Source organism: Primulina huaijiensis, chromosome 11, assembly GCF_012295235.1.
Source record: "Primulina huaijiensis isolate GDHJ02 chromosome 11, ASM1229523v2, whole genome shotgun sequence".
Lineage (NCBI taxonomy): Eukaryota > Viridiplantae > Streptophyta > Magnoliopsida > Lamiales > Gesneriaceae > Primulina > Primulina huaijiensis.
Window position 1 is genome coordinate 4803420 of NC_133316.1, and position 72089 is coordinate 4875508.

The window sequence follows — 72089 nt, forward strand, 5'->3', positions numbered from 1 at the left end:
ATATCCAAGTGAAAATAAATAACTTTTAAAATTGATAAAAATAACTTAGCATCGTGTAATGACTTAGTGAAGATGTCAGCGGCTTGATTGTCTGTTGAGATGTATTCCAGCTGGATATCCTTCTTCAGTAGATAATCTCAGGGAAAAATTGATATCTAATGTCATAATTGGTCCTAGAATGCAAGACATGATTGTAGGTCATTGTCGTGTCACTTGTGTTATCACATAATATTGGGACTCAACGGCTTGAATTTCATAGTCTCTTAATTATTGTTGAATCCATAGTAATTGAACACAAAAATTAACAGCGGCTAGATACTCATATTCAGCCTTTGATGTGGCTATATATGTTTCTTTTGATGAACCATGAGATCAATTTGTCTCCTAATAATTTACATGAATCACTGGTGCTTTTTCCAATCGATCTTGCAACATGCATAATATGCATCTAAAATCCAACAAGGTTAAAATTTGAGTCTCTAGGATACCAAAAACCCACACTTGGAGTTCTTTTAAGATATTTAAGTATGTGCTTAACAACAGTATAATGAGGTTTCTCGATTAGCTTGAAAGCAATCACACATACAAGCCTCAAACATTATATATAGTCAACTGACGGTCAGATATAGAGTTATCCAATTAACCCTCTGTACATTATTATGTCTATTTAGATTTTCTCTTCTTCTTTATCTAGCTTGATTGATGAGCTCATTGGAGTGGTAACCATAGCACAATTTTCCATTCCAAACTTCTTTAATAATTCATTGGTATATTTATCATGGTTGATAAAAATGCTTGTTTGTAGTTGCTTTACTTGCAATATGAGGAATAAAGTTAAATATCTCATTTTGCTCATCTCAAAATGTTTTTGCATCGTCTTGGATAATCTCTCACAAAGTTTAGGGTTAGTGGAGCCAAATATTATGTCATCAACATATATTTGAACAAATAAAGCATGATCAGCCTTAGTAAATTTAGACAATTTTTTATCTACGGTTCCAATTAAAAAGTAATGCTCAAGCATAAATGTAATAAATGTATCATACTATGCACGAGGAGTTTGTTTCAGACCGTATAATGCTTTGTCAAGTTTGTAAACATAACAAAAATGAATGTGACTAACAAATTCAGGAGGTTGCTGAACATAAATTTCCACATTAATTAGATCGTTAAGAAATGCTGAATTAACATCCATTTGACATCTAGTTTCCCGACCGCCTATGATGAAAAAAAAATTGTATATGATGAAAAAAAAATTGTATATGATGAAAAAAAAATGTATACGATGAAAGGAAAAATGTTTAAATTATGCATGTTCATGAAAAACTATTTTAAGTAAAAATATTTTCATTGTTGCATGTGGATGTATATGTATTATTTGTTATCATGGTTAAGGTTGCTGAGTCAATAGACTCACTAGGTGTGATCGATGGAGGTGAACTTGATGTTGATATTAATGGAAGCCTTGATGGTTGATCTTGCTGGACTGAAGGTGCACACAACCCGAGGACCAGTACTAGTTTTTCGCAATTAAAATAAGTTCATGATTTATGTACTTTAAAGATTTTTATGACTTATTATGCTTTTGAGAGATTTAAGAGTTTATGCTTTATTTTGGTAAAATGTTAAAATTAGTCTTGGTTGACGATTTACGATTTTACGTTTCGAAATACTTTCCTTTTGGATTTTCAATTAATAGTTGGTTGATTTATTTTTAAATGGTGTCAAATATATATATATGTGTGTGTGTGTGTGTGTGTGTTTTGGCCGAATGATATAGGAAGAGGAAAAAAATTCTAGCATATTTTAAAGAATACAAGTAGTGGATGTTTCACAATCATTACTAAATGTTTAAGAGGCTACAAAGTTTGAAACATAGTACTAAGAGTGTCAAGGATTATTTTAAGGAGTTGGAAGTAACAATGATTAAAACTAACATAGAGGAGGAGAATGAGGCTACAATGACTCGATTTCTTTGTGGTTTGAACATGGATATTCAAGATCAAGTGGATCTTATACACTACTTGGACTTAGACGAGATGGTTCAAATGACGATCAGAGTGGAGAAACAACTCAAGAAGAGAGGAGTTGGTTGCACCAACCAATTGGGGAGTTCATCATCTTCTTGGCGTCAAATCATTGTCAAACGTGAAGAAGGAAAGGTGGTGACTGAACCCAAGACTGAAATCAAGCAAGAGATGCCTAAACAAGGAGTGCAAGATAAATATGAAACTCCTGTTAATTGTTCTAGAGATATTAAATGTTTTCGGTGTCAAAGATTTGGTCATATCACTAGCCATTGTCTAAACAAGAGGGTGATGGGAATGAATGCCTATGAGGATTATGAATCTGAAAGTGAGGAGGATAAATGATGAGATTCCCGAGTTGGAAGATCGTGATGATAGATATGAGGCTGTGGTAGGTGAAGCGTTTGTAACTAGTCGTATCATGAGGTCACAGTTCAAAGAGAATGAAACTAACCAAAGGGAAAACTTGTTCCATACTATGTGTTTTGTGAATGAGAAATTTGCAACCTTATTATAAATGGAGGGAGTTGTACCAATGTGACTAGTTATGAGATGGTGGAAAATTTGGATTTTCCTACATTGAAGCATTCTCAACTATATAGGCTACAATTGTTAAATGATTGTGTGGAAGTGAAGGTGAATAAGCAAGTTTTGTATTTAAAAAAAAATTGGGATGTATGTTGATAAGGTGTAGACTAATGTGGTGCCAATTGCATGTCTGCTATATTTTGTTGAGAAGGCCGTGACAATATGATAGGAGAGTGATACATGATGAATTCAAAAATAGGTACTTCTTTACCCAAAAGAAGAAACCTATTACACTTCTTCCATTATTTCCAAAACAAGTGTGAAGGATAAAATCAAGAAAAGGAAAAGAGAATGACCGAAAAAAGAGTGAACAAAAGTATGAGATGACCATATAGTAAAAAGAAAATAAAACGAGAGGAAAGAGGCCAAGAAAATACTTATATGACCCAAAAAAATGAGTTGAAACAAATCCTACACACACATGATCCACTTGTGTTAATTGTTTATAAGGAGGTTCTCCTAAACACAAGTGATATAGCCAAATCCCTTTCGAACATTGTTGTTTCTCTTTTGCAGGATTTTGAAGAGGTATTTTCTGGATTAGCTACCGCAAGGACAGACTACCACCATTGAGAGGAATAGAACACCAAATTGATTTGGTGCCTAGAAGTGTCTTGCCACCGACCAGCATACAAGAGCAACCCAGAAGAGTCTAAGGAGTTTCAACAGCAGGTAAGTTAACTATTAGATTGAGGGTTTGTGCGTGAGTCTATGTCTCCTTGTGATGTACTTATTTTACTAGTTCCTAAAAAGGATGGTTCATGGCATATGTGCTTTGATTGTAAGGCGATTAATAACATAATAACCATGTATGGGCATCTCATACTGAGGCTAAATGATATGTTAGATTAGTTGCATGGTGCTATCATTTTTAATAAAATTGATCTTAAAAGTGGTTACCACCAAATTAGGATGAGAGAGGACGATGAGTGGAAAACTGCTTTTAAAATTTATTAGTGGTTGGTCATGCCCTTTGGACTTATTAATGCGCCTAGATTTTTTATGAGATTAATGAATCATGTTTTGCGTGTATAAATAGGGAAGTTTGTTATGGTATACTTTAATGACATCCTAGTGTATAACAAGAATTTGGATGAATATGTTGAGCAATTGAAATTTGAATTAATAACACTTAGAGCTGAAATGTCATATGCTAATATCAAAAAGTGTGATTTTTGTAAAAGCAAACTTGTTTTTCTTAGTTTTGTTGTAATTTCACAATGTATACAAGTTAGTGAGGACAAGGTAAGTGTTATTCGAGATTGTCCAATGCCTACAACTATTGGCGAAGTTCGAAACTTTCATAGTCTTGCAAGCTTCTATAGAAGGTTTTTAAAAGATTTTAGCACGTTGGTGGCTTTGATGACGGTGGAGATCAAGAATAACATCTCATTTCATTGTGACAAGGAGCAAGATAAGTCTTTTAATTATATCAATCAAAATTAATTAATGCTCATTTACTTGTTTTACCTAACTTTACTTATACATTAGAAATTGAATGTGATGCATTAGGTATTGATGGGGTCTTGATGCAAGGAGGACGGCCCGTTGCAAACTTTAGCGAGAAGTTGAATGGAGCAATGTTGAACTACCCAACCTACGATATTTAGTTGTATGCTATGGTAAGGACTCTTGAGACGTGGCAACAATACATAAGGCCTAAAGAATTCGTGATTCATATGGATCATGAATCTCTAAAGCACATTAAGGGGCATCAAAAGCTAAACAAGATACATGCCAAGTGGGTATCTTTAATAGAAACATTCCCTTACATAATCAAATATAAACAATGTATGGAAAATATAGTGATTGATGCATTATCACGAAGGTACGTACAGTTTTCTACCTTGGATTTGAAAATATTGGGGTTTGAGGATATTAAGGAATTATATGTATTAGATGATGATTTTAAGGAGATTTTTGAAACATGTATGCATGGTTAACATGATAAATTTTATGTGCATAATGGTTTCTTGTTTAGATAGAATAGATTGTGGATTCCTAGATCTTCAATTCGTGAATTCTTGTTAGGGAGGCACATAGGGGAGGCTTAATGGGATACTTTGGTGTGTCTAAAACATTGAATGCATTGCATAAACATTTTTATTGGCCACATATGAAGTGTGATATTCAGCGTGTTTGTGAGAAGTGTATAACTTGTGGACAAACTAAATCTAGAAGATAACCACATGGGTTATATACTCTACTTCCCGTTCTTATTGAACATTGGGTTGACATTTCTATAGATTTTGTTTTATGTTTGTCTAAGACTAAGAAGTGAATGAAATCTATATTTGTTGTTGTTGATAGGCATTTTAAAATGGAATATTTCATTGCTTGTCATAAGACTGAGGATGCGTCTAACGTTGAAGACTTGTTCTTTAGAGAAGTCATTAGGTTGCATGGTATGCCTAGGACGATTTTCTTTGATCGTGATGCTAAGTTCTCGAGTTACTTCTAGAGAACATTATGGACTAAAACTTGGCAATAAACTACTGTTTTCTACTGTTGTCATCCTCAAATGTCAAATGGAAGTCAATAATAGGACTTTAGGGACTTTTTTGTGTACCATAATAAAAACGAATTTAAAAAACTGGAAGAACGTTTGCCTTTTGTCGAGTTTGTGTATAATCGTAGCATACATTCTACTACGAATTTTTCTCCATTTGAAATTGTTCATGGCTTTAACCCGCTAACTCCTATGGACTTGTTATCATTTCCTATGAGTGAATTTGAACATGGATGGGAAGATAAAGGCAGAGTTTGTTAGAAATTTGCACTAGATAATAAAGTCCATTCATCGAGAAGAAGAACTTGCAATACACGAAGCAAGCTAATAAAGGGAAGAAGAATGTGATTTTTGAACCAGGAGATTGGGTGTGGTTGCATTTGAGGAAAGAGATATTTCCAGAAAAGCAGCGTTCAAAACTCCTACGAAGAGGTGATGGTCCATTTCAAGTGAATGAAAATATCAACGACAATGCCTACCGGTTGGACTTACTAGGTGAGTATAATGTAAGTTCAACATTTAATATTAGCCATCTTTTGTTGTCTGATGTAGGAGATGATCGAGATTTGAAGACAAATTTTTTTCAAGAAGGGGAGGATGATGCAATCGTGGATGATCAAGCTCCTAAAAAAACATGGAATCCTCTAGAGTTTCCGAAAGGACCAATAACGAGAAGGCGAAGTAAGAAGTTTAAGGAAGCTCTTCAAAGACTCATGGTGAGCTATCAAGAAATTCCTATTAATATGTTGTCAAAGCTCAAGGGTTCGGAGAGCATGACAACCAAGTTGTAGGTCATTCCAATATCATTACGGTGTTGAAAGATCAAGAGGACAACAGCCACCCTCGCCCCAGCGCACCCTGCTTGGCGAGAAGTGCATAAATTTAATATTTCGCGTTCCCCATCACGAATTTCTCCGCTCCCCAGTGCACTGCGACACAAATTAATTAAAGAAAACGCTAATTTCGAGTTTTAATTGACTCATTGCCTTTTCTTTACATAAAAACATCTTGTAACATAATTATTATTAGATTTTGGCTATTATCGAGACTTTTTGTGAGTTTTTTCTCTAATTTAAAGCTAGGTTTTGTTATTCTAAAATCAAACTTATCAAAATTTAATCTTTGTGGCGTTTGTCAATCATTCTTCACGCGGATTGTCAAAGACGAGTTATTTGATGATTCACTTGAATTCGATTGTTTTTTAGTAGCTTTTGTCAAATATCGGTACAAAATATACAAGAGTCCTTTTCATTTTTGATGCGGGTGATAAATTGACTACTTGGAATTTAAAGAATTCAAGTTGTCAATCAATTCAGGATATCCATCACTTGAAGGGTCTCCTGCTCCTATGCACATGCCAATAGAACAGAAATCCAACGATTGATCTTCTCGGGGTTGTCACCTATTTCACGAACGAATGTCAGAGGCGTTGGAGATTACCTGACGAAAACCCTTCTACGCTCAAGTCAGCGATCACCTCCGGAAAAAAAAAAAAGAAAAAAAAGAGAGAGCGCTTTTGGAATTAAAAGTCACCTGCCTCAAATGGAGAAAATATCAAGTATTTATAAACAAATTAAGATGAACTTAAAATGCAAAAAGTTCCTTCAAGGGTTAAATATTATCGATTATGCTCTTAAAGTAGTAAATGTTACTAATTGGGTTATTTGTTCTTTTTATCCAAGTTATCCAATTAGGACTATCTAACTTTCATAATTAAACTTAAATGAGCTATATCCATCAGTTTTATTGAATTGAGAGCGCGATTACATCTAAATCGTGTTTGCTTTTCATACTTACAAGGATTCATATCATGACGTTTTTTAATTTTTTCCAGCTTCTTATTCTTTTGCTTTGACATACATACAATGTGTTCATGGACTCGTTGGACTATACTGTAACTTCAGAACAATTCAAGAAATCCAGCATAATGGACTTGTTCCAAAGAAAATATGCTCACTCACTTGCTGTAAGGTTCCATCTATTTCTTCAGTAGGATTAAAGATCTGTTTTGTGACTTACACTGTCCAAGGATGTGTTTCATTTTCACAGATCTAGTCGGCCTGACGGTGTTACAACAATTCGGAGACACCAATGCAATAGCATACTATGCAAGTTCTATATATGTGTCAGCTGGTAAAGAACATTTACTCAAAGATGAGTAGGAAGAATAGTTCTAATCATTAGCTTATTACAGGTTTTTCAGAAAGAGTGGGCACAACAGCCATGGTTATCATTCAGGTTTCTATGTTACTATATTTCGTTTTTCATTGTTGGGTTCTATTTCTCCCATTTTATATACTTCGCCTTTTCAGGTTCCAGTGACTGTTTTAGGAGTCCTATTGATGGATAATTCGGGGATACGTCCACTGCTTTTGGTAACATCAATATATCGTCCTTTGCCTTCATTTAGCTTATAAGACCATCTTCTGAAAGGTTTTCTGCTGCAGGTTTCAGCGGCAGGAACGTGCTTGGGTTGTTTCTTGATTGGGTTATCATTCTTATTACAGGTTTCTATCCCTTGGTGGAGCGCCTTGGTAATCCATTGTTACTAGTAACTAGAAAGCGTGGCAATACTTAGAATATTGACATACCCTATTAGCATATCACATTAGCAATTCTCGTTTCATCGGCTCCCATAAACAAAGACTTGTTTAACTTTTCATCAGATTTTTACGGGATCTCTCTCTTTAGGCATGGGAGGTATTCCTTGGGTTATAATGTCGGAGGTCCAACACTAAATCAGAACTTCACCTTATGTATGTATGTCAGAAATAGTTCAAATCTCGCCACTTTGTCGACATTTCATCGTCATTTCAGATCTTGCGCAGTGGAACTTTGCAGGTGATACACTGCTCCGTCTCGTTTTAATTTCCGATTCCTGACCAATTCAGTGAACAGGAGCTCTAAACATTCAGCTAACTTGGTGATTCCATTCCGAGCATTCCAGGTACATTTTTCATTTTCTCAGCTATTTGTGGATTTACGATCATCTTCGTCATAAAGCTTGTTCCGGATACGAAGGGACGTACATTAAAAGAAATACAGGCATCTTTGATATCCTTCGGTTTAGTAAAATACAGCAGAGCTCTTTAGAGGTTGCACATGAACAGTGGAGATATGTTGAATAAATGTTCGAAGACTTCGGAAATTTAGTTGTGCAAGAGAATTACTAGTTGTTTTGCTTTGCTAGAGCGTCGAGTTTAACATACTCGAGGACTTCCGTGAACCGATCTCAATTTCGTGCACAAGCACGCATAAATCAATCACCAAGTACTGGAAATTTACGTATATTTTTCAAAAAGGAAATTAGAAGGAATAGATGATCGTGGTTTGTTACACACTAGCTGAACTCCGAGCTGGTCTCGGTAAGACCGGAAATGTCTGCTTTAGCATCCCTTGCATTCCGTCTTAAACAACAGTTATACCTCTCATCAAACATCAGTCGGCCTTCTGTCTCTCTTTCTTGAAAAGTTGACGGAACAATGACAGCAACCAATACCAAATCAAAACCAGCCAATTTTTCGATTCTGGTTTGGGATCTGGACGTGCTCCAAATAATCCCTTGTAGAGCTCCTTCTGTTTCTGATAAACAGCTTTGTCATCTTCGGCTAGCAGGCGCAACTCTTTTGTTATTGCTTTGTCTTCAGGGGCAAATTTTCGGGCCTTCATGAAGTCTTCACGAGCAGCATGTGTCTGCCCAAGTTCCGCTCTAGCCTTGCCACGTCGAAACAATGCTTTGACATTGTTCTCATCCTCGGCCAACACCTAGCAGCATCACATTTCAAGTCTTATTTATATTATGGTAGTGATAGCAGTAAAAACAAAATAAAAAAAAAAGAGTGCAAAATGACATAGTAAGGGCAGATAACATCATATCGATCCAGAAATTCAAGGTTCCATTTAGTTGTAACAAACACTTAGCGCACCATGTATCTGACAAAGAAAATACTGAAAACTGAAAAACTAACTCAGCAGGTCTCGGGAAACAGAATACAATACGTTTCACATGATCAAGAAGAAAAAAAATTCAAAACCATAAAGCTTGTGAATTTTACGCAATTCTTCTGAAAATCGTTCTGCAAAATAAAGTTTCTACTTTCCGTAATGAAACTCACCTCATTTTTCTCCTATAAACATTATCCTGGATGTTACTAGAATAGCTTGATATTGCATCAAGTATCTGAAATCATCTCTGAATTGATTTAGTTTTTCTTTTTCAAATGTTTGAATTGTACCCAATATTTGGAAAAATGTAATAGAAATTTGTAATCCGACCAACATTAGGATCAAAAGGCATTATGCTTGTGTTTCCTTTGTCTTTCCTCTAAAAGAGAGAAGGTACTAGCCGACGATTTCATTGACCAAGGGACTATTTGCTTTTGAAGCTGGATAAGGGTTCAACAACATTTGATGATGAGAACGTTGAAAGAAAATAAACAGTCAAAACAGTCCTGAGTGGATGAATTTTCAGAAAGTATCTACATACAATACCACATTGGGCAATAGCTTCATCATAGCGCTTGAGCTTTATCAAGCAGGCTGCCATATTAAGGTGGCAAGGATTTTTTACTGCCATAGCCATATCACGGTACTTCCCAAACAACTGGAACATGAAGTCATCTCCCATGTATGCTATGGCCTAAAGCAGAAAAAAATAGTCAAGGAATGTTGATTTAAAAAAGAAAAGGAAAAAAAACTATAGAAGAAGTAGTCAAGAGGAGTAATTTGCAACCATTTCATACTGCTGCATTGCCTCCTCCAATTTATCCTCTTTGAACAGCTCATTCCCATCCATCTTTCTTCGATCTGCCGCACCAATTCTCTCTTCTACTGTCATGTCACTGCGGGCTTTTCCCTGTGTAAAGATTAGTCATGGAGAGAGTGAATTTTTGGAAATCAAAAGTAATCAACAAAAACTTTAAGCACGGCGAGAGCACAGATATAAAACACGCACTTCTTTGGTTTCATCAAAACCAATTAGTTCAACTTCATACACAATATCTGCCATTGGTGGAACATTTGGAAAAGAAAAATTTCCTTCTTTTCCATATCCTAGTTCCCAACCAACATTAAGCAATGCACGTTCTCCAGATTTCATGCTAGAAATTCCAATAGCCAGCCCAGTCTTCTCTTTTTTCTCTGTAGGAAAAGATCAGAGACAAATATTACACTCTTTGCCAGAAACTTATATCCTATCATTTTTCACTTTTTATTCATGGAAAAGTTCAATGAACTCATGGACCAAAAATTTGAAAAAAATTAATAAGTTTCATAGTTCCTTTTTGCAGCATAAGCATAAATTCCTTCAGAAGAACTGTCATTTTAGTAGCCATGTTCCATTGAATTAAGAAGTTCAGCAAACTCGTCAAGAAAGAGACAGGTTTCTACACACTAGTAGCACAAATAGATGGCAAAGGATATTTTGTAAGTTGTCATAAAAGGATCCAAACGAGTATGCGTACAAATAACTGCAGCTAGCATCTTCCTGAAAACCAACATGTTTTATTAATTCAAAATTTTGGAGAACTCCTTATGCATTACCTTTGCCTAGGATAAGCTCAAGGGGTTGCTGTTCATACCATGTATCTTCAAACTTGTGTTTGGTGCTTTCAGTCCATGCCCTGTAGTGCACTGCCAAAAAAATTGATGTTAGTGTGCATACGCACCTCTTTCCCACTAAAGCAAAGCAACGAAAAATTTCAAACACAGGAAGCAAATCACTCTAGACTACCATTTCAAAAGAAATGAATCAAGTGAGAATTCAAACTATAAATGAAAGTTCACGATAACATTACATCAGCAACATCTGGATCAAAGAGTTTTGTTTGACAATAACATTGAAAATTTGAAATTCCAAAACTTTTAGGCAACATCTGAACAAAGATTATGGCACTTGTAAGTCCAGCAACCATTTTCATGGATAACTCACAGGCACAAGGTAGTCAGATTCGACCAGTGTACACTTTCATAATTTTTCTTCATGAGTGTACACACATTCCTTAGAGAAATCGAGGAAAAGATCTACGCACATAAGAAGAGGAATAAAATCAAAAAGGCTATGATTGGTTAAAGTTTCCAAACAATAAGCAAAATTGAATAAGAAAAAAGAATCCGGTTAATAACTATCCGTCGTCCATTTGACTTACAAGTATTCACCATATAGGAAACATTACAACATCTAGGAGAATCAGATTGAGGTAGAGGATCATTCCTGAAATTATTTAAATTATCTTCCCATATCTACACAACCTTTCCCAACTGTAGAAGATTATTATGTTTTCCCGGTTCATGGCTAAGTATTTCTTTCTTTTTGTTTCAAACTTCTCATGAGAAATGAGAATGTTTCAGAATTTTTAAAAACTGTTACAAATGTTCTTCCCGATAGATAACATTTAGTCAGACATGAATTTTATCACACAGTTTCATGGTCATCTCATCCCCAACTCAATATTCAGCTGAATGTCTAGTTCTTGGGATGCTAACGTTCATGGATGCATAGGAACTTCATTATTTAATATCATCTGTCTAAATTGAAAAGACAACTATGTTAACTCATGGAAAGCAATAAGAGGTCAATAAGATCTTATCATTGGACTTACTGAAGCATGTTGAATATTTTGATGGCTTCTGACCACGGCCCTCCTTTATAATTTGCTTTGTCACTTTCACATGGAGAACTTCCACAGCAGAACTAACCTTAGGGGGGCCACTGTCATCTTGAGGAAGTTCACCATGCACAACTGAGGCACCTTCAGCAACAATTTCATCATCACCATCTTGATCTGCAAATGATGCATGTTTTATTCATCTCAAATATTTTAATTTTAAAATCAAAATAAACATTTTATAATTGATCTACAGACAGAAAATACTTCATAATGGTAGAGAAACACTACCCTCATGATTCAAGACCTGTAAGGGGTTACTCTAGGAGTAAAGTTAACAATAACACATATTATCAAAGTGAAAGTGGTATTAAAGTGAAAGTGGTATTAGGCTCAAATATATTTCAAAAACAAACACCTTAGACACATCAATTAACTACACCACTTGAATTCCAATTTTGCAGCTAACTTACATTTTCAGGAATTTCAAAACTTGAAACATTATCCCTTTGGGACAGAGGAGAAGCATGTCCAAATTTTAATTTGTGCACCTCACACAATGCTTGGAAAATGACACCCTATGGTTCACCTCAAGATTGCGAACACCCAATAGAAGTAATGACACAAATACTTAATCTTCAAAAACACCAAATTTTTTAAACCAAACTTGACATGGAAAACGCCAGAACATGGTAACTACCTGGTGATGGCTCGGGCCGCTCCTCCAATTCCACCATTATCTATATCTTAAAAGAGATTAATGATATCTGCTATCAACTGCTTTCAATCTGCAACTTTTAGAATGCAAAATCCAATAAAAGGAAACTAAATAACATAAAATTTGATTAAAGGCGTATCCTACGAAACTAAAATCAGCCACTCCAGTCAAAATGACCTGTAGATCATCAAAATGACAAATAATAGAAATGAATTAACGCAGCAAACTTCAGTTCTCTGGTGCAGCAGTAAAATAGAGCCAAAAATGGGGTTCAAATCAGAAAACCCTAATAAAGAAAGAGGGCAACAGTAGCACGATTACCGTAATTAGCTCAATCTTCTGCAGATACACATAATGCCGGATCCCTTTCACCTCTGAGTGCGTGAAAGTGTGTGTTGTCTCTGTAGTGAGCGAAGAAGATTCTGGGGAGAGAGTGGACTCGATCAAATATTTGAAGGTTCAAACTTCAAACAGTCTGAATAAAATCTTCATCGGCTCTGGTTCGATTTTCGATTTTTTTATTTCGATTTTTTTTGTTTTCGATTTTATAAATATATAATCCGATATACGAACCATTTTTCTTTGATTCGGTTCGGTTTGGTTTGGTTCAGTTTTCTACCGAAATGGTTCGATTATTTCGGTTTTGATACAATTATTTAAATTAGTAAGATAAATATATTATAAAATATAATATGTGATCTTTTTACATGATTTCTTGTAAAACATTTAAATATAAAGTCTAAATGAATTACATAAACAATAATCAATTAAATATTATTCAAAATAATTCATCATTCACTAATATCATCTAAAAATATATATAATAAAAATAAAATTATTAATTTAATGAAATTTCGATTTTTTCGGTCGGTTCGATTTTGACATATATAATCTGAAATCGAACCAGATAAATTTCGATTTCAACATATATATCCGAATTATAAAATTCGGTTTTTCGGTTCGATTCAGTGTTCGGTTTTTTCGGTTTGGATTTTCGGTTTTTGCGGTTTTATCCGAAATTTGAACACCCCTACTTAATAGTCAAGTAGACACGGCCGAAGTTAAATGTAGACCCGGCCGGAGTCATATCCGAAATTCAATGAGTTCGACCCGGTTGTATATGTACAAACAATTATATTTAAGCAAAATGTTTGTGATATTTTTAGTTACCAGATAAATTTCGATTTTAACATGTACGAATTATAAAATTCGGTTTTTCGGTTCGATTCAGTGTTCAGTTTTTTCGGTTTGGATTTTTGGTTTTTTCGGTTTTATCCGAAATTTGAACACCCCTACCTGATAGTCAAGTAGACCCGGCCGAAGTTAAATGTAGACCCGGCCGGAGTCATATCCGAAATTCAATGAGTTCGACCTGGTTGTATATATAAACTAAACATTTTTTACATAAATCTTTTTTTCTTCTGAAATATATATTATAGAGTGGAACAGGTTGACAAATCGTTAAAATTCAAATAATTATATATAGGTAAACAAAAGAAATTATGTTGGAACATTTCATGTTCGCAATCTTAATTTTGATGTTAACAAAACTTGTTGTTTTGTTTCTAACGAATTTAACGAAGTGCTCAGAAAGCTGAAACTGATCAGGCTTCAAACTGATCAGTTACTGAGCCAAACTGAAGATATCGAGACGCAAACTGAAAGTGTCAACTGATTGCTCAAACTGAACCAGTCCAACTGAAATATCAAAGACCAGTTCCACTGATTGTTCAGCTGATAAGTGGCTCAGCAGAAGACCTTCAAAAGCCCGTTCAGCTGATGAAGAGTTCAACTGATGAAGAACCCAGCTGAACAGTTCAACTGAATCAGTGAAATAAGTTCAGCTGACGAGCCAATTGATTTCACCAGACCAGTTCAGAGTATCAATTATAAAATTTCCAAGAATACTCTTACCTCTTTACATATGGTATGTTGCATTGTTATACCTATCGAGCCTGTTCTTGAAGGCATATAGCCTCCAAGACATACAATTACGCAAGGTTTCCAGCCTATATACAATGCTTAAATGATCAACTTTTTTTATTGTTTTTTTTAATTGGCCCATCATATTTTCATATAATAAATTAAACAGTTTATCTTTTTGACCAAAGTGCCGTCGGATTATATCCACCGGGTTTTATAAACTGCTCCTCACAGCTTAACCACGCAGTCACAACAAATAGTCCTGACGCAGATTCCTTCAACCGCACTTAGCACAACCCTGTTTCATTTCCTACCTTAGGGTGTATAGTAAAATAGTTTGATTTGAAACTAATACATGAGAGAGGCAAAAGTCTTGGTTCTTTTATTCAAACATACAAAATATTATTACATAGTAACCTCATGTAAAGGATGAGAAACTTGTTTAGCTACTTATAGTAGCCAAAATAAAAACACACATAAATTTTTAAAGAGAAAATATCACAATGTTTGAAAGAAAATGAAGAGGTTGGATTATGCCTTCATCTTCCTTCAATCTTCTTATTTATAGAAGCCCCTTCGGATTTGTTTTTCGGACTTCAAACTATTGCTATAACTTTTCTTGAATGTCTTCCAAGTGTAGTTGGCACTATCTCTTTGAGTGGGTAATTGAATGATCCCTCCACCTTTTCTTGATCTGTCTCTTTTCTAGATCATTAATCTAGAAATTTCTCGTTCTTCTGATCTTATCTCCTAGCATAACCAGTAGATATGTGTTTGTATTATATCAGCTGAGATTTCGTTCTCGCCTTCTTTTAAACTTTAGTAGAAATCTTTAAAATTCATCAGCTGCTTTCTTAATTCTTTAATCCGTCTTTTAGAAATCCTAAGATATGTAGAATACATTTTCTTTGTTTCTAAATTTCGGTTTAAATCTTGTGTGATTTTCTTGTTCCCATTTACTCTTTATTTATTGGTGTAATTGGGTCCAAGTTCTCTTGTTCATTTAGTGGGTTAGTCACATGCACACTCTCTCTTGTCGGGGAATCTTTAGCTTTTATTATCCCCAAGGAAAAGTGATGGCAGTCACTTGTCCACTTATTTTTGTCGAGGAATCTTAAACTTTTGGTTTCCCCGAAAAAAACGTGGTTGTGGTCCTTCACTACTTCGTCATGTCTCAACAAGATTCTTCTTGTCTGACCGAGGTATGAAGCTTTTGCCAAATTCTAGCTCCTTTTGCTTTGGGCATTCTGGGCAGATTTGTTCTGACCATCTTTACTCCCCGGCAGCTTGCTGTTCCACAAAAGACTTCTTTTCTTTTCGAATAAATCTTCTACAAAACTTGTTGTTTTTCCGTCATGGTATTTAACATGAATGATCCGTTTACTGAATTGTGATAAAATTTAAGCGGAAACTTGACCTTGTCCATCTCAGTTAGACAGACCCATAAACCCCATGCTCTTTTGGTGGAAATGTCATCTTCAGTTATTAAAGCAACTAGGGGTGTTTCTTCTGTCGGAGGATATTTGATAAATTTTTGAACATTAACATCCGGCCTCCTTAACTTGATGAAATGAAAGGCTTCGTGAGACAGGTTCTGGTGTTGTACTGAAAAAGTATAGCTTCAGAATATCTCATCTGGACAAAAAGTCATTATTTACACATGTTTCATGCACGGCTTCTTGAATCCATTTAGGTAGTCCTGAAATTTCTGGGAAGCTTGGTGATGTGGTATAAACTGAGACAAGAACCCCGAATTCATATCATGCTTTGACCTCCTTTGGATATGAATTTGGTTTCATCCATACCCTACGATATTTCCCTGAAATATCAACCTTGATAGTAGCTGGGTTAATGCCTACTCTTGTTTTCAATTTCTCCCAATTTTGTTGGTAAACCTGAAATGGAGAAATTGTAGCTTCATTAGTATCAACCTTAGATTTACCATTGTCCGTATTAGGTCTAAGGTTGATCTTTCCATCTTCAATCTCCGAGGTGAAGGGTTGACTTGAGTACTCGAGATAAGGATCTGGAGTCTCAATTTTTGTTTCAGCCGACTCATCTGGAGATGATCCCGACTTAACATTTGTGCTAGAGGTATTTGAATCTTCTGCTCCAGGTATAGAGTCCTGTACTTGAAAGCTCTCCATTTGGGAAACCAGTGGCTTCTCAATGCCTTGGAAGAGAGACCTTTGTATTACAGACCATAACTGAGTATACGCTTGTAAACATCCTGTGATTCGATCAGAGACAATTCTCTTATCAGCTTGTTGTAGCCTTCCCGCAATTTCTGCGTTTAAGGCCAGTTTGTTGAACTCGGTTTAAAGCATTTCAAGATGTTCTCTCAAATGCCTCTGCATCTTGATGATGGCATTGATATCACTGCTGTCCATCTCTTGTTAAAAAATTTGCAAGAATATTTTCATGAGATTTAATTATCACAATATCAAAAATATAATTTTGACATAATTTCTGCCATCTTAATAATCTGTCTTTCTCAGGCTTAGACTCTATTCTATTCTTCAAGAAAGCTTTCAACTGTGTATTATCAACTTTTAAAGTAAATTTTCTTGCAAATAAAAATAATGACCATTTTTCAAAAGCCTTTTTTACTGCATAAATTTTTTTTTCCTTAATATGTCATCTTATGGCCTCTGCATCTGAGAAAAAGTCTACTGCAATATCTACATATTTGTTCTCCTTCTGGTATGAGCTTTGTTAAGACTGCCGCCCATCATTGATCGCTGGCATCCGTATATAATATCAGATCATCTTCATATTGGGGAATAGCCATTTTGGGAAGATTTTTACAAATCTCCTTTAATAGATTGAGTCCCTGTATGTGTTCTTCCGTCCATATAAATTTTGCATCTTTTTTCAATAGTGGACTAAACACATTCCAGTGTTTTGCTAGGTTTTTAATCAATATCCCATCAAAATTAACAACTCCTAGAAAGCTTTGAAGTTGTTTCTTTTCTTTTAGTTCGTTTGGAAATTTTGCACATTTTCTACTATATGATCCTGCAAAATTATCCCATATTCATCAATTTATATTCCGAGGAATTCAATCTTCCTTGTAGCAATGACTGCTTTCTTTTCTGATTGAACCAGTCCTTCTTTTTTACAAACATTAGAGAAAATCTCTAAATGCTTAATATGTTCTTCCATATTTTTTGATGCTATTAACATATCATCAATATAGACAAACATGAATTTGAAATAATCTTTAAAAATATTATATATTTTTCTTTTGAAAATCTGAGGCGAATTAGCCAATCTCATTGGTAATACTTCCCAGATATAATGTTCTTGTGGTGTGGAAAAAGCTGTGAACTGCTTGCTTTCTTCCTGCATTCGAATCTGATAAAACAAGACTTGCAATCAAATTTAGAGAATATCTTAGCATTGCCTATGCAACTAATAAGATGTTCTCTGCTAGGTATAAAATACTCATCAAACTCCAGAATCTTATTAATTTCTTGGTAATTAATAACCAGTCTGGGATTGTTCCTTTTTATTTCACCATGATTTCTTATAAGAAATCCTGGGCTTCTGTATGGTGAAATTCCTGCTTTGATTAAACCAAGATCCAGATGTTCCTTGATTATAATCTGCATATCCCTCTGATAAATTATATTCATTGGAATAGGCTTGCATCAGACAAATTCATACTATTTTCTTTTCTTTATTTTAAGAAAAGCTTTAAGTTGAGTTTTATCCCACCATGCTAAAGAATCTTCATTGTAATTTTTTTTTATCCTTTCTGGACATCTTCTAATGATACCCTTGATTGAAACCCTACCTCATTCTGATGTAAAGCTATCTTAAGGCATTCTATTTCTTTTGTTGGAGAGATTTATCTACTCTTAATTGGAACATTGTTTCTCCAAATCGTCTAAAATCCTTCATTTTTGGGTTTAGAAATTTTCCTTCATCACCACGCTTGTTGCGAAACTGAATTGGCAATTTTCTGTAAAATGCCTCTCGTAGTCTTTAGACTATGATTTTGTGATTAAAGGTGTTGTGAACACTAATCTTCTAGTATCATTTTCTTGAGTATATGACTTAAACATTTGTAGAAAATTATTTCCACGCTTGTTGCGAAACTGAATTGGCAATTTTCTGTAAAATGCCTCTCGTAGTCTTTAGACTATGATTTTGTGATTAAAGGTGTTGTGAACACTCATCTTCTAGTCTCATTTTCTTGAGTATATGACTTAAATATTTGTAGAAAATTATTTCCTAGCAAAATGTCAGCTCTTGTATCATGAAAATAAATCGGTGGTGTTTTGACCTTATACCAAGGTGTTTGTCCAGCACCGCCGATTTCTATTTCAGTCATCTTAATCCCTTTACATAATATTAAGATTCTTCGGGATAAATCTCTTCCAGCAATCTTTGGTAGTTTTTCTTCCAAATTATTTGGAAAAACTCGTCTTTTTGCTGTACAGATTCCAGCACCCGAGTCAATATAAGCAGCAAAGTATTGTGCTTTATTTTGTTCATACAACATCCCTACTGGAATGTATATCGAGAATGGACTTGTAGTCATTGGATTTTCCACATTCTATCCTCTTGCATAAACTCCATTCCATACTCTAGACGTTTCCAAGGTTTATGTTCCTCGAGAAACTCTAGTCCAAAAACCAATCGATCTAATTTTTTTCTTGGAATTCCTTTGATATGAACTTCCAATTCTCCGATATTGATCATTCCTTGGTAAGTTCCTATCATAGGTTGTTCTAAATAGAATATGGTATAACAGGGAAATTGATTCCTTTGTTTTGTAATATCAAATACTATTTCTACTTAATTCCACCCTTTTGGGCATCTAAGCTTTCTTATTGTGGAAAAGCTTTTTAGCTCTTGTTGGACTTCTTGGACATGTGTTTTTCCCCACCTATAATTTGTAATTCTATCTCCCTGAAAAGATAGTCTTCTTGATTCCAATCTAAGACTCTGATTCTTTTGTAGAATCGGTTTGTCTTGTATTTGGATATCTATTTCCTGTATTACAGGAAATTCAATTCGTTCTGGATAAATTGCCTGAGCAACTTTTCCAAATATCTCAGGTATTTCAATGAACTCATTTCTAATAAATAATTCTGAATGATGTGTATTAGATAGAACATATAAAATTTGATAGGTAATAGAATATGGTATATTACCTTCTTTCATCAGCTTTTTTTCTTTGAAATTCTGATGTTATGTCAAAGCTCGGCTGAAATCTCGATCTTCCAGGTTGTAGGCTATTCTTGGATAGATTACTCCTACAATCTTGCATGCGCAGAGATTTCCTGAAATATTTCCCAATACTGAATCTTGAAGGTTCCCCATTCGTTTATCGCATATAGCAATATCAATGGGTGAATCTATTCCTTCTTTGAAAGTATCTTTTATCATAATTTGGATTGCTCCAATGTGAATCCAGAACATGGTCCGTGCTACTTCTATCTTGAGGTTTTGTAATTTTTCCTTAATTTCTTCAGAAGGAATTAGTTGCATCTCCATTTTATTTCATGTAGGTTCCATTGGAATTGCCATTTCTCTTCTGAAAACTTTATAGATTAGATGATGTTTTCTATTTCTTAGGCCAAGATTTTCTAAGAACTTTTCTACCTCTCCTGCAGAGAATCTCTGATATCTCTGTAGACTATGATTTTTTTTCATGATCATTTGGACTATGTTATGAGATATTGTTGTCTAGCTAAAGAAACCAAACAAATCTTCATGTGTTTCGTGTCGAAACACCTCGTCTTCAGTCAGATTCTGATTCAGTTCCATCAGATTCTTCCTGACTCAAAACTTCTTCTTCTTCATATATACTTTCGTCTGAGGCAATATCCTCAAACTGGTATACTTAAATAAGATCCTTGTAATAAATTGCTTCTTCAATATCCGGGGTTGGATCGAAGCATTTAATACCTCTTTTTTCATTTTCTGGACAGTTGGTAAAGATATGACCTCTTGCTCCACATGTCTAGCAATTACAATCTTTAAAACTTTCATTAGCTCGAGTATGAGCTATTTTGAAAGTTTTCTTTGTAGATGTTCTTCTTGTGCTTCGAGATGTACTCGATGCTTGGGATGATATCCTACTTCTTGATGGTCCACTTCTTTGTCCATATTTGTAAGATCTGGCTTTCTGTCTAGACCATACTGTTCTTGGTTTCCTTCCACTTCTAGCATAAGGATGAGTTCTAAAACTTTTCCTCTTATGCCTCTGTGGTTTATTTCCAATAATTGTTGGAAGATCATTTTCCTTACAACACAAAAGAGTATGTTTGTTAATACCCCTTAATCATTTATAATTCTTTTGTAATGCGGCCAGATGACATCATTCAGCCAATTTTCCTTTGAGAAAAGAGGCTCTTCGTGCCAAAGTATCTGGATTTCCAAGGACATATTCCCTTATTAACATTTCTCTCCAGAGACTTGGCATTTTGGTGAAGAAAAGTTGCATTGCTATACCCCTAAATTTCATCTATATTTAGTGAATAACATAATGTATTCATCCTCTAAACATATATAATGTAATTTAAGACTATACAGAGCTTGAGTATATTTTTTTCTTCTCTGCATCTTGACTGTTAAAATAGTCTACCCCTATAAATTGTGCTTTAAAAGGGGTAGTCATTCTTCCGGCTATCTCACTAAGAGATTCTCTTGCTAGGACTGATTCTTTGGTTTCTACCGAAGTCATGTCCCAAGCAATCTTAACTGATCCCATAAAACTCATTTCCAAAAGTTTAATGAATCCCTCTCTATTGAGATCGAGTGTACCTGCTGCGATTCTCATAGCAGAGGTCCAATCGTTTATGAGATCTTCTTTGTTCTTGAAATCTAATACATCTAGGTTAAGCATAACCCCGTAAGGATGTATTGGTTCTGAAACAGATTTTTCATAGGGTGTTTGGTGCAAATGAATTTGATTCTTCCTTGACCTAATTCCCACTGGGTGTGATTTTCCACCAGTATAAAAGTCTGTTGGGATTCTCTCATATTTATATTATGAGATCCCACACTTTCTCTTGGTGGTTCCTGTGAAGATGACCAAGTTATGGTAGGTTGTTCACCCCCAGTTTTGTTCATCTTTAGATCTACAACCTTGAGATTTGCCAAAAATTCTGCAAGCTCTTGTAGATCCTCTAGACCAATCCTTTCTAAAGTTGTCATCAGATTAATTTATCTTCTGAGACTGTTTTAATTAAATTGATCATATTTTCTTCTTTAGTTAAAGGTTTTGATATCACTTTGGCCTTCTCTTTTTGATGTAATAAGGGTTCAATACCAAATGATGGTGGTAACTTTCCTGCTAAGCTAACAGTTTTATTCTCAATTTCCATCATATTCGGAGTCCTGAAATCACGTATATGAAATTTACAATAAATGGAAAGAAAATAGAAGTAATTCTTTAGGGACTTAGTGAGTGAATAAAATTAGGCTTATATATTTTTAACAACTCAAGAAAAAATTTATCAGTACAATAATTCAATATGAGATGACATGTATCTGTAGTAACGTATTCTTATGCAAATATCTTACTAAGTGACATGCAGTGACTATTCAGGACTCTGAAGTGAATAATGTAGTCTAAAGAGGTGACTTCCACCAATATTCGGTGTAGCACTTTTCCCCACACACTCAAGTAGAATCTTTACAATCGAACATTTACTTGTATCAGTTAGTTTTGGTTAAAAATTCATAAATTTATATCAAATCAAATACATGTCCAAAAATTACGAAACTTCACCAAACGGCCGGAATTATGTCAAAAATGGATCTAATAATAAAAAATATGGACTCTAGCCGACGTGTGTAGTGAACTCGCCGATGCAATGGCACGTGTGGCTGGTCCTGCGGCCAAGCGCAGCTAGGCTTTGGCAGAAAAATGTATTTCTAGACGATCTACAATGTTTATGTTGAACATTTTTTGAAATTCTAAACCGATTAACAGCAGATTTTGAAAAAATATAATTAATGTCAAGCTTGCTTCAGACGACCAAAAAAATATTTCCGGCGATCGTCAGAGCTATCGGCCGACACATATGAAAACTAGAAAACCTTTTTAGCAACTTTTATTTTAAAATTGAAGGAAAAGTCGTTCAAGAAGAATGTGTAAATTGAGCTTGAAGTAGCTACCTCAAACTAAGATTTCCAGAAATTTTTCAGAAATGTTCTTCACGAATTCGAATTTTCCGGAATGATGGTGATCATGTTACACCTCCAGCACACGATGGGTTTTGGATAAGAAAAGGTTGTTGTGTATAAATTTTGGGATTTTTGGACAATATTTGATATTTTTCTTTTAATTTTTTCTATTTACCATTTCCTCACTACACAATTTTCTTCAAAATTTCCTTTCAAGACACAAATTTCGGATTAGTAAATAAATACACCAGAATTGGTCTTTTTATAGGTAAAGTGAGATGAGATGAGTCTGTAGGATCGAATTAAGTGTTTCGAAGGGGTAGAATAAACGCTTGATAAAATTTTGTTTCTTCTAGTTAATTTATCGGAGTTGACAACTAAATTATATATATTCTTGAGTGTCAATGTCAGTTTACTAACAAATAAGTGCGGAAAGAAGGCAAACTGACATATTAGAACAAATCATAAACAAGTCCCTATGTCATCCCTTCTTCCTTCTGGAAGGCTCACAAAAGAAGACTTTGGATTATACAATGTGATTTACAAGATCCTAGTTCAGTTTGAACATAAATACTGTCAAACTGAAACTCATAATATATCTATGCTGATAATAGACCATATGCAATCTGCTATTCGAATGTAATAAATTACAATACTATCTTGGCACTTAATAATTCTTAAATGATCAGATACAATAATTTTTTGAAAGTGTGCTTGACTGATTGAGTTTTATTCAGATGAAATCTTGAATATTTAATATTTTTCAGCAATAAGAACCCTCTTGTGTTCGGCTGAATTTCTTCTCTCTATATAGTTTCATAAATAAAAGACTTATTTCAACGGAAGTGTCATTTTGCTTGTTTTTTAGTCCATGTCAACATATTTCTGACAATCGTACACTGTTGCGATAAGTTTTTTCGGCTGGTGTAAACTAATTTTGGTAAACTGAAACTGGATAAATTGAAATCCTTGAAACTGAGTGATGAAAACTGATAAGCTGACAATAATTATTTCATTTTGTGACTGTTTAAATTTTGTTCGACTAGACCAGTTCAGCTTAAGTCAGTTTTACTTTAATTATTTCTTAGCAAGAAAACATAAAAATTCTTGATCTAATAATTTCTTTCTCTTTGGTGTTTGACAAAATAAAGATAATCATCCAATGTAGGCTACTGAAACTGAGGAGAAAATTCATAAACTGATAAAATTGATAAGAGCTATTTTTCAAAACTATTAAAAGAAATCTGATAAAACTATTATCTTGTCTTCATTCTTGAAATCTATTTCAGAATTTCCTTTCTTTTTTTGTCAACATCAAGAACAACTACATATATTCGTATAATATGTACGATCGAGGCCATCTAAGCTGACATAGTGTCAATTTTTGAGGAAATCTGAGCGTGAACAGAGTCATTATTTGAAGTGAGGTTGTCGTGAACTAAGTTCATATTCTAAGAAAGAGCATCATGAGAACTAGATAGTTGGGACGTTGAAGCACAATTTTTTTCTCATGGAGTCTATTTGGATGAACATGGAGTGAGCATCTTTGGATAAAATTTTCATATCCTTGACCACTTTGTCTTTGAGATTTTCAATATTAATATCAGTCAGTTTTTGACATATCTTGACTTAAGATAGAAGAGCATTAATTCCAGTCAGATTGGAAATGATGTTGTCCATTGGAAAGTCACCTCCTATCTCTAGTTTCGGTGATTGAACAGTGACGTGCGCTTTGGATAATATAATGGATTAACTGGTTGCTTGGCTCAGCAATGTCAACTGGTTCATCTGCCTGATCATCTTCAATTTTAGTCGCTTGAGATTCCATCTGATCTGCTGTGGCAACTGAGTCTTCAATTATTGATGAAATCGGAGCAAGATGGTTTTTTAAAGATTCAGTTATAAAGAATGTCTCTCGAATTATAACTCCAATAACTTGAGCTGTTCTTTGGTTATCATCACTTTAGCCTAATATCTTTCAATTTTTGTAATGCTATTAGCCACTGTTATTACAATTTGATCGGCATCAATCAGTGGTGCCTCCTCAACAAGTTCACTTGGAAAATGTACATATGAGGTTAAACTGAGTGACCCTTCAGTTGAGGCAGCATGATTCTTAGTTGAGCTGGATGAAGGAATTGATGGATTCTGGATTTCCGTTTGTTGATTTTGAGTCAGTTTAGTCTCTTTTTTGGTTAATTTATTAATCTTTGTATCAACTAGAATGAAAAATTGTTGGTCCATTTCTCATAACTTGATTTGCATTTGAAGTGAGCTAAAATCTACATCCAACTGTGTGAATGTAACTCTATTATCTTGGGTTGTTGGACATGTTAGATCATAATTCTTGTTCATCTCCTGACATATCAGAGTTAGTTTCTTAATACGCATGAGATTGAAGAAGTAGTCCCTCTTTTCCAATGCATGGGTTAATTACACAGCTTTACAGTTTTTATTATCATTTTCTCAAGAGCAATAAATTTCTTTAGCGTCTTTTTATTCTTCAGTTTCCTTGCAAGGTTGACTGTTCAAAACTGACATCATTCATCATAGAATTCAGTTTTGGTCTCAGCAAATTTATTTACTTCGTCCATCAAGATGTTGATCTGAGTTTGTATGGCGGACATGGATATAAACTGCTCATCTTCTTTCATCTTTTCTTTGCCTTTTCCTTTTGGCACTTTAGAAGTGTACGAGGAGGCTAGGCCAAATCTTGTATATTCAATAGGATCCCTGATTATTATACCTTTGGGTCTAGCTGATGGTAGAATGGTAGGTGGAGCAACTGACTGAAGAGGGGCATCTATTACAACCATGGTTAGCTTTTCAATGGGCTCAGCAGAAACTCTCTTGTTAGTTGTCTCATTAGTAGCTGCATTGAAATCAGTTTTGGGCGATGATAAATTAGTTTTCTGAGCTATGATCTCCTGCCTCTTAGCATATAATGCTGCCAGTTTGATTTGGCATTGAGATTGATTTGGTTTTGGTGATTCTGACTTTCTTGACTAGTGGAGGACGTGTAGCTTCAATATCACTGTGATTTATGATCAACTTCCTCTTAGGCTTGGGCTTGAAAGTCTTAGACTGACCAATTTTGTCTTTGGTGACACTAGTCTTGAAAGGTGTCTTGAACTCCTTTTTGACTTCTATAAGTTGACTTGAAGACAATTTGGCAGTGAGATCTTCGAGTCGCAGAGTGAAGATTAATGATGCATCCAACAGTCTAGTCTTGTGTAGAGTTTACGATTCACTTAAAAGAACGCATGTTTCTTCAAGTAGATGACTTAGAGGAATTGCCAAGCCAGATGACTGTTTGGTAAACTGAACCATGGCCTTCAAAATGTTGAATATAATGGAGTACTAGTTCACCATAATTCCTTTTATTATTGCAGTCATAACTTGAAATTTTTCCAATGTAACTGCAGCGAAAGATCCTGCTTTAGACAATAACAACTTTAACAATATCACACAATATTTGATATTTCAGCTTCATTTCTTTTTAAGGGCAGAGGTCTTGATTGCTTTCTTAGATGCAGAGAAGAAAGTCAGCATTTCTTCGATGTTTATAGCCTCAATGGAATAGAGGTTGGTCAAACCATCAGAGGGCAACTAAAGATCTTTGCGAAGAAACCCTCGTCGAAGAGGATTTCATTTCCTCCGATAATGAATAATAGCTTCTCATCACTACTCAATTTCCCTTTTTCATAGATATTTAGCTGCTCAAGAATATATATTCCCAATGAAGAGCCCAAAAAATATTTGAGTCCAGATGACTCAAAGGCCTTGAAAACTTCTGTAAATGAAGCATCTCCCATGGCATAGATAGAATTGAAATCGACTGCAAGATCATTCATGATATAAGAGTGTTGGAACATTTCATGTTCGCAATCTTGGTTTTGATGTTAATAAAACTTGATATTTTGTTTCTAAGAAATTTACTTAAGTGCACAGAAGCTGAAACTGATAAGAATTCGAACTGATCAGTTACCGAGCCAAAAACTGAAGCTATCGAGACACAAACTGAAAGCGCCAACTGATTGTTCAAATTGAACGAGTTCAACTGATTGACCAGCTGATAGGTAGTTCAGTAGAAGAGCTTCAGAAGCCCCGTCAGCTGATGAAGAGCCCAACTAATGAAGAGCCCAGCTGACCAGTTCAACTGAAGCAGTGAAATCAGTTCAGTTGACTAGTCAACTGATTTCATCAAATCAGTTCAAGATCAGTTCAACTAACCAGTTCAGAACATCAGTTAGGAATCAATCAGTTCGCAGAACACGACAAGCTTATTCTAATGGAATCCAGCTGTGTGCATTGAGGAAAAGATTTTGTGCAGTCAAAGGACAATAATGGACGTTACTGCAGAGCGTAAAACCAAAACGTTCTAGAATGGCTGTCGGAAAGTACAGACACATTTCGAGGAACGAATTCAAATTGCAACGAATATATTTTATGAGTCTTGGTGTACGGTCACATTGACTCTTTAAATACAAGATCAACACCATCAAGAAAAGAGAGAGATGAGTGTGAGAAAAACGTAAGAGAGAAGAAGAAGGGCACGCATAATGCACATCAGCTTACAAGAAGTAATCAGCCCAGATCAGAGGGAACACTTCAAAGTGTTATCAGCTTAGTTTAGAAGCATTCTTCTCTCAGTGTGTGAGAACATTTTCGTGTTGTATTTATATATCAATTCTCTCACACACACACACACACTCACCATAACTCACATATACAGAAAATAGAGCGTACTAGTCTTGCACAAAAGACGTAAAACTTGTGTATGTAGCCTTTGACACATAGACGTTAAACAAGTGTTGGGTGGAAAGTGTTTCCTTTAGTCTAGACTACGAGTTCAGTTAGTCAGTAGTGTAAGTTCTAAGTTGAGTGGGTTTGTACAAGGTTTTGTATAAATCAAAGCTTTCTAATGAATTCTACCCAAGGTAGTAGAAGGGGTGACGTAGGAGCATTTGAAGTCTACGAACATCCATAAAGATATCTTGTGTTTTTAACTGTTTAACTATTGTTTTAAAACTGATTTGATCAGTTCAGTTCTTTCCATAATTGAACTGCTACAAGCTCGAATTGATCCTCCTTATTTTCAATTATTATGTTCACACAAGTTAAAAGGCTTCAAATTAGTCAGCTTTCTTAACGAATGATTACTTCGAGTATTTTCTGCTTGGTTTAATGCCAAACTATATTTAATTCATCGGTGTTTACATTATTAAAACACGAGCTATTGAAGCCCATTGAGAATATTGTGTTTGAAGCACTTTCGCAGGTGTGAGACCCGATCCATCAAAGCGGGTGTTACGATTGCTGCCATTTTATAAATATTTGAGATATTGAACGTGTTTTGAAAATCACAAAAACTATTGAAAGTATAAATATGAGAAGTTACAGAATGATTTGCAGAAATATGCTAAGTATAAATAATTTAAAGAGTCTAGACTGAACATATATATTGTGACTTTTTAAAATTCCTTTTGACACGTGACAAAAAAAAATTTGAATTAGTAACTATTAATCCTAGAAATAGATTGGTCAAAAGTTAACAGATATTGATGAGGAACTTAAACTGAGTTAAGAATTCAGTCGACCAGATGATAAGATCAGTTATTCTGATAGCACATTGTCTCAATTTAGTTGAGATGCTAAACTGGCATTCAGTTGATCTTAAGGGTAACTGACTTCATTTTTATCAGTTGACTTTCTGAAAACTCAAAATTCCCCCTAAATAAGATATTAAGATAAACCAAAGAGTCCTAAAACATTTCTAAAGAAAGAAAACTCAGTCTTAGGAAGTGGTTTGGTGAATATATCTGCTGCTGCTTGTTCAGTTGAGACTTATTCCAGCCTTATGTCATTTTTGTGGGGCCCTTAACTCCTAATCGGTATTACAACACAATCTGATTAGGTTTAATTAATTTCAGCGGAAAACGAGTAAACATTTTTGTTGGAAACTTAATCTCTATGTTTGACCAACCGTAAGACTAATCGATTAAATCAACTGATCGTAACTGATCAAGAAGTCCAATTTCAGTTTTATCTAGGGCAATCTAAAAACAGCTGAACTGGACGTCACAAACAACTGACTGATCAGTTAGACAACTAATCAGTTGAAAACTGATCAGTTGCTACATTCAGTTATGAGCTTATCGGCTATTGCTTATCAGCTGATCCTTCAGCTGTACATATCAAGAAAAGGATGTTCAACCAACAATAGTACAAAAGCAGACTGCAACATATAGTGGGAACGCCGCAATTCAATTGCAGTGTACGAATATGAGAAAAATGTTGACATGACAAAATAACGGATAAAAAGATTCAAAATCTATCAAATGTTACCGTTGAAGAGAAGCCTATAAATAGCAGAGAAGAGCAGCTGAGACATACGATAACACAAAAAGTTCTGAATATCTAAACTCGTCAAATCTCTGAAAAATACGCTGTTACTCTGCTGAAATAAAAGCTCACGCTCATTGTATATATTCGTAGCAATCAAGGCTACTCATTTGAGCTTTATAGCACAATGTCATACTTGTAAAAATCGATCTTGTAAGAGATCAGCTATGCTAAATTCAGTTGCATACTGTGAAGCATTTTGTAAACTAAGAGTTTCAGTTTTGGTAGTGTTAAGTCCAAACTGAAGTGGGTCTTTACAAACTGTTGTATCGATCAAAGTCTTCTAGTGAATATCTTATCCTCGTGATAGAAGGGGTCACATAGGAGTGTTTGAAATCTCCGAACATCCATAAAATCAAGTGTTCTTATTTCAGTTTTTATTCTATCTATCAATTAGTTTTATTCCGCACTTTATTGTTAACTGATTGATATTGACTGACAAGATTTCTAGTATCAGTTTATCACTAAACTGAACTCGTCTTTCGAAAAAGATCTAAAAGTTGTGAGTGTTTATTCAACCTCCTTTCTAAACACTCGTTATCCAAGTACTTGATCCTATCAAGTGGTATCAGAGCGGTTAAATCTTGTCTCAGAATACTTTATCCACAAAACTGATAACTATGTCTTCATTCAATAAAATCCCAATGTTTTCCAGAGAAGATTTTGATGATTGGAAAATTAGAATGCAAGCTCATCTAGCTGCACAGGACGATGATATGTTGTACGTCATTACCGATGGACCCATGAAGATCTTAAAAGCCAACACAGTTGTAGCCATATCTGATGGGGCACCACATCGTGTAGAGAAACCAAGAGAAGAATGGACAGCTGAAGATAAAAAGAAAGCCAATCTAGACAATGTGGCGAAGGATATCTTATACAAAACGCTGGATAAAGTCACCATCAGCAAAATCATAATGTGTAAAACTGCAAAGGAAATTTGGGAAAACTGATCCAGCTTTGTGAAGGAAATGAGCAAACCAAAGAAAACAAGTTGTCAGTTGCTGTTCAGAAATTCGACAACATCAAAATGAAGGTTGGTGAATCCATGCATGAATATGATGAAAGAGTCAATGGCATTATCAATGATCTAAATTCACTTGGAAAAGTGTATTCCAATAAAGAGGTAGCACTGAAAGTTGTCAGAGGTCTTCCCAAAGAATGGGATGTCAAGACCATGGCAATGAGGGAGTCAAAGGACCTGAACAAGGTTGAGCTTCATGACTTGTTTGCTGCTCTGAAGGTCTATGAGTTTGAACTACAAACCAGATAAAGGGAACCTTCTACACCAGCAGCCACAACTGCTTTAACTGCTGTCAGACTGGAACTAACTGGTTCAGTTGACAAATCTGTTGATCAGCTAAGCAATGACGCGATGTCAATATTTGTCAGAAAGTTTGGAAAATTAATGAGAAGAAATCAAGGAAATTTCCAGAAACAATATCAGAAAAACTACTCCAAAGAAGAACCTTATACTTGCTACAATTGTGGCGAAACTGGTCACTTCATTGCTGACTATACCAAACCAAAGAAGGACAGTCGAGGCTCAGCTGAAAGAGAAAAGAAGCCCTATGAACATAAAAGTAGAAAACCAAGGATGACAAGAAGTCGTTTAAGAAGAAACATGAAGTATTTCTAGCTGAGGAGAGCAAATCTAAGTGGGCGGAAACTGACAGTGAGGAGTCAGAACATGAAACTTCATACAGCTCAAGTGATGATGAAGAAGAAGTTAAGTGCTTAATGACAGATGATGCTGAACTAGAGTCAGCAAGTGAACAGGTGACAGGTACAAACAAGGAATCCGCCTGGTATGTAGACAGTGGCTGCTTACGGCATATGACAGGAGATGCAAGTTTGCTGTAGAGCTCAAAATCAGTACACGTAAATTCCATGCATTTATTTAATGGTTAAGTCATTATTTAAATTTAAAAATTATTTTAATGATGCATTATTTATTCAAATTGTATTGTTTTAAATTATTCATGTTTATGTGTTGCACATTAAAAATGTTTTTCGAGTTTCATGTTTCAGGCGATTATTCGATGCGGGATCAAGGAGAAGAGACCGGCGACGATTTTGGCAATTTTAAAAGATGGTATTTTATTTTAAGGTAAGGATGGGGCATTTTAACTAATTTATTAAGTTTTTAGCATTTTAAAGCTAATTTAATTATTAGGTGAATTTTAGAATTTTAAAACTTTTAAATAACAAGTGTGCATTTCATTTTCTTTTATTAAGGGATTTTATTAAGATAAAAATGGGTTGGCATTTTTAATTATTTGCTAATTAGTTAATTAAGCAATTTTATCCCCTAATTACAAAAAACACACGCACACACACTTACACACACACATACACGTTAATATATACACACACATTTTTCATCCATTCATTTGATATTTTTAAAAATAAATCTAGGGTTCTAAGAGTTCTTGCAGCCGCCCCCTTCCTCTGATTATTTCCAGCGAGCTTTCGTCATTTTCGTTGCAAGAAAATAGTGCCACGTTTGTCCCGGATCAACCTCGCATATTTCCCCGGGTCGGTATCGTCGTTTCGGTACTTTTAATTATCAAAAGGCATGTATATTCTTTCATTTATGCATCGATCTTGTCATATTATGCGTTGTATTGTTTATTGTGCGTAAAAATCCATGTATGATATGCAAGTTTGAGCGGAAAATTCGTTGGATCAGTTTTGAAACAATTTTTAGATCTGGAATTTCGCTTTTCACTGTATTTTGAATTACTGCGATTTTTCGGTCAAGATTTTGAGAAAACTTTCAACACATGAAATGTATAACTTTTTGATACCTTATATTTGATATAAAATTCGAAATATTTGGATAAAAAATGAGTGAGTTATGACCGTTTTTGTGGGACTGCTCAAACTGCATTTTCTGAAAATTATGTTATTGACGTATTCTTGAAGTTCATTTGTTGCAGGCTTCGTTGGGAACGTTGGGTGACTGCTGCTGCGTTTAAGTATCGTGAGTATGATGTGGGGTTGATGTTTGGTGCTTCGTCTCTGGTCGATAAGCACTTGGTTGTATTAGAAGTCGTAGGAAGTATTTTGGTGTCAAAATTCATGTTTATGGGTTATGTTGTGTAGTTGTTGTGAGTCGTTGTTTTGGGGACATATGTTTGAGTGGAATCCTTGTCATAGCATCCTAAGTTGAGTCTCGTTGCATCGGTTCGAGTCGTTTGTGCGAGACTTTTAAAATTGCATCAAAATGTGTTATTTTGGGTTGGTTGTGCGCAGGATTAGCACCGCAGCGCTCGCCATGGAGCGCCGCAGCGCCCGTTCTGCGCATTGGCGCCGCAGCGCTAGGCCTGCGGCATTGCTAGAGCCGCAGCGCTAGTGCCTAGCGCCTAGGCGCTAGGCAGTGCCGCAGCGCAGCACTATCCAGCACCTAGGCACTCGTCCATACTTTTTATTTCATTTTTTTAGGTTCATGTCTTCTATGTTTTGAGAAATGTTCACACATCATTTTAGGATTTGTTTCGGGGATTGATGTCATGGCTTAGTACAATGATTAAATGAGGTCAAGTCCCGACCGATTTAGAATGTCACAAGAAAATTGTCATTTAGGGTGGTGAGCACGATTATTATGTCTAAGTATGGAAATTAAGTGCGTGAAATCTTGTTAGTATGTGCAGCAGTGGCCCCAAGCGAGATCCAACGAATCCCTCAACGCCAAGTAAGTATGTTTGACGTGCAAAGAAAATACTTAAAGTTTTTGAGGTATGCTAAATGTCTTGTGACCAAATATGTATGGGATTGGAAAGCGGTAAAGCATGACCAGGGACCAATCCACCCCGTTAAAGCATGAACGGGTTTAGATCAGGATTGGAAAGCGTTAAAGCATGAACGGGGATCTCATGTATGTGGCAGTGGATCTTCCCTGTCAGCCAAGTACTGTGGTTTAGCCTGATCAGGCGATTTATGTCATGGGTCACTTGCTTTGAAACATGCCTCTACGCAAAATGATAAAGTTATGTATGTACTAGTATGCAAGCATGTTTACGAAAAGTTTTCACGTTATGGCACGCCTATGTTATGTATGTATGTTCAAGTTTAATTGCAAGTTCAAGTTCCACGTATGTACTCTCTATTTTGAAATTGAATGTGATTTTATTTTACTGGTTACGAGATTTTAATCAGATACTTTTGGCAAACTTTATTTTAAGATCTTTCGTTGCAACCACTTTTGAGACGTACAGTTTATTTTATCGAATTTTGAAGGTTCACGACTTGTTTAAGAAATTTTTTTAATTTTTCCGCAAATTTTAAGTAGTTTAAAAGTACGGTACGTTACATTTGCTATCTCAACTGGTCAAATACACAGGACCAAACATCATTTTTGGTGACAACTCCAAAGGTAAAACTGTGGGTAAAGATAAGCTTATCTATGGTAACTTTACTGTCAAAGATGTCTTATTAATTGAGAATTTGAAGTATAACTTGATTAGCATCAGTCAGTTATGCGACAAAATTTCTCAGTACAGTTTGACAAACACACTTGTTCAGTTAGAGACTCAACTGATGAGGTCATTCTAACTGGAAATCGTTGTGAAAATACGTACAAAGTCAGTTGGACTGATCAACCTTATGCACCAGGTTGCTTTATAGCTTCCAAATCTTCTAAAAACTGGTTGTGGCATAAGAGGCTGAACAACCTAAATTTTAAATCTATTGCCTATCTGAGTAATCATGATCTTGTAACTGGTTTGCCCAAAATAGATTTTTCAAAAGAGAAAATTTGTTCAGCATGTCAGTTTGGTAAGCAAGTAAGATCTTCATGCAAAAACAGAGGTCGTAAATCATCCTCCCGATGCTTAGAACTGTTACATATGGATCTTTTTGTTCCAATACCAGTCATGAGTTTAAGGAGAATGAAATACACCTTAGTTGTTGTTGATGATTTTTCAAGATTTACTTGGGTCATATTTCTCAAATCAAAAGATCAAACTGTTGTACAACTGGTTAAACTCTTTAAAAGATTATTAAATGAAAAATCAGTTGGGATTGATCGAATAAGGTTTGATCGAGGAACTGAATTCATCAATCAAGATCTTTCAACGTTTTTAGAAAATACTGGGATCAAGCATGAGCTCTCAGCAGGTAGAACTCCTCAGCAAAATGGTGTAGCTGAGAGAAGAAATCGGACCCTTAAAGAAGCTGCTAGAACAATGCTTGCTGATTCTGGTATTTCTCAAAGATTTTGGGCAGAAGCAGTGAACACTGTATGTTATACTCAGAAAAGATCAATGATTAATAAGAATCATTTGAAAACACCATATGAGATCAGGCAGTGACGAAAAAGTGTGGTTTCATATTTCAAAATATTTGACTGCAGATGTTTTATTCTTGATAATGGCAAAAATTATTTAAGAGCTTTTGATGCTAAATCTGCAGAGGGAATATTTCTCAAAAATACATTGTTACTCTGCTGAAATAAAAGCTCACGCTCATTGTATATATTCGTAGCAATCAAGGCTACTCATTCAAGCTTTATAGCACAGTGTCATACTTGTAAAAATCGATCTTGTAAGAGATCAGCTGTGCTAAATTCAGTTGCATACTGTGAAGCATTTTGTAAACTAAGAGTTTCAGTTTTGGCAATGTTAAGTCCAAACTGAAGTGGGTCTTTACAAACTATTGTATCGATCAAAGTCTTTCAGTGAATATCATATCCTCGTGATAGAAGGGGTGACGTAGGAGTGTTTGAAATCTCCGAACATCCATAAAATCAAGTGTTCTTATTTCAGTTTTTATTCTATCTATCAATTATTTTTATTCTGCACTTTATTGTTAACTGATTGATATAGGATGACAAGATTTATAGTATTAGTTTATCACTAAACTGAACTCATCTTCCGAAAAAGATCTAAAAGTTGTGAGTGTTTATTCAACCCCCGCTTCTAAACACTCCTTATTCAAGTACTTGATCCTATCAATTTTTCTTTACAATGAGCCCAAAACGTGTCAATTGTAATTATAATACTTAAAATAATATATAATATAGTCTCGTCTCAACACGTCACAATATAAAACAAGCCCACACGTAATCCAAAACAACTACATACAATCAAACTCATATCCTCGGGACATACCCCGGTATATAGATACATATACATATATACTGAGAAAGACCACGAAACCTCAAATCAACCATGACTCCCTCTAGAAGTACCATTTCCGGTCTCCTGATAACTTGAAGTACCTGTCATTGTCAACATACAAAGACAACAACAGCCCCCTCTGGGGTGAGCAAAGCTCAGTCTGAAACAACCACAATATATATCACAGATCATGGGGTCTCACATTTTTCAACACATGATCTTTGATGAAATGATGTTTGACATCAATATGTTTGGTCATGGGGTGTAGAATTGGATTGTAGGTGATTGTTAGGGTGCTTGTATTGTCACAAAAGATTGATGACTCTTGCGCAATGATCTCATAGTCTCTCAGTTGTTGTTGAATCCAGAGTAGTTGAGCACAACAACTTCCTGCAACTAAGTATTTTGCTTCAGTTGTAGATGTTGCAATGTAATTCTGCTTCTTGTTGAACTATGAGATCAGTCTATCTCCTAGGAACTGACATGATTCAGTAGTATTTTTTCGATCAAGCTTACATCCTGCATAATCAGCATCTGAATATCCAACTAAATTGAAGGAAGATTTTTTCACATACTAGAGGCCCACATTTTGTGTGACTTTTTTATATTTAAGAATGTGATTGGCACCTAAATAATGATATTGTTTAGGATTAGACTGAAATCGAGTACACATACATAAAACAAATACAATATCAGGTTGATTGGTAGTTAGATATAATAAAGAACATGTTAATCCTCGATACATGGTAACCTTAACTGATATTTTTCCTTCATATTTGTCTAGTTTAACTTATTAACTCATCGGGGTTGCTAATGCGGAACATGTTTTTATGCCAAATTTCATGAGCACTTCCTTTGTATACTTGGTTTGATTTATGCAAGTAACATTATCCAATTGTTTCAATTTCAGACTAAGAAAGAATGTCAGTTCACCCATCATACTCATCTCAAACTTGTTCAGCATTAATTTAGCAAACTTTTCACATTGTTTGGGTTTAGTTGACCAAAAAATAATATCATCAACATAAATTTGTACCAATAAAGTATGCTCTCTTTTGGTAAATTTAAATAGAGTCTTATCAACAATTACTATAACAAAATCATGTTCAATTAAAAATTTAGATAATGTTTCATACCGAGCTCTTGGAGCCTACTTTAATCCACATAAAGCTTTGTTTATGTGATAAACATAATTAAGAAATAAATGTTTGATAAAACTTGATGGTTGTTCGACATAGAATTCTTCCTGTAGGTGTCCGTTCAAAAATTCATTCTTTACATCCATCTGATAGACTTTGAAATTTTTGTTAGAGGCATAAGCAAGAAATATGTGGATGACTTCCAGTCTAGCTACTGGTGCATATGTTTCATCATAATCGTTTCATTCTTCTTGCCTAAATCTTTGAATTAGTCTTACATTGTTCCTTATTATGTATGGTTCCATCTTCATTTAGCATGTTCCTGTAAACCCATCATGTACGTATAACTGATTGATGAGAGGGTCTTAGACCTAAGTCCCAGACATGATTTCTAGTAAACTGATTGAGATCTTCTTGCATATCATCAATCCATCTACTGCCAGTTAAGGCTTCATCAATCTTTTTAGGTTCAATATTATAAATAAATATGGCATGTAATAGTTGATTGATCATCTACCATGTGGTTCTAATAGGGCCAGTTGGGTTACCTATTACCAATCCAGGTGGATGGCTCTTGTTTCATCTGTAGTAAGGTTCATCGATGTGGTTGGGTGGAACTGAATCATTTCAGTTGATTTCAGTTGGGTTTTGCTCACTTGAGTTGACATCAGTTTGGTTGGCGTCAGTTGGGATCTCATCATTCTTTGTGTGTCAACAAACGGGTCAACTAAAGCGTCATTCTGTCTAATTGGTTCGTCAAACATCTTAGGTTCTGGAGATTGAAGTGTTCTTTTGTAGATTTCATCTCCACTTTCATTCTCCAGATTGATTTTTTCAAATCGGTTGATCAGTTTGGTTGGATCAAATGACTGGTCAGTCGTCACTGTTTCATCAAATACAATATGCACAGATTCTTCAACATTTAGAGTTCCTTTGTTGAATGCACGATAAGCTTTACTGACTTAAGAGTACAAAAAAATATATCATCATCTGACTTAGCATTAAAGGCAGGCAGATGATTTTTACCATTGTTGTGGATAAAATATTTGCAAAATAAAATTTTGAAATATGATATCACATGTTGCTTGCCATGCCAGATCTCATATGGTGTCATGTTTTGTTTCTTGTTATTTATTGATATGTTCTGAGTATAGCATGTAGTGTTTATTGATTCAGCACAAAATTTCCGAGAAACTCCAGAATCAACAAGCATTGTTCTAGTAGCCTTTTAAGGGTTCTATTATTTCTCTCAACAACTCCATTTCGCTGAGGTATTCTAGTTGCTGAAAACTCATGTCTGATTCCATGATTTTGTAAAAATAGCGAAAACGTTTGGTTGACGAATTCAATTCCACTATTAGACCTGATTTTTTCAATCCCTTTTGATTTTTCATTTAAAAGTCTTTTGAAAACTTTGATCCGCTGAGTAGCAATTATGTCTTTTGATTTTAAGGTCTTGAGAAATCATCAATAATAATTAGAGTATGTTTCATTCCTCATATGCTCATGATTGTAATGGGACCAAACAGGTCAATGTGCAATAGTTCTAAGCTTTGGGTTGATGAGTTACACAATTTGTTTTTAAAAGATAACCTAACTTGCTTTCTAAACTGACACGCTAAACAGACTTTCTCCTTAGAGAATTCAATTTTGTGCTAACCAGTAACCAAGTCATTCTTTCTGAGATTTGTAATGGCTTTGAAATTTAAATGATTTAACTTTTTATGCCACAACCTGTTCCTTGATAAGTTAGAAGCCATGAAGTATACTGGTTCACTCGGTTGTGTGGTCCAAATAATTTTTTATGTGTTGCCACACATGTAACCTGTCATTATAATGCATCAAAAAAATATCTCACAACTGACTTATGCTGATTAAATTATACTTAAGATTTTCAAAAATCAATACGCCTTTAATTATAATGTTATCATGAATAAACTACCCTTACCCACATTTTACCTTGAGAAGTATCTCCAAATATGATCTTGGGTTCAGTAAATTGAGTCAGTTTTGATAGCAGTTAGCTTCACTAGTCATGTGCCTTGAACATCTATTGTCCAAGTACCAAACTGACTTCTTGATATGTTCAGTTATCCTGCCCTGTAATCACAAATTACGAATAACTCTTGTACCCATAATTTCTCGGGTCCAGACGAGATTAGTCTTTTTGGAACACAAACCTTGATTAGTTTAAGTAACCGACCACTTGTTGTGTTCCAAGTAGGTTGTGAGTATGCATGTATGTGATGTGTTGTGTGTGCAGTAGAAACCACATGTTGTTTACCCTTTCCAACTTCATTGACCAGCATATATCTTTTATTAACAGACTTTCTTTTAAAGTATTGATTAGACTTGTGTTTCATTGAGTTATGCTGGTTTGGCTAGGCTTCCACTTTGTCTTAGTATTGAAACTCTTAGACTCGTACCCAACAACAAATTTTCTTCCTTTACTCAAATTTTCAACAGGTTTTTCAACTTGAGGATATATTCTTGATGTTCATATACCAACTGGATCTTATAAAATGGATATATTTCTCTTTGCACATATCTAGTTTTGGTTGAGTACTTGTCTCGAGAATGCTATCATTGTTGCTGAAACTGAGATCAGTTTTATCTTAAATAGGTTTATGTAACTTTTGCATTTTAGTTAAGGTAACTGAAAACTTATTTCAAGATGAAACTAGCTCAATCAGTTCTTTATTCTCATATCTAAACTTCTGGTTCTCATTATGTATTCTTTTATTCTCAATTTTTAGTTTAGCAATTTCTCCCTTTAGACTTAACATTTCACTAAACTGTTCCGAGTCAGTTTCAGTCTTGTTGTCTAATGGTTCAATTTACTTTGCTTTAATTTCTTCAAATGATTGAGAAAGAATTTGTACTCATTTACCATGTCATAAAGTGCATTGATAAGATCTTCTCGTGATAAATCGGTCGAGCTAAAGTCAAATACATGTTTACTGGTAGATTCTAGCTCAGCATCATTGGCCATTAAGTATTTCACTTCTTCATAATCACTGGAGCTACTTGAATCTTCTGATTCAGATGACCCAGAGTCTGAGTCAGCCTATTTTGACTTGTTTTCTTCGGCTACCGGCACTTTTTGGTCATGCTTCTTCTTAGAGAATTTCTTTTCATCCTTGGATCTCCTTTTGTCAAAAGATCTATTACCCTTTTCAGATATCCTTTTATCATCCCTTCTAAGTTTAGGGCAATCTGCTATGAATTGGCCAGTCTTGCCACGATTAAAACATGCATTGGAGTCATCAGTTGACTCCCTCTTCGATAGGATCTTCGGTTGCGAAGCTTTGGTTGGAGTTTTGAAAGTTTCCTTGATTTTTCTTAGACACTTCCAAAATTTCTTTACAAACAGTGACATAACCATGCTTAATTTTTTAGTTGATTTCTTATTCGAAACTGATGGTTCCAGTTTCACAACAGTTAGAGCCTTAATCAGCTGAGAGGTAGATTGATCATCTTCCCTTATTTGCAATTCAAATTCATAAGCTTTTAAGTCTACAAATAATTCACAGACCTCCATTTTACTCAAATCTTTAGATTCACGCATGGGTATCGTCTTGACATCTCATTATTTTGGAATCTCTCTCATCACCTTCAGGATTACTTCTCAGTTGTTGAATATTTTTCCAAATACATTGAGTTCTATTATGATTCCATTAACTCTTTTATCAAAATCAGTAATAGATTCTCCAAGTTTCATTTTAATATTATCAAACTTATGTATGGCCACTGAGAGCTTGTTTTCTTTGGTATGCTCATTATTTTCACATAGCTGAATCAATTTTCCCAGATCTCTTCTACAGTTTTGCACATTTTCATTTTATTGAATGTGTTTTGTCAAGAGTTTTCTAAAGAATATCTTTAGTCACATTTTTAAGATTTTTTTTCTTCTTATCATCATTTGTCCATTCGTTCCTTGGTTTTTTCAGCATTTGAGGAGCACCTTCAGTGATGTCCATAGTTCTATTTGCTTTTAGTATCCTCATTGGTCCATCTGTGATGACAAACCACATATTATCGTCTTGAGCGACTAAATGAGCATGCATTCTTATTTTCCAGTCATCAAAATCTTCCTTAGTGAACATCGAAATTTTGCTGAATGAAATCATTTGAAGATAAATGTTCAGAGTCGAGAATAAGCCTGCTCTGATACCAATTGTAGAATCGGCTGAAATGTTTAGAAGGAGGTTGAATAAACACTTGATACAAATTTTTTTATTCTAGTTAATTTAGCTGAGTTGGCAATTAAATTATATATATTCTTGAGTGTCGATGTTATTTTTCTAACAAATAAGTGCGGAAAGAAACCAAACGGACATATTAGAACAAATCATCGACAAGGTTGGCTAATGAATTGAAAGGTAAACCGAATGTGGAAAAAATGCACATGTATGTTTCTGGATGTTCAGAGACTCAAGCCCTTATGTCACCCCTTCTTCTTTTTGGAAGACTCACACTAGAAGACTTTGAATTATACAAATGATCTGCAAGATTCCAGTTCAGTTTGGACTTAAATACTGTTAAACTGAAACTCCTAGTATATTTATGCTGGTAATAGACAGTATGCAAACTGCTATTCGAATGTAATAAATTACAATACTATCTTAGTACTTTATTATCCTTAAATGATGAGATACAATATTTTTTTTAAGTGTGCTTGACTCAGATGAAAGCTTGAATATTTAATCTTCTTCAGTAGTAAGAATCCCTTGTGTTCGGCTGAATTTCTTCGGAATTCAGCTCTATATATAGTTTCAGAAATAAAAGATCCATTCCAAAGGAAAGTATCCGTTGACATGGACAGTTGACATGTTTTTAAGTCCATGTCAACATATTTCTGACAAATCATTTACTGTTGCGAGCAGTTTTGTATCTTACATTGTTGCAATCAGTTTTTTCTGCTTGTGTAAACCGATTCTCGTAAATTAAAACTAGATAAACTGAAATCATTGAAACTGAGTGAGGAAAACTGATAATCTAATAATAAATATTTCAGTTTGGGACCATATCAGTTTTGTTCGACTAGATCAGTTCAGCTTAAGTTAGTTTTACTTTAATTATTTGTTAATACCAAAACATAAAAATACTTGATCCAACTGTCACTATCCATGGTAAGTATGGACTTATCTTGATGACATATTTTTACTATTAAATTTAATTAGTAATAAATAATTTTTATTAATTAATATAATATTTACAGACTCTCATAAATTTTTACAAGTACTTATTTTATTTTTTTAATTTTGTATATATTTTTATGGATTTAATATAGTGATTTTATTATGATTATTATTAATTTTAATAGTTTTAATTTTGAAATGCTCTTTTTTCATTTAATTTTTCCTTAAATTCTCTTGATATTAAATTATATAATATTGTTTTTAATTAATTTATATTATTTTAGAAGAATATCTTATATAATTTTATTATTTAATAAAATTTTTATGTTGAGAATAATAAATTTCATTTCATTCAATTAATGTATTATTATTATTTTTATTTAAAATTTTAATTAAATTTTGACAAATATCTTAAAAATTTGGGGTGTCACATGGATAGTCAGGAACAATAAGATGTTTGAAGGTGCTATTTTTCAAATAAAATCTTATATATGTCAAAATCTAAACAATTTATTTCCTCTTGCTTTGAGCATTGGAGATACATACAATGATTTTAATTTTTATGGATATGCCTAATATATTGGTACTTTAAACTTGAAATAGTACAATTTTGATTTACAAATTTTTAAAAAAAACCGCAAAAATCGTAATCAGAAACTTTACACAGAAAAGACCAATAGATCAATCAAGTACAACATGAATTGATCTTTCAAGCATTGCCAATAGATTTACAAGAAGAAGTGATAATAAAAGTGTTTGAAATTAATATTTTCCAATTTAATGTAAAGAATTATGATTTTTGAAAAATAAAATGCATATTCAAAGGTCAAATCTACAATATTTCAAAACACAGGGGAGGAAAATCATATTTCCCGATAATATATGTAAGCCGCGGCAGCCCTAATCGTTTTCACAAATTGCCTTTAGTCACCTTTCTCCTTCTCCCCACTCAAAATAATTACGGGGTTTTCCAATATATCTTAAAAATAAATAATTTTTCTGCACGAAAATATCACCACTAGCTCGAAGAAAAATTAAAAATTCCTTTTAATATATAAAATTTTTCAAATTTCATGGCTTTTCATGTTTCTTGCCCAATTACCTGGTAATCTCTCTCTTAATCTGTGGACTGAGCCCATTATTTTTCGACCCATGTGTAGATTTGCGCGGAGTGGAGTGTGTTTGTGCGTGTGCGAGATGGGTTTTTGAGTTGGAATAAATCTGTCTCTCTTTTTTGTGTTTGCAGTCGAAAGATATGTTTTTGTACACTTGGGTTTCCTCGAAGATTGCAGAGCGAGGAGGGCGTGAAGGGCTTTTTGCAGGAGGTTGCTCGGGTCGAGCAGTTCTTGAACGACCCGTGGTTGATCAAAGCCAGGGAGAATGCGACGTGTCAGGTCAAGGTGCCGAAGGTTATTGTTTCCCCCGCTACGCTGTCGCAAATTCCGGAAACCCCTGCGGTGGGATGTAGAGCTGGGGAGGGAGTGGCAGCGTCTGATGCTTCCGCAAAGGTGAAGAGAGCGGGGCTGCAGAAACAAGCTGCCGCCTCCTCAAGCCTGGCTGAGGATTATGCGAGGAGGTTTGAGTCTGGTGATAAGATGGTGAGGATTTTAGTAATCATGCAATGTGTTTTTTTGCCAAAAAAGGAAAAAGGTTTCTTTTCAATTCCGCGACATTGGATATCATACTCCGTAGTGCATTTGATATTGAAATGCATTTTGTAGTTTATTGGGGGGTAGTATCCAACAGTGAATGTGTTATCCACATGTTTGCATTAGGTTTTGTGATGCACATAGTTTCTATAGTTTTCAGGGTTGATTATAATGAGATCAAGCTAATGTATTCTCTGCACGGTTCTTTTTCCTTGTGAAAATTTTGGAGTTTCATGCATGGTTTTGGCACACCTTGGACGGCCTCGTATAGGCTACTGTTCCAGTTTTACTGATATTTCATGGAATGGTTGCAGCCACCGCCATGGAATTTTGTGGAAAAGAACTAAAAAAAATCAGAAATTTGAAAAATTACCAACAACAGAACAAAAAAGAAATCACCATGATCTGTTGAAAAAGGCTATTACAGAACATAAAATTGTTTCGTGATGGCTGATACCTTCTACGATGCCAATTTCAGAAATCGGCAGTTGTTACAGGACATCACTGAGCCTGAAACTTTGACGGGACAGCATCCTTCCGGCTGTAGAACGGCCGCTCCAGCAAACCATGGTCCCATGTGCGCGGGAAATTTATAATTGCATTAGCAGCTTGGTAACCGTTTTTATGATTTGGATTCCCTCTAACTTGATGGCGATGACTTGTAAGGATAGCAATTAAATACATTTGTCGAGAACACATTTCGGAAATTAAATATTATCGTGTAACAGCCACAGATATTGTCGCTTTTTATAGAATTGTTGGTAACGGTATTTATAACTTGTAGTTCATGATTTTGTGAACAGTTAAGATTTTCTTTTTGGTCACTGATGACTTTAGTTTTGTAATTGACCCGTTATATGTCAATTCGTTTGTCGTGTAATGTGTAGGAATCTGCTCATGACATGCAGAGTATTATAAGTGTGACTCTGTTGGTCAATGCACTTCATTTTCACTCAGGACACGTACATTTGACTACTTGCCTTTTTAAAGATTTTGTAAATACAAGTCTGAATTAAAAAATTCTTTATTTCCTTGACATGCTTACCAAATTAGCAGGATTATGTGAGAGATGCAGCTGGAGACAAGAGGGGTCAATCAAATACGAAAGTAATGTGCCGGCTGTGCTTTTGTGGGGAAAATGACGGGAGTGAAAGGACGGGAAAAATGCTAGATTGCAATAGTTGTGGCAAGAAGTATCACAGGAGCTGTCTAAAATCTTGGTCTCGAAATAGAGGTACTATATGTTGTCGACAAATTGTGGAAAGCAAGTTTGTACCTTTTGTGATGGAATTTTTGGTCTCAGATCTCTTTCACTGGAGTTCTTGGAGTTGCCCCTCATGCCGAACATGTGAGGTGATTGTTAAAAATCTGAATTATAGAAAGTATTCTGTATCTTTGTGGGAAAGCTATTCTGCCGTGATAAAGGTGTATAGAAAATTTGTGCTCATGCAAAGCAATGGAAAATGTCGTTTTAGTCAACAATGTTGTCTGTCTGGCATGAGAATTGCATGCGTAAACAAAAAATTGAGGCATACATGGCACAATTTTTTGTTCCGACGAAAAGATAGCCCTTTTTATTAAAAGTTGATGATTTATATTCTAGGGATGAGTGAGGATGCATATTTTTCGATCCTTCGAATGTTTTCTTGGACAACTGATTTGGGGCCCCATATAACTTCTGACTGTTTATGGAAATTAATGAAAATGCTGGATATAACTTGTCGTTACCTTTTCTACTTTGTTCTCCTTAGGTTTGTCGAAGGACCGGAGATCCAAATAAATTTATGTTTTGTAAAAGATGTGATGGTGCATACCATTGTTACTGCCAGCAACCTCCACATAAGGTGGCTCTGTGTATCCCTTATTCTTGCAACTATACCAATATTATATGCGCTCATGTAGTTCACTTTTTAAACATGCAGAATGTTGGCCACGGTCCTTATTTGTGTCCAAAGCATACTAAGTGTCACAGCTGTGGTTCTTCTGTCCCTGGAAATGGTCTAAGTGTTCGGTATTAGTTTTCTGCGCTTGTTTACAGTTTCCCTTTTTACATTGTATTCTTAGATTTTTCTTCTATCCTGTGAACAACTGATCGTTAAATCATTGAGATCTAAGCGTTTTATTATCTGGCCTTAGTGTTTTGACCAAATTCATTTCGTACGTGCTTTTACATGTGTGCTAGTGAATCTTCTCTCACCTAGCATCACTATCAGCCCGTGGTGGGGGGTGGCCGGTGGGGGTTATTTCATTTTATTTTTTTTAAGTCTCTCTCTTATATGGATTATATCATGTCGTTTTTACCTCTCACCTGGTCCTGATGGAATTTTTATTATATCGATTTCAGCTTAAGAATATCAACCTTTTTGATATCATGTTCACTTGTAACATTTGATGAATAAAGTACTGGGTATTTGACAAATTAAGTGTTGAATTTTTTTTAAAGTGGGTTTTGGTATTTGACCGTAACATTTTTGGAGTACATGTGCCTTTTTGGATTATTTTTTAAGGAGGGGGCAGGGTGAATCGCCAAACTTGCTGATATCATTGTATCTCATATGTTTTACCTTCTTTCATGATAGTACATATAGCTGAACTCGAAGGTGTTAAATCTGTTGCAATTTAGGGAAAAAGTAGTCCCCTGATATTCTTCAAATTATTTATTCAGGCGAAAAGCAATCCCTTAATACTTTCTAATTGAAGTTTTTTAATAATGACACTGAAGATTAATTGAATCAATCAAGTAGAACTACATAAGAAAGCAATTTAATATCTTAATTATATTTAATGTATTAGTTTAAAATTTAACGATTTAATTTAATTAACGACTACCCTAGGATATAAAATTTATGAAATATATTGAATATATATTATGTAATTATATGTATACATATATATATGTATTTCCCATAAATTTTTATCTCAGGGTTAATCCCTTTTCTGATCCAAAAAACATGTAAATTTTGTAACATAAGTTCACTTCACATGATACCATGTTTGAATTGCTGCAGGTGGTTTCTGGGGTATACTTGTTGTGATGCTTGTGGAAGATTATTTGTTAAGGGAAATTACTGCCCTGTTTGTTTGAAGGTACGACATAGTGCCAGTGATATTCCTATGGATATATGTGCATCCTCAGTATTCGTTCGCTAAATGTTACTATATACCTGACATGAACAAGGTGAAATATTGATTTTATTTAATGCAAAACAAGTTGATTGCTTATTTTCCTTAAAAACTGCAGGTCTATAGAGATTCCGAGTCAACACCGATGGTGTGCTGTGATATCTGCCAACGCTGGGTACACTGTCCCTGTGATGGGATCAGGTGTTTCTCTAAGACTTGTTCCTCGACCCTTTCCAATTGCCCATTTCCTTACAATTTTTAGCATCGACATATTTTCAATTGCCAAACTAGTTATTTTTTAAACGTAGTGTAAACAGATTTACCCAATTTACCTATCACATCACGAAATATAAATAATCCTAATACTAGATCAAAATTTACCATTCTAAAATTTTTTACAATTTTTAAGTGAAAAACTGAACTAAAACCCAAAAAAACAGCCTCGTGGCAGTGGAATATTTTGTATCCTTTCTTTTTCCTTGTCACTGCTTGGAATCAGAACATTTTGTAGTTCCCTTTTGTCACTGGAATAGCACATTCGCGCTGATTCAATTGCCTATTTTCCTGCATTGACTTGCTGTTGGCCCCTGAATTAGCACTCTAAGCAAGTGAAATATCAGTTTGGCTATATTTTTTCAATTGGTCAACAGTAGCTAACTATAGGATGGATCCATGACTTTCTCAAGGAAGTTGGTATCTCCATCTCCTAACAGAATGGTTGACGACTAGTTGGAGTTTTAGTTGTTTTCTCTTGATTTGCCTTCTCTTTATCTGGTTCCACATAAAATTTTGTGTTCAAGAGTAAAGAACTTGGTACATTGGTTCTTTGTCGCTATCTCATTGCATCACACCTTGATTTTCTTGCTTCAACCTTTTTGGCGACCATTTTAGTGATGCCAAGTACCTTCAATTTCAAGTTGATGGAAATCTCCAATATGTGTGCGCTACTTGTCGTGGAGAATGCTGCCAGGTTAGATTTTCTGGTTTAACTGGTTTCTAGAGATGTGTGCCATGTAAGTTCTCCCTTTCTCATGTTTTCCCTTAATATCTCTCACTTATCAGATTAGGAATCTTGACGAGGCTGTTCAGGAGCTTTGGAAAAGAAGAGACGAAGCCGATAAGGATTTGATCGCTAGCTTGAGGGCAGTTGCTGGTTTGCCAACTCAGGAAGAAATATTTGACATTTCACCCTTTTCAGATGATGAAGAGGGTGGATCTCTGTTGTCAAAGAATGAAAACAGCAGTTCATTGAAGTTCTCTCTTAAAGGGTTAGGTGATAACTCTCAAAGAAAGAACAAAGAATATGGAAAAAAGTCCTCGAACAAGAAATACGGAAAGAAAAAAGTGAATGAAACATCTTTTAAACATGGAAATGATGTTCCCCAGAGTTTTGAAGATCACATGGGTGGACTATTGTCTGGATACAGAACTGGTCATGAAAAGAAAGAAAAAATTCCTGATCCTGTGACTGGAAATTTAATTGAAGGTGTTTTTCCGGTTGATGAGTCCGGTGTCTCTAAACGCAGATATGTCGATGAGGTTACGGCAACTAGTGGAAATAAGAGGTCAAGAACAATCAAAATAAGTAGTAATAAACCTCATGATTTGACTAACAAGGAGGACATTGGCAACGACAGTAATGTGGCTAAGGGTGCTCAAGGACCAAAGCTAGTTATACATTTGGGTGGACGAAGCAGAAATATCACTGGTACTCCCAGATCTGACACTTCAATTGTTAGAAAGGGACAAGATTTGACTTCATCAAATGGTACGTTCTGTGTGATGTTTGTGTACTCTTTTTCCTATTGAATTGGTAAGCTTTGCTGGACACACAATTTGATGTTTATTCTGCATTCTGTGGAAATTACACAATATGAATAGTTATTTACTGATAACTGAATCTTGTTGGGTATTCAAGTTTTGCATTCTATTGATATGTTGGGTGTTAAAGTTTCTGCCAAAAGTCATTTTCTGTGGAAATTACACATTTTGAATAGTTATTTACTGATAACTGAATCTTGTTGGGTATTCAAATTTTGCATGCTAGTGATGTGTTTGAGAATGTAGCTACATACATTAAATCTTCCTTTTTCTTTGAGATCTGTTTGAGCCTGATTGAGGCAGCAATAAGAATATTTATGTTTTCCATCTTGCTGTATTTTGTCCCTTTATAGTTTTGGTGAGAAAAACATGTCTTTTGAGTTGCAGGCCATTACCATGCCGACCCTATGAAAACTTCCATGTTACGAGGAAAAGAGGGTCACTTGATTAACATCAAGAATGACAATTCGGAAGTCTCCGACTTTTCTGATGGGTATGAGTCTGTTTCTCCAAAGAATAAGCATTCGGCACTTGGTAAAAGGGCCATCGAAGATATTGAATCTGCAAGGAGTGGATCAGATATCCTAGTTAGCAGGAGGAACAATTATTCTTCTATGAAGTATGCAGAAGATGGCCCTACTAATTCTGGAGACTTGAACGATGACAACATCAGCGTTCCAACGATTCCACAGGCTTCAGAGAAAGATCATAAGCCTCACTTGAAGTTCAAAATTCCCAACAATTCAAAGCATGGAAACCAGACTGCCCTGAAGGAAGAGATAACATATACCAGGGGTCAAAGATCAAAACGTAGGAGACAAGCACAAGGAGATGAAGATACATCTCAATGGCAAGAAGACGACACAATGAAGGAGTTCACTGATGCTAACTGGGTATTACAGAAACTAGGAAAAGATGCTGCAGGGAAAAGGGTGGAAATTCATCAGCCTTCCACAAACTCCTGGTAAGTGAGGCTACCTTAGATTTCAAGGGTTTTGGTTGAGTTTGGTATGAAGGATGTGCCATGGTGGGATCTAGAATTAAATTGTGAACTCTTTTTTTCTAAATATTTAATCGGTTTTTCCTGAAGTCTGATCCCAATTCAATATTCTGTTTTTTTTCAAGCAATAAAATTGGTGATTTGATAACCTATTGCCAATCTAACATGACAGTTCCAGTTGTGTTGGTGTCATCTTGTTCCTTCTTCAAATGATCGCCCTTTTTGGATTACTTGATGCCTATAACTTCTGGTTTTTATCTCTTCCAGGCACAGGGGAACAGTAATAGAAGTCTTTGAGGGTACATCAACTGTCTCCATAGATCTTGATGATGGAAACGCCAAGAATTTTGAACTGGGGAAGCAAGGAATTCGTTTCGTGTCTCAGAAGCAAAAACGTTGATTTCGAATTTCTATTATTTTAGTAAGTTCTGGCTTCTTGAGGGATAGTGGTCAGCGTTTGACGGCAACTCGACATGATTATCTAATTTAGGAAATCACATTAATAGGTCCAAGAAGCTGCCAGAACGTGGAGCCTTGTTTTGCTCGTTCCATTTCATCATCTTGTTGCCAATCCTTGCTGCACTAGAATCTGTTTAAAGAGTAAGGGATGGGTTGGAGATAATATTGTTCCTCCGTGCATAGAATCCCATATTATTTCTTTAATGCTGATGACTTCATACTTGTGTTCTTTCAGAAGTTAGTTTGTTAGTTAGTTCTATTGCTAGCTTAGTTTGTCTGTTATCTCCTGTGAATGCCTGAGTTGAATTCAGCTCAGTTGCTGTTTATCTATCTGTAAATGAATAGAATGCTTCATGTATCTACTAGGCAAACTCACAATTGACATTCGAATTCTCTAAAATCCCGTAGTTATCCAACTCTTTTTACCATTGTGTCATGAATTCTTTCTCAATTGCCTTCACAATTTGTCTATACAAACAACCCTCTAAAGTTCATAATTTGCACCATTCTGACCCCGATATTTGGACAATTTACAAGGTACTTCTATTTGTGTCGGGAGAGATATCTTCGACTCAGTGTAAAGAAAGTTCTCGAAATACAAAGCAACTACATCTGGTGGTTTACTAAAGCTTTAAAATCACACAGGTGAAGGTGGCAAGTCTAATAATAGCCAATCCCAACGCAACTGTCTGAATCTTAGTCGTCTTGAATAGAAAGAAAGTGTAAGCCTCCACAGGCCTCTTTTGCAGCTTCCCATGCTTCAGCTTCACGTGTAGCGACTGGTGTTTTCTTGTATGTGGCATAAACATACCGGGTCGAAATCCCGACTGAGAGTACTATACTAGCCCGAGCTACGTCTGCTTCAACCGAACATACTTCTAAACCATTCATCCACGCTGCAACAATGAATGTAAACATCAATACAATGCTTGGAAAAGAACATGATGCTAAGAAGAATATATGCATAGCATTGTAACCTGCTAATGGTTTAGCTCGGGAACTAATGTCTTTTCGCCTGCTTCAATCCCGAGAAGATCCAAATCTAAACCTGCACCAAAGGCAAATCTATTTTGCAGAGATGCCACCTCTTCTGCCACAGCTGAGAATACAAGACTGAAAAACCGAATTTTGTGTGTGTGTGTACATGTGCAATTTTTTCAACTTTAAACCTTCAAGATTTACAAATTTAGTAAATTTATGAATTTTCATAATTGAAATGTCATATTATACCCAAACAGATCATTCATATGTAAGCTCATTCACATTATCTTTTGTAGATTATAACTTGACATCTATCATTAACTACTTAATGCTAAACTTGTCAACATAACATACGGAAAAAAACAAATATATAAATTATTGACTAAATTTTTTTAGTTCAAATATCAAATTTTTCTACACGTTTTGAATATATAACTATAATATCAATATAATTGTCTACATACCAAGTTAATATTCAAGACCTTCTTAGCTGCAAATTTCCTCACAAGTTGATTATAAATTAAAGCTGCTCTATTGTTTATAACAATGTTCATTCCATTGATACATAGCATGAACACCTGATGACTAACTTTTCTAGGACGTTACATGTGGCAGAAATATATCATATCACGTGATGACTAAGGTTTCTAATTTAAAATAATAAATTGTAATTGACATCTATCAATAGTTACAGGTGACTAACCTGCTCGTGTTGAAGTTAACAAAAGTAGTCACAATATTTATCGTAACTTATATATGGTTCAACCTATTTCACATAGTATATAAAAATTCACTTAGCTTCTTCTATTTTACCGTATATATAGTTACATGATAAGTTACTCGAAGGTTGACATACTTACCGCTTATAATTTAGGTACATATACGCTTAGAAGTTGAATCTATGTATAACACTATTATTGTTCAAACACTTATAATGTAATTACATGGAAGCTCAACTATGGATCTTGTGTATAATTATCTCAAGATTATTATCTATTGAAAAACAATCTTAAACTATTTTTTAAAAGTAGTAACAATATAAATATTTAAGTGTGTACTTTAGTTTTAAATTTTAATTCACTATACATGTAAATTTATTGAAGTTATAAAATCAAATATAACATAGTAGTGAAACTATCAGCTCAAAAATCTACATTATATAATTATATATTATTACTGATAATATATAAAGTTTTCCAAGTGTTTCAACGGTTCTAATTAATTTTTCCTAAACATAAAAATATCAGTCAATATACCTTAAACTATGGAACATATTAACCTCTATATATAAGTAAACATTAAACTATTCAGTTAGATAATATAATTTCATAGTGACAGTTTTTTCCTCTAAAAGACTTTGTTTTCCTTAATTACATGACGTTAATATCTTTTTCTCCATATCCATAACTAATTACTGTTACATTCTTTGTATTATATAATTCTATTATTTTTAACTTCTTCTAAAGTTCGTAGACTGCTATCAATCTTTTTCTTATTAACCACTGTTGAGGATCAGATTGAGTTTAGAAGGGGGGATTGAATAAACTCAACGACAAACTTAATCGATTTTTCAGAATGATGTGCTAGAGTTCTGTTAGAGATACTAGCAGATTTTTGTTCAAGTTTAAAGACCAGCAGATCACAAGATAATGTGCGGAAACGATCTGTTGGTTAGTGGGTGAAAAAATAGTGAAATAGAAAAGCAGTAGATGGCACAAGGTTTGTTTCTGGAAGTTCGAAGATGAATCTTCTACGTCTCCCCTTCTTCTGTTTCCAGAAGGTATCACTAAAAGACTTTGGTGAATACAGTACAATAATTGTATACACCCACTTCAACAGGACTTACCCTTCGCCTACTGAAACTCTTAGTTTTACGACTCAACTACTTGAAAGATCTTAAGTTCTGGAAATAACTCTTTTCTAGTTACAAATTCTTCTATTAATGAAGTGAATAGCTTAAGAAGAGATAAAGAAAATAGCTAGCACAAAATGATCTCAAATGATCAAGTATATGCAATGAAGCGTGTGCTGCTTTTTCAGTGTTGAGCTTTTGAGATAACTGAGAGTTCTAGCGATGCTCGAATGATATTCTTTGATTGAGATTCGTTCACTACTTGTTTCTTGAAAAGTGCTCCGTCTTCATATATAGGCTTAAACCAATGTTAAAATCTGAACGGCTCTTTTGACTTTTCAGTGATTCAGCTTTATTGCTGAAAATGAACCCTGCAGAATACATTAAAGCAATCAGTCTCAGTTCATACCAAAAATGGTAAGCCGTCTTAAATGTTCCCGTACAACATTTAATGACATTAAATGAAGCAATAAATGCTAGTATCACGTTAATAGATTAACGGTAACATTTAAAGACTTGAGATACGCAACAATCTGCTAGTGTCTATTTCGGGTTTCTGGTTTTAGCTAAGAAGTCATTTGTTAATTAGATTAAGCAGTACTTGATAAGTGCTGCTACTGGTTTTAGCGCGGTACAAGTGCTTTTGGTTTTCTGCTTATTTACATCTACTGGTTTTGTACTAGCATCTCCACAACAAAATTAAGTCTAACAATTTCCCCCTTTGTGGTGATGCCAAAACCTAGATGTCCCTTAGAACGTTAGTAGAATTGAGAAAACAGATTACGAAGCAATTAGTATCCAGAAAATCAAGACAAAACAATAAAATTAGTTTGTTCCAATATCTCTTAAAATAGCTTCATCTGGATTTTGATCCCTTCCAGAAGAATGAGGTCTGCTGCTACTCGCTCCAGTTCTATCTTCTTCCCCCTTTTTGGCATCATCGGCAATGACCCTGATAAGCATTCAAAGTATAAGTTGCGGCCATTTCTGAGTTGAAAGAACTTAGAGATAGATTAGCAGTAGATGCGAGAAAGCAGTAGATGCAAAATAATGATCTGAATTCGTAAAGTGCAATAAAAATGAACGGTTAAATGAAATGTACAGCCGTCAGTAAACATAAGGACACGTGTCGATATGTTTATGGATGGTAGAGAGATAAAGCAGGAGTGTCAGTTACTCTATTCATTTCAAAATTTTAAAAAAAAATGGCGGGCTGTCCGAGGCGGTTGCTAAAAGATCAGAAGCTGATTTGTCGTTTTATGACAATATCTACTGGAAGAAGGTAAAGTGTTGAAACAAATGCAGCACTTCGACAACTTCTGGTAGATACACTATTTTATCGAAAAGACAAATCAGTTTCTAATATAAATGCCATAAAAATGTTCCTCCTCAATTAATGCAGTAATAAAGGATATTAAACACCAAACGATTCTTGGCAAACTTTCAATCTGAACCATTGAAAATGAACAGTCGCAAGGATCTTTATCTCCTTTGAATACCACTATAAATACATGCACAAGTTAAACAAGGTTCAGCGTACATAAGATCAAATGAAAACTAATGTGAATGAAGAAGCAGAATCTGATCCAGAAGTCGAAGCAATAATGTTTAGAAGACAACTTGCTGCGTTTTCTAAGAAGACGTATGAAGATATCGTTCTTTATATAATGATCCTTGGATCAAACTCCTGGAGTTGTAATGTGAACAATCAAAGAGATTGTTTTCTCTTATTAGGATTGGGATGCAGCATCATTTCCTTCCATAAGCATTGTAATGCAATAAGAGAGTGCTGGTGGATCAATGATACTGAAAAGCTTAGTAAGATAATCTGTGTAATCATTCTGCTGATATCTTCAATTGTACCCCTGTAATGTAATGCATCTGATTATATGAATAAAAGATTTTGTTTTTCCATACCTCTTGTGTTGTTCTCATTTCTGAATATTTCTACCGGATTAGAATAAAGAAACAAAAGACACGTGAAAACAGAAGATAATAAACAGTAGTTATGATAAATCAATTAATCCAAGAACATTAGGAAAATACGAAAATTTATTCTCAGGAAGTGGTTTGGTAAAAATGTCTGCGGATTGCTGATCAGTAGGAATGTATTCCAGACGAATATTCTTTTTTTGCACATGATCTCTAATGAAATGATGTCTGATATCAATGTGCTTCGTTCTGGAATGGAGTATTGGATTATGCGATATAGCAATTGCACTGGTATTGTCACAAAATATGGGTGATTCAGAAGATTGAACTCCATAGTCTTTAAGTTGTTGTATCCAAAGCATTTGAGAACAACAGCTTCCAGCAGCAAGATACTCTGCTTCTGCAGTAGACGTGGCTATGAAAGTCTGCTTTTTGCTAAACCAGGAGATCAACCTGTCACCAAGAAATTGACGAAAACCACTTGTGCTTTTCCTATCCAGTTTACATCCTGCATAATCCGCATCTGAGTATCCAATAAGATTAAACGATGAGTCCTTGGGATACCAGAGGCCTACATTTTGAGTACCCTTCAAATATTTTAAAATTCTTTTACCAGCAATGAAATGTGATTGTTTAGTATTTGATTGAAATATAGCACAAATGCAAACAGCAAACATAATATCGGGTCTACTGACAGTAAGATATAACAATGAGCCAATAAGACTACGATACTGAGTTACCTCTACTGGAGTTCCCCCTTCATCTTTATCAAGTTTGGTAGACGAGCTCATAGGAGTGGAAGCAGCATAGCATGCTTCCATCCCAAACTTTTTCAGTAGTTCCTTTGTATACTTAGCTTGATTGATGAAGATTCCAGTATCAAGTTGCTTGATTTGAAGTCTTAGGAAAAATGTTAATTCTCCCATCATGCTCATCTCGAACTGTTCCTGCATTAACTTGGCAAACTTTGCACATAATTTGGGGTTAGTTGACCCAAATATAATATTATCAACATAAGTTTGAACTAATAATATGTGCTTGTTTTTTACTAGGGTAAACAAAGTCTTATCTACGGTACCGACGGTGAAATCATGATCAATAAGAAATTGTGAAAGTGTGTCGTACCAAGCTCTAGGTACTTGTTTCAGACCATACAATGCTTTATGTAATTTAAAAACATGATGCGGTAATAGATGATCAGAAAAACCTGGAGGCTGTTCAACATAGACTTCCTCTTGTAGTAGACCATTGAGGAACGCACTTTTCACATCCATCTGATACACTTTGAAATTTCTAAAAGCAGCAAAGGCTAAAAATATTCTGATAGCTTCGAGCCTAGCTACTGGTGCAAAGGTTTCATCAGAGTCTATTCCTTCTTCTTGTCTGAATCCTTGTGCAACCAGTCTTGCTTTGTTTCTGACAACTGTTCCTTCTTCATTTAGTTTGTTTCTAAATACCCACCGGGTTCCAATGACAGCTTGGTGAGATGGTCTAGGTACTAGAAACCAAACTTTATTTCTCTCAAATTGATTCAGCTCTTCTTGCATAGCTTCTATCCAGTTGGCATCCAGAAGAGCTTCTGCAATCTACTTTGGTTCATCTTGAGAAATAAAAGCAGCATGCATGTATTCATTCATCATCTGTCTTCTGGTCCTTAGCGGAGCTGTTGGATTTCCAATCACCAAAGATGGATGATGGGATTTTCTCCAAATAAAAGGATTTAGATTATCTTTATGTAAAGCAGTAGATTGTTCTGGAATATCAGCTGCTGGTTCTGGAATACCAGCTGCTGGTTCTGCCATATGAATGTCTGGTTCTGGATTTTGAATGTCCTTGACACTTGCTTCTGCATCATCTTCACTGTCTAGTTCCAGATGAATCCTATCTAATCTGTTACTTAGATTAGATATGTTAGTAATCTCGGGAGCACTGCTGTCTTCATCAAAGACAACATGAACAGATTCTTCAACATTGAGTGTTTTATTATTGAAAATTCTAAATGCCTTACTAACTGCTGAATATCCAAGAAATAATCCTGCGTCAGATTTTGAATCAAATGCAGCTAAATGATTTTTACCATTATTATGCACAAAGCATCTACAACCAAAAACATGAAAGTAAGATACATTCGGTTTACTCCCTTTCCAGATTTCGTAAAGAGTCTGATTATTCCTCTTGTTGATCATTGTTCTGTTTTGTGTTTAGCAAGCAGTATTAATAGCTTCTGCCCAGAAGCGCTGAGATGTCTGCATCTGCTAGCATTGTTCTAGCAGCTTCTTTAAGTGTTCTGTTTCTCCTCTCAGCTACTCCATTTTGTTGAGTCGTCCTGGCAGCTGAATATTCATGATGAATGCCATGTTCATCTAGATAAACCTCAAGAGTCTTGTTAGTAAATTCAGTACCTCGATCACTTCTGATTCTAATGACAGAAACTAATTTTTCATTTTGTATCTTTTTCAGAAGTTTGATCAGGAGGCTACTGGTTTGATCTTTTCCAGCAAGAAAGATTACCCAAGTAAATCTATAAAAATCATCAACAACAACAAGGGTGTACCTCATTCTCCCTAAGCTCATGATAGGGATTGGACCAAATAAGTCCATATGCAATAATTCTAAACACCTTTAGGATGATTTGCTGCCCTTATTTTTGAAACTAGATCTTACTTGCTTACCAAGTTGACATGTAGAACATACATGATTCTTAACAAAATTTATGTCTAGCAATCCATCGACTAAGTTCTGCTTGTTGAGATTGTTGATAGACTTGAAATTCTGATGATTCAATCTCTTATGCCACAGCCAGTGTTTATCACTTAGAGCTGTAACTACACATGTAGGAGCAGTGATATGATCTATGTTCCATGAAATTTTGTAAGTGTTGCCTTTTCTAACTCCGGTTAAAACAGTAGTGTCACCAGCATTTTTAACTGTGCAAGTGTGCTTCTGGAATGCTACTGAAAATCCTTTATCACATAATTGACTAATACTGATCAAGTTATAACAAAGATCTTCAACTAAGAGCACATCCTTAATAGTGATGTTACCATGGATAATCTTACCCTTACCCACGGTTTTACCTTTTGAGTTGTCCCCAAAGGTTATCTCTGGTCCAGCACAACTCACTATTTCTGATAGTATACTCTTCTGTCCAGTCATATGTCTGGAACATCCACTGTCCAAATACCATGTTGAGTTACTGATCTTGGTTTTCTTCACTTGTACCTGCAAAAACAAATTTTAGTATCTGGTACCCAATCTATTTGGGTCCAAGACTTATTAGTCCTTTTGGAACCCACATTTGTACAAATTTTGTACTTCGGGTGTCCATGGAGGTGTGTGCAACATAGAGTCTGTTATTTCTAACATTATGCATCTTAGCATGTTGTTCTTCCCTTCTGTTTCTTTTGTCTGGCCTGTATCTCTTCTGAACAGGTCTAGAATTATAGTACTGGTAGTTTTTAACCTTCATAGGAGGTTGTCTTCCTCAGTTGAATCCTCTACTGGATCCAGAACTCTGGTCAACTCTTTCCTTAGGATCAACATAACCCAGACCATAATGCATCCTTCTGCTCATCTGATTTACATTCCTTTCAATTGAAGCAGTAGGTACTTCTGGTTTCTGTACCACACTGGATTTCACAAAATGAATGTACTTTCCTTTGCACATATCCAGTTTTGGCTTAGTATTCGTTTCAGAAGTGCCTTCATCATTACAAAATCCAAGACCACTTCTGTCTCCAGATTATTTTTGTAACTCTTGCATCTTTTCGAGTGAAATAGAGGACTTATTCCAAGCATTCACCAGTAGCGATAACTTCTGGTTTGCAGAAAACATCGTCTGGTAATCTGCTTTTACTCTTTCATTCTCAGTTTTTAATTTACTCATCTCAACTTGTAAATCATTACAGCTGTCTACTTGCAAGCAAGTTAACTTATTGTTCTGATTTCTTAAGTTCTGATTTTCAATCTTAACTTTATCGAATGATTGAGAAAGTCTCGAATACTCTTCTACCATGTCATGTAATGCTTTGACTAAATCAGTGCGTGTAAATTCACCAGAGTCAAAGTCAAATACCTCTCTGGATGTCGAGGTTGATTCCGTATTTGCCATCAGACATTTGATCTCATCTTCATCACTGTCACTTGAATGGCTTTCAGAACCAGAAGATTCAGAACTTGAGTCTGCCCATTTGGACTTACTTTCTGCTGCAATCATTGCCTTTTTGTCTCTTCTGGTCTTTTTATCATTGCGTTTGACACCCTTCTTCTTCTGGTCATCCTTCTTTGGTTTTGGACAATCAGCAATGAAGTGTCCAACTTTTCCGCAGTTAAAGCATGCCATATCACCAGAAGGTGATTCCTTTTTGAAATTGCGGTTGGGACTTTGAAATGTTCTGTGATTCTTTCTCATGAATCTGGAAAACTTCTTAACAAATAATGATATTGCGTCATTGCTTATCTGTTCAGCGCTTCTCTCAGAAGTATTCTCTATAGCAGTAGTAGAAGATGAACTTGGGGCAACTGTAGCAGTAGAGTTAACAGTAGCTGCGAGAGCTTTGGTTGGTGGAATTGCTAAGGGCTCTTCTCCACTTCGAACTTCAAGTTCAAACTCATATGCCTTCAGATCTGAGAACAAGTCATGCCGTTCTAACTTGTTTAGATCATTGGAAGCTCTCATTGCCATCGTTTTGACGTCCCATTCTCTGGGTAGGGCTCTCATTACCTTTAATGCAACTTCCCTGTTGCCAAAATCTTTTCCAAGAGCTGAGAGTTCATTTACAAGGCTGCTGAAGCGTTCATCAAACTCATTCATTGTTTCTCCAGCCTTCATCTTCATATTCTCAAACTTCTGCATGGCTACGGAAAGTTTGTTTTCCTTAGTTTCTTCGTTTCCTTCACAGATCTGAATCAATTTTTCCCAGATTTCCTTGGCAGTAGGACACATCTTGATTTTGCTGAAGGTATTTTTGTCGAGTGTCTTGTACAGAATGTCCTTTGCAACGTTGTCAAGATTGGCTTTCTTCTTGTCCTCACTTGTCCATTCATATCTTGGTTTTTCCAGCATCTGAGGTGCGCCTTCAGTAATAGCAACAGCTGGATTTGGCTTTAAGATCTTTAATGGACCATCTGTGATGACATACCACGTATCATCATCTTGAGTTGCAAGATGGGCTTGCATTCTGATTTTCCAGTCGTCAAAGTCTTTTTTTGAGAACATTGGAATTTTGCTGAAGTGAGCCATGTCTGTTAAATATTTTTCGGAACAAGAATAACTAGCTCTGATAAAACTTGTTGAGGATCGGATTGAGTTTAGAAGGGGGGTTGAAAAAACTCAACGGCAAACTTAATCGATTTTTCAGAATGATGTGCTAGAGTCCTGTTAGAGATAATAGCAGATTCTTGTTCAAGTTTAAAGACCAGCAGATCACAAGATAATGTGCGGAAACGATCTGTTGGTTAGTGGGTGAAAAATAGTGAAACAAAAAAGCAGTAGATGCACAAGGTTTGTTTCTGGAAGTTCGAAGATGAATCTTCTACGTCTCCCCTTCTTCTGTTTCCACAAGGTATCACTAAAAGACTTTGGTGAATACAGTACAACAATTGTACACACGCACTTCCACAGGACTTACCTTTGCCTACTGAAACTCTTAGTTTTACAACTCAACTACTTGAAAGATCTTAAGTTCTGGAAAGAACTCTTTTCCAGTTACAAATTCTTCTATTAATGAAGTGAATAACTTAAGAAGAGATAAAGAAAATAGCTAGCACAAAATGATCTCAAATGATCAAGTGTATGCAATGAAGGGTGTGCTGCTTTTTCAGTGTTGAGCTTTTGAGATAACTGAGAGTTCTAGCGATGCTCGAATGATATTCTTTGATTGAGATTCGTTCACTACTTGTTTCTTGAAAAGTGCTCCGTCTTCATATATAGGCTTAAACCAACGCTAAAATCTGAACGGCTCTTTTGACTTTTCAATGATTCAGCTTTATTGCTGAAAATGGACCCTGCAGAATACATTAAAGCAATCAGTCTCAGTTCATACCAAAAATGGTAAGCCGTCTTAAATGTTCTCGTACAACATTTAATGGCATTAAATGAAGCAATAAATGCTAGTATCACGTTAATAGATTAACGGTAACATTTAAAGACTTGAGATACGCAACAATCTGCTAGTGTCTATTTCGGGTTTCTGGTTTTAGCTAAGAAGTCATTTGTTAATTAGATTAAGCAGTACTTGATAAGTGCTGCTACTGGTTTTAGCGCGGTACAAGTGCTTTTGGTTTTCTGCTTATTTACATCTACTGGTTTTGTACTAGCATCTCCACAACAAAATTAAGTCTAACAACCACACAAGTATTATAATTTTTAAAATTGGCTAGGAATATGAATTCTTCTTATTATGAAAATATACATATATCTTTAAAACATATTTTCTCAAACTATTTCCAACGCATTACTTAACATTAACCTTATAATTCACTTTCGATTTTATATTCATTCTCAAGATCTATACATAATTTTTTTTCAGGAAATATTTGAATATTTTATATATCATCTCAAATATTTTTTAAAGTTTACAACTTCACTTACTCAAAAAAAAAAAAAACGGTAAACATGTCTTTTATTAATGTAAACTCATATTACACACTTCCATGGTTAGAACAAACAAAATAAATATAAAACTTATTTGTATTCTTATGCTTCTATCATTATACAATCATGCCCCATGCAACGTAAAAAAAATAAATAAATAACCAATATATTTCTATATTTTTCTATCATTCTAGTTTCAAACTATAATCTTCTCTTCTACATTCTTTTGAAAATATAATGAAAAACAATAGTTTACGCTCATTTTTTAGAATGTTAAAAAAGCATACACCTAAAAAAATATTTTAAAATTTTAAAAAGTTTTAAAATATAACAGAAGTTAAATAAAGTTGCAAACAAGCTAAAATGACAAGGAAAAAAGGCGACAAAAAATAAATGGACTGTAGATCCACATATTTAAATTTTTATATTTTCGTTTAAACTTTTATAGTGAACTTATTTTATACATATTAATACATTATTATTGTTGTTGTTGTTGTTTTTATTATCACTATCACCATCATCATCGATCACTACTATAGAAAGTATCATTGACGCATAATTATTACAGATTTTATACTTAAAATAATTTTTAGATTCATGAAAACAATCTTTATTGTATTTATATTAGTTGTGGACAATGTTATTATAATTATATATTTGAAAAAGAAGTCAAAAAATTAATAAAGAAGTTTTATTCCAACTCAATACAAACTGTTAAATTACAAATGATACTTCAAGTAAAATGAAAGCTTTCTTGCTTTATAACTTATGTAACTAGTATCGAAAAAACATTAGATATCAACAATACATATGCATCAAAATCAAACTGTACACCAAATTAATAATGAAACTATTACCTTATAGATGTATTATCCAACATGTTTGGTTGTTTATTTCCCACTTCTTACTCTTACTTAGATTCATTAATTTCTTTCAATAATAGTTAGTTTTAATGTTCAATAGATTGAATCAAAGTTAATATTTTCAAATCTTGAAAAACCGACGTTATGACGTTCATAGGTCTGTCAACATAAATATAGTTAAATATGAAAACCTTATACTTGATATCATGCATTCAATATTAATATTCTATTTTCAAATATGTGATAACGTATTTATATTATTATCATCAGAGTAGTTTTTAATTTAACCATATATTTCATGTCAAATATAAAACAACTTAGTACCTTTCTCTTCTATCTCAAATCAACATTTTTCTTTGTTACTTCTACCTCCACAAACTTCATCCACTTTCTTAATACTTATTTCTTTAGGCGCAATTTCAACTTGAGATAATAACTATGTTGTTACGAATATGAAAAAAATGTAAAAACCACTATAATTAAAATAAATATAGCTCCAAACAAAAAATAATAATCAAGTCATTCTACTTATTTGATTAAATCAAATTTCAGATAATTCGATAAACTTTTCGCAGAATACTATATATGTGAGAATACTATATGTGTGTGTGTGTGTGCAACTTTCCCAACTTTAAACCTTCGTGGTATACAAAATTAGTAAATTTATAAATTTCCATATATGTAATGTCATATTAAAACTATCAGCTCAAAAATCTACATTAAATAATTACATGATAATATTTAAAGTTAGCCAAGTGTTTCAACGGGATCTAATTAATTTTTTTAAACATAAAATATCAATTAATATACCTTAAACTATGCATGGTACATATTTACCTCTATACATAGGTTAACATTAAACTACTCAGTTAGATGATATAACTTCATATTATCATGCATTTTTTCCTCTAAAACACTTTGTTTTTCTTAGTTACCTGACATTAATATCTTTTTTCCTCTATTCGTAACTAATTATTGTTACATCCATTGTATAAAAAGTTTACACAATTATATTATTTTTAGCTTCTTCTAACGTTTGTAGGCTGTTATCCATCTTTTTCTTATTAACCACGCAAGTATTATCATTTTTAAAATTGGCTAGAAACATGAATTCTTTTCATTACGAAAATATACATACGTCCTTAAAACTGCTTATTGTTTATAACAATATTCATTTCATTGAAACATATCATGAACAAATGATGACTAGCTTTTTTAGGACGTAAGATGTGGCAGAAATAAACAAATGATGTGATGACTAAGGTTTCTAATTTAAAATGATAAATTGTAACTTAACAGCTGTCAATAGTTACAGGTGACTAACCTTGAAACGTCCACTATTTTTTAACTTTAAAATCCTATTAATTTTTTTTAGAATTGAACACCAAATTCGAACTTCATAATTAAAATAACTTATCATTTCCATAATCCAAAATAATTTTAACGTCTACAAATTTAAATTGCATAAAATCCCTAAGTCGTCAATTAACAAAAAATTATGTCAACCATTAAAATGATCAAAACTAACTTCAAAATAAAGCATGAAAATCTCTAATAAATCATTAACAAAATCTTTATTTCAAAACTTTACTAGCAAGCTAATGCGTATAATAAAAATAAATGTCCCTCGACAGTATACAGCCGGACTCGATCTACTCAAGCGTCAGCGCCTCCCTCAATTTCATCCTCACCTGCAACATTCAAACTTAGTGAGTTTAATAATTCAGCACGTTCTTAAACATGAGTAACAAATACTACATATACAAGCACATGCATAAAAATCATACTTTAATTTAAAATAAGCTTGTAAGTATAAATAAATCATAAATCATTTCATCATAACTCAAGAATGAATGTGCACGCAAAACATTGAAAGCGTTTGAATCTTTATATACATTAGACACGTCAACATTCTTCTGACAATCGTACACTGTAGCTTTTTTGATATGCGGCGTTCTCACTTTATAAGTTGCAGTCTGCTCTTGTAAAAATTGTCGCTTGATAGATACGTTCATTAACTGATGACATGTCAATCTGATTTATCAGTTGACTCTTTATAGCCGAAAAGGATCAACTGATTGCTGTGTAACTGATCAGTCTAAACTGATCGTCCAGTTGACTACACAGCTTCAGTTAGCTTTGAATATTTCAGTTGCCTTTAATAATTTGCGCATTAATCTTCAGTTCGGGCAACTATCAGTTACATATCTTTAGTTCAGTTATCTTCAATTGTCTTGATCAGTTCTTCAATCTTTTCATGCTCAATTTGTCAAACTCCGAAATTATAATTCCAACACTCTCCCCTAGTATAAACTTCAAGATCAAACCGCTGAATTTCCACTTGTAGAGGCTTTTGCACTGATAATTGGGCCAAGACTGTCCATTTCCTACTCAAAGCGTCCGCAACTACATTAGCTTTCTCGGGATGGTAGCTAATGTCACAATCGTAATCCTTTACAAGTTCTAGCCACATTCTTTGTCTCATTTTCAAGTACTTTTGAGTGAAGAAATACTTAAAAATTTTATAATCCGTGTAGATTTTTCATTTATCACCATACAAGTAGTGCCTCCAAATTTTCAACGCAAATACGACATCTGCAAGCTCAAGATCATACGTCGGATAATTCTTTTCATGTACTTTCAGTTGTCTAGACGCATACGCTATGACTCGGTCATTTTGCATGAGAACAACACCCTATCCAAGTTTTAAAGCATCAGTAAATACCACATATTCCCCTTGCTCGGTCGGCATAGCTAAAACTGGTGTTGTAGTGAGTGCTTGCTTCAAATGATCAAAGCTATTTTGACACTCCAGTCCCCATACAAATTTCGCATTCTTCTTGCTGAACTTTGCATATAATTTTTGATCTCGTAATACTTACAAGGTTGTCTTCAAGTGCTGATCATGCTCCTCTCGGCTCTTGGAATAGATCAAAATATCATCGATAAAATAATAAATTGATCGAGGTACAGCTGAAATACGCGATTCATGAGATCCGTGAAGATCGTCGGAGCATTAGTCAATCCGATTAAAAACTCATAATGCCCATAACGCGTTCTGAAATCTATCTTGTGCATATCCGCTTCTTTCAATCTCAGCTGGTGATATCCAGACCGTAGATGAATCTTTGAAAATACCGAATCATCTTGCAATTGATCAAACAAATCTTCGATTCGGGGTAATGGATACTTATTCTTCACTGTCACTCTATTCAGCTCTCTGTAGTCGATGCACAGCCTCATGCTCTCATCTTTTTTCTTCACAAATAGTACAGGCGCGCTCCATGGAGAGAAATTAGGGCGAATAAATCCTTTGTCTAGCAGCTCTTGAATTTGATCTTTTAATTCCTTCATCTAGGCAGGTGCTAGGCGATATGGTATCTTAGAAATCGGCATGAAATCGGGCATCAACTCAATAGAAAATTCCACCTCCCACTCGGGTGGGATACCAGAAACATCGTCGAAGAATACGTCAGGAAAGTCCTTGACAATTTCCACATCCTCGATCGATCGAATGTCAGTGTTGGGTACAGATATATTACTAGCAAGAAAACCTTGACAATCTCTCTGGATAAGCTTCTTTGCACGGATGCATGAAATGATACGCATCATTTTGATTGTTTTGTGCAGCCTCAAAGATGAACGCTTTTCCATTAGGCGGTCTAATAGATATTGACCTCCGTTGAAAATTCATAGTAGCTCTGTTCGGCGTGAGCCAATCCATGCCCAAAATAATGTCGAACCCTTGCATTGGTAATACAATAAGGTCTGTTCGAACGGCATTTCTCTGCAATTTGAGCTCCACATCCTTAATCATGCTTGTAGAGACCATATGTTCTCCAGAAGGCACTGTAACGCCGAATCCTGACTCTAAGTCCATTGGTAAGATTCCTAATTGTTTCACGAAGGATTCAGATATGAAAGAATGTGTAGCTACAGAATCTAGCAAAGCGTCCGCTAATAAAATTCTGCATGTGATAATGTTCGCATTATTCTCGATTAAGGCTATAAAGTTTCATAAATTTCCTACCATCTAGGCCCTTCTAGTTTCCGCATATTAGCATCTCAACCCCCATAAATTTCGAAAATTGCCAAACAACCCCTTAATATTTCTAAAATTTGCAACTTAGTCCTAGGAAATTTCGAATTTCGCAAATTTAACCCCTAAAAATTTTCGAATTATACTAAGTTTTCCTCCATAATTTTCGAAAATTGCTACTTAGTCCTTTTAATTTTCAATCTTCTACAATTTGACCCAAATGGTTAGTGCTTGCAAGGATTCATTTCCTTAAATCCTAGAATTTGAAACGTACAATTCTAAGCCATCAAGTTCCATGTGCCTTAATTCAATTCTAGCATTCATGTTTATTATTTCAAGAAATAAGGCGATTTAAAATGCTTGAATAGTCGGAGTACCTATAATAAGCGTAGTTTCTGGCTCCGATTGCTTAGCGTGCATCACATAGGCCCTTCCAGTCGTGTGTTGCTTAAGCTTTGGGCAATCAGCAACCTTATGCCACATTCCTCCGCACTTAAAGCACTAGTAGGTGCCCCACATGCACTTGTCGTAGTGATAGCAATTGCACTCCTTGCAGAGTGGCCTTTCCTCAGTATTTGGGACGTTTTCTTTAGGTGGTTGTCCTTGTGGTTTGTACCATCTTGGCAGCTTCAGTGTTCCCGTAAACGGCTTCTTGTTCCGCTGACTTGATTGCTTGGCACGGTTCTTTCTGCGATGGACTTCAGATATTGCTAGGCTCGAAAGACTTTAGCAACAACAGTAGTATAGTCAATAGGGTCAATCAGCATCACATCTCGACGGATCGTCGGCCTCAATCCATCCAAGAAATATTGTAACTTCTCCGGAACATCATTAGCAATCAAGGGCACAAAATGACAGCCCCTATCAAACTTCTGCACAAACTCAGCAACAGTCAAGTCCCTTTGCGGAGACTCCGAACAAACGTCGGTAGTGAAATATTTATCATAGAATATCCTCTTGAAATCTTCCCAAGACAGAGTCGCTAGATTCACCACTCGCTCTGCTCCCTCCCACCATAAGGAAGTGTCACCCTTCAGCAGATAGATGGTAAAACGAACTCGGTCAGCGTCCGTCATATACATATACCAAAAGATCGCCTCTAAAGATCTAATCCATCCCTCAGCCAAGAATGGATCAGTAGTGCCGGAAAATTTTCGAGGTTCATCCTCCTAAATCGCTCATAGACTGCTTCCGGTTGGACTCTCGCACCATTTCACATGTGCTGCTCTAGTAAACGAACCATACCAGCTAGTACACGGGCACTAGCATCCTGATTAGGTGGAGGCTGTGGAATCTCCTCCTCCTGCCTGTCCTCATTATCCCTACGAAGAACCCGTCTAGGAGGCATCTCTGTACAAATCGTCCATATCACGTAACCAACATGCTTTTAACATTTTAAATGAAACATGCATCTAACCTCCTATATCATGTATCATAAAAGCATTTAAAGTTCAACATATAAAATCTAAAGCAGTAAAAACTCACAGACTTGAGGCGTGACTTCTTGAGCTTCTTGGAGTGAGAGTAACACAACCCTTTCGAGATCACTTCGCTCTAATACTAACTGAAACTTCCACTACTTTTTAACTTTAAAATTCTACTAATTTTTTTTTTTAGAATTGAACACCAAATTCGAACTTCATAATTAAAATAACTTATCATTTCCATAATCCAAAATAATTTAACATCTACAAATTTAAAGTGCATAAAATCCCTAAATCGTCAATTAACAAAAAATCATATGTCAACCATTAACATGATCAAAACTAACTTCAAAATAAAGCATGAAAATCTCAAATAAATCATTAACAAAATCTTTATTTCAAAACTTTACTAGCAACTAATGTGGAAAATAAATGTCCATCAGGAGTGTACTGTCGGACTCGATCCAATCAAGCGTCAGTGTCTCCCTCAATCTCATCCTCACCTGCAACATTCAAACTTAGTGAGTCTAATGACTCAGAACGTTCTTAAACATGAGTAACAAATAAACCATATACAATCACATGTATTAAAAATCATACTTTTATTTAAAATAAACTTGTGAGCATAAATAAATCATAAATCATTTCATCATAAAGCTTTCTCTCATCATATATCATTTTAGGTGAAGTTTGTTCCTTGAAAGTGACTAGCTATATCATGTGGTCGATTGATCAGTCTTAGCTCACCATTGTGCATGGGGACGAGCATTAGGCACGTCGTAAATGGAAATACGATCGTTGGGTTCTCTTTGGGGCCTTCTCCAGTAAACAGACTCCCTCTGGGCCTTCTCTCTCATGATATTCCCAATAATCATATCATATCATATCATTTTTGTCACAGTCAGTTCACATCATTTAAAATATTTTTCCTTCTTTTTTATTCATAAAATATCATATCCTTTCCACATTTGTAAGATAGCATTTTAAGAGTAAAAATTACACAACTTTATCATAAATCATGAAATCTCATATTTTCATCATAAACGTTTTAAAATATCATTTAGCATGCGTTATGATTCTTCATGACACTGCCAAACCTTTTTGTATTACCCATGTGTAAATTGACTGTTCTGCCCCTAGACCCAAAAATCCTCGATTTTGACTTTTTCTCGTTTTTATTGACTCGAGACTATCACAAATAATTATTTAAGCTTAAATTTGACTTCTATATTTTTATTTGACGTAAACTCAGGCTTTTAATTTAATTCCTTAATCACCAAATCGTGAAGCGTTTAAATCCCAAATTAATTCAAACTTAATATTTTCTTTCCAAACTTTAAACATAAACTTTTCATTCCTAAAATCCCCCCGTGAGCCACGAGCCACCCTCGTGGACCAACGGTTCGAGCCCCTTCCATTATAAACCCAAAACTCGAACCCTAACATCTACATCAAGCCACGACCCAATTTCCTCAAGCCACGACCGAGCCACCCTTGACTCAACCTAACCCTGACCCTCATGGAACCTACCTGAACCCTCCTGGACTAGCACACCCAGCCCTAGCCGAGTCGCGAGCCCATCTTTGCGCATGAGCCCTAGCCGTGACCTCCTTGCTTCCTTAGGACTCTAACCATGCTAGGACTCTGCTATTTCAGCCACCATCGACTCCACCCCAGCCTAGCCATCTTCCCTAGACCATACTGGACCAGCCTAGCCAGCCCCAATCGAGCCGCACCCTCTCTTGAAACACACCAGCCGCGCGCACATGGTGAGGAGTCCTAGCACTTGTGGACTCTTCCTTCCCTGCTGCCTCCGAGTCCAACCACTCATGGACTTCTCCTAGCCTCTAAAAGCAGCCAACATGGGACCGTTCCAGCCTAGTCGAACCCTGGAGCAATCTCCCTCATGACCGAGCCATAGCACCCATGCGAACCCACCAAAACCATAGCTTCTATCCTTCCACCTTGCACGGACCATTCTTGTTCACATCCAGCCTTCATCTAGTCCCCAAACGTCCCTTTTTCCCGTCCATTAGACAATTCCTAATGGCAACGTATCTTAGAATTCATAACGTTTTTCAAACAAGCGTAAAATCATCAAAAACATTGAAAATATTCATCATATATATCGTTAAACGATTCATACTAAAATATTTTTCATTCTAACATACGTAAAACATGCATATTATGATTTGAATGGTGCGTCAAAGAAGTTTAGAAGCATTCCTTTGCATTTTAGAACGCTCGAATACGTGATCGTTGGCGTGGGTTGCGAAGGAGGACGAACGGAAGACGAAGACTCCTTGTTTCTCCTCTCCTAATTTTCGAAAATTATGTGTGTGTTGTGTGTGTGTGTTCCAAGGCTGAATGGACTCAAGAAAACCCAGGTTTCTATTTTATAAATTTCGAAAATTAGTGTGTTAATGGGTTGGGGTTTTGGGCCTTTTGGTTTAGGAGTAGTTGGGCCCTTCAATCATCGGTAAATTAGGCCTAATAACACCTATTTAATTGTAAAACAAAATTTTACAAAAATTAGTTTTCAAAAATAATATTTTTGGTCCTTTAAAAGTCTCTCATTTGCCCAAAACTGGCTTCCCGGACAAAATCGAGCTCGTCTCGTAAAATAATTTGGACTCTACCATTTTTAGAAAAAATTAATCATTTTTAATCATATTAACAAGCCCTAAAAAATATTTATTGAAAATATTTGATCTTGGTCCTCCCCGGTATCTTTTCCCTAGCCTATTATCGAATATTCGGTTAAAATCTTCAATTCTCATGAAATCATGCAATCTAATCATGCAATTAGACCTTCAATCATATAATATACATCAAGTAATCATTTAAAATCAATTAAATAAAATAATTAAGCAATTTAAATCATTTGCATGCATGTGGTTTACGTGGGTTGGCTTTTTGGACGTTACTTCTACTTTTACTGGAGTTGACAAAATAGTCACAACATTTGTTATAAATTATCTATGACTCAATCTATTTCATATAATACATGAAAATTCACTTAGCTTCCTCTATCTTACCTTATACATACTGATATGCTTAATTACTTGAAGTTTAACATACTTATTGTGTTACAATTTCTTCTTAACACTTATCCTTTGCTAACTGCAAATTCAGTTTATAAATCAAATCCAATGGAAAACAATTCTTACTCTACATGTATCGACTGCGAAAAATGTTACTACAATGATTCGGCTGAAACAATACATATACATAAATATACTTTAAAATATAAGTTGCACTACTTTAAAAATAAAATAACCAACTATATTTGAGAATCAAAGGAAATAGTTTAAGAACATAAAATCGTCAAACATTTTCAACTCCTAACTTAGCAATAAAGCTAAAACTAACAACCTCTCAAAACCACTCAAAGCATAGTAAAAGTCGTAAAAATCTTTAACATAAATTTTAAAATCATAAGTCATAATCAAATGCGGAAAACTACTAGCGCTGGTCCTCGGGTTATGTGCACCTTCAGTCCAGTCAGATCAACCATCAAGACCTCCACTAGCATCAACACCATACTTACCTGTATCGATCACACCTAGTGAGTCTAAAGACTCAGCACACCATATTCTTGATAATAAATAATACGTATACAGATCACATGCAACAGTGAAAATATTTTTACTTGAAAAATAACATTTCATAATCATGCATAAACTTAAACCTTTTCATATCATCATAAACATATTCATATTAATCATAAACATATTCATATTCATCATAAACATATACGTATTCCTTTTTCGTTGTATTCAGATCGGTAATTGTCACTTTCATATTCGTAGTAGGGGTCGATAGATCCATCTACATGTAACCACAGTACTGGGCGACGGGGACATCAGCGACACTCTCACACGTCAACTGAGCATTGGCCTTACGTATTCACATATCATCGTATTAGTATTAGTCACAATTACTTCACTTTCTTCAACATTTCATATTTTCATCACTTTAAAAAAACTCGTGCATATAATAATCGTTTTTCTTTTAAACCAAGCATGCAACATATCTTTTAACGTTAACGTTTTACCATAAAATTCCATAAACATTTAAAATAAATATTTTAACATATAAAACAGCATTTAGGACACTGCAATAAAGTTTACTATTTCTCAAATGTAAAATGGCCGTTTTACCCCTAGACGTAAAATTTCACGATTTTGAATTTTTCTTATTTTCGTTGACTCTAGACCATCCCAAATCATTATTTAAGCTTAAATTACATTTCTCATATTTTTATTTAGCTTAAATCCATGACCTTTTTATTTATTCTTTAATTATAAATTCTTAATGCGATTCGAACTTTAATATAAAATTCTCAAACTTTAATTATAGACTTTTTATATTTAATTAGCCCTCGTGAACCATGATTCGGCTCCCGTTGAACCATGATTCAAACCATAGCCAATTAACCCTAAAGTAAAACCCTTAACCAACAAACACTCGAGCCATCATGCAATTCCTTCGAGCCATGCTCGAGCCACCCCGAGCCAACTCCTGCCCAGCCGTTCCCTGGACCCTACTGAACCCCTAAAACCCAGCCCTGGCCTGCGTCGAAGCCAACTGCTCGAAAAAAGCGTTGTGCCCAAGTATCCTAGAACCACTAGGACTCTGAAAATCTGCTAGGACTCTAACCCCGAGCCAGCCCTGGACCCAGCCCTTCATGAACCCTCTCAGGACCCTAGAGACCTAGCCTAGCCCAGCCTTAACCACCCTGGCCGAGCCCTAATCGCTGGCACACAGCAGCACCTTCGCGCCTTGGCTTGGGACTCCTTCCTCGAAGCCACGCTAGGACTCCTTCCCTGACCCAACCACATCCCCAACCCAGCCTTGGTCGAGCCAAAGCCGAGCCATGCAGTGGTTCTCCCCTCAACCGATCACCTTGGCCCAAAATACATTATTTCGGTTCCATCTTGTTCCTGGTTCGTGTGCAGCCTAACTCGTGCATCTTAGGACCCTTGACTCGTGTCAAAACGACCCATAAACAACTCATAATCAT

The 72089-nt window shown here is 35.1% G+C and overlaps 2 protein-coding genes across 5 annotated transcripts; one reads left to right on the forward strand and one right to left on the reverse strand.

The window, feature by feature from the left end:
* Positions 1-8383: 8383 nt before the first annotated feature.
* LOC140988236 (peptidyl-prolyl cis-trans isomerase FKBP42-like) lies at positions 8384-12916 on the reverse strand. Of its 3 annotated transcripts, none has more exons than XM_073457242.1 (8): positions 12769-12916; positions 12430-12517; positions 11724-11906; positions 10666-10755; positions 10079-10263; positions 9857-9979; positions 9611-9763; positions 8384-8889 (listed from the first exon to the last, which is right to left on the reverse strand). In XM_073457242.1, the coding sequence occupies exons 2-8, from the start codon at positions 12464-12466 to the stop codon at positions 8563-8565; spliced, it is 1098 nt and encodes a 365-aa protein (XP_073313343.1). In that variant the 5' UTR covers positions 12467-12517; positions 12769-12916; the 3' UTR covers positions 8384-8562. The 3 variants fall into 3 exon arrangements, with proteins under 3 accessions (XP_073313343.1, XP_073313344.1, XP_073313342.1); XM_073457243.1 differs by having other exon boundaries at positions 12430-12523; XM_073457241.1 differs by having other exon boundaries at positions 12427-12916.
* A 29340-nt stretch (positions 12917-42256) lies between these two features.
* LOC140987701 (uncharacterized) lies at positions 42257-49813 on the forward strand. 2 transcript variants are annotated; one of them, XM_073456336.1, is made up of 12 exons: positions 42257-42430; positions 42572-42923; positions 44028-44208; positions 44278-44327; positions 44726-44818; positions 44897-44985; positions 45983-46061; positions 46216-46298; positions 46989-47067; positions 47160-47865; positions 48306-48882; positions 49186-49813. In XM_073456336.1, the coding sequence occupies exons 1-12, from the start codon at positions 42399-42401 to the stop codon at positions 49316-49318; spliced, it is 2454 nt and encodes an 817-aa protein (XP_073312437.1). In that variant the 5' UTR covers positions 42257-42398; the 3' UTR covers positions 49319-49813. The 2 variants fall into 2 exon arrangements, with proteins under 2 accessions (XP_073312437.1, XP_073312438.1); XM_073456337.1 differs by having other exon boundaries at positions 44031-44208.
* The last annotated feature ends 22276 nt before the right edge of the window (positions 49814-72089 follow it).

Excerpts from the sequence above, each read along its gene's own strand:
- LOC140987701 (XM_073456336.1), top strand. The coding sequence starts at position 42,399 with ATGGCTTTTCATGTTTCTTGCCCAATTACCTG. Across the intron at positions 44,986-45,982 it reads GGAAATGGTCTAAGTGTTCG|GTGGTTTCTGGGGTATACTT; the intron begins GTATTAGTTTTC and ends GAATTGCTGCAG. Across the intron at positions 46,299-46,988 it reads TGTCCCTGTGATGGGATCAG|TGATGCCAAGTACCTTCAAT; the intron begins GTGTTTCTCTAA and ends CGACCATTTTAG.
- LOC140988236 (XM_073457241.1), bottom strand. The coding sequence starts at position 12,466 with ATGGTGGAATTGGAGGAGCGGCCCGAGCCATCACCAGGTA. Across the intron at positions 10,264-10,665 it reads TGAGCTTATCCTAGGCAAAG|AGAAAAAAGAGAAGACTGGG; the intron begins GTAATGCATAAG and ends CTTTTCCTACAG. Across the intron at positions 9,764-9,856 it reads CAATGCAGCAGTATGAAATG|GCCATAGCATACATGGGAGA; the intron begins GTTGCAAATTAC and ends TTTCTGCTTTAG.